Raw genomic sequence first — 69,741 nt, 5'->3', positions numbered from 1 at the left:
CCACCATGCCCAGCTAATTTTTGTATTTTTAATATAGATGGGGTTTCACCATGTTGGCCAGGCTGGTCTTGAACTCCTGGCCACAAGTGATCGCCCGCCTCAGCCTCCCAAAGTGCTAGGATTACAGGCATGAGCCACCGCACCCTGTTCTGAGCTTACTTACTTAGGTGCTCTTAGGTGCTCACCCAGCCTAATTTTTTTTTTTTTTTAAGTATTGGCATATTTTAAAGTTTCAAGAGCTTAAAGCAAAAAAACCTCATTGTGGACACTGCAAAGAGATGTTAATAAAGGATTACACTTTATTTCATCTGCACTATCTTCCCTTTTTTTCTTAGCGTTTTTCAGGACAGCCTTCTTGGTCTCTCACTTTCTCTGCCTCATTAGCGAGTCCATCCGCAATCAGTGCTATTGCGAGTCTCTCTCTGACTGTCTTCACTTTCCCTTCCTGTTTCCTGATATCTTCCTCAGTGACCAGAAATTGTTTGCAGAGGAGCTGCGAGATACCCACTCCCTCTCCAGGAATTATCTCCACCGCATCTGAAGAGCAGGCAAGGTGGGGCATGGGGCAGGAGTGCTCCAGACCACTGGCAAGATCCTCCAGCAGAGATCCACCTGTGTAACTAGGGACAAGTTTTTGCAAGGTATTGGCAAGATCTAAAGTGCTTAAAAGTTCTCCTGCACTGCTGTAAGCCTGGAGTCCCTGCAGTCTCCTCTGCCAGCAGACCTGCTGAGGCTTCTCCAAGCTCTCCTCCCATTGATGGTATCTGACCTCATTGCCAGGATGGGGTGTAATTCTCGTTACTGGCCTCTTGAATGTGTAACTGGACATTCTCAGAGGGATTGAGGTGCTCAAGCCAGGATTTGATTTGCATTGGTTTGCACAGTCACGTTGCTTCCTCTGTGAACTCTTGGCCATCACACTTCTTTTCCTCTTACACTGTTAAAATAAATCATGAAACGGGGTCAAATTGATCAATGAAGCCTGCCTTCTCAGGACAAGGATCTCAGCTGTTCTGGACTTTCATCCTTCCTCTCTCCCTCTGGGGATAGGTCTGACCTGCTTCCTGGGACATCATCAGGCAGATTTGAGTCAAGCACAGAAAGTTCAAGGTCAAAATCTCCTTCATCATCCTGCAAACCCCCTCCTTGTTTGAGTACTATTTTATTCTCTTTCTGCCCTTGTCACTCTTAAATACTCAAGTCCTGATACTCCCTCTCATGACAAATATGACAGTCTTTTTCTAAATCTCAAATCTTGCCTTTTTTTTTTTTTTTTTGTCCCACTCCGTCACTCAGGCTGGAGTGCAGTGGTGCAATCACAGCTCACTGCAGCCTTTACCTCCCCAGGCTCAAGTGATCCACCCACCTGAACCTCCCACGTAGCTGGGACTACAGGCTTGCATCACCATGCCTGGCTGTTTGTGGTTTTTGTAGAGACGAGGTTTCACCATATTGTCCAGGCTGGTCTGGAACTCCTGAACTCAAGTGATCCACCCACCCTCGACCTCCCAAAGTGCTGGGATTACAGGCATGGGCGACCGTGCCCAGCCCAAATCCTGCCATTCTTATGCATTACTTGACTATTCATCTGGTTAACACATTGACCTCTTGGTTTGCACAGTTCCTGCAGCTTGTAAGTCAATAATGAAATTATCAACTGCTCTGCTCTTCGAGCCTTAATCCCACACCCCAGACATTTTCAGCAACCCAAACAGCCATGCTCAAAAATAAATAATTCTGGCCCAGCACAGTGGCTTACATCTGTAATCCCAGCACTTTGGGAGGCCAAGGCAGGCGAATCGCTTGAGGTCAGGAGTTCAAGACCAGCCTGGCCAACATGGTGAAACCCCATCTCTACAAAAAATACAAAAATTAGCTAGGCATGGTGGCGGGCACCTGTAATCCCAGCTACTCGGGAGGCTGAGGCAGGAGAATAGCTTGAACCCGGGAGCTGGAGGTTGCAGTGAGCCGAGATCGCACCACTGCACTCCAGTCTGGGTAACAGAGCGAGACTGTCTCAAAACAAATAAATAAATAAATCGGAAAACTTATTCACCCACTATAAATTTCTGATTTCCAGGTTTTTTAATTCAAATGCCTATACCATAGATACTTGTTCTTGATGAACATACCTTGAGGAACAAGTATCTGTGATTTGGGTATTTGAATTACTCCGGACCTCCGTATCTTCACCTTCCTCTCTCTCCTCTGATTCCTAGCACTCTTGGATTCTGTGGTCTGCGACCTCAATATTTCCCTTAGAGGCTGGGCACGGTGGCTCCACGCCTGTAATCTCAGCACTTTGGGAGGCCGAGGTGGGTGGATCACTTGAGGCCAGGAGTTCAAGACCAGGCTGGCTGGCCAACATGGTGAAACCCCATCCCTACCAAAAAAAAAAAAAAAAAATTAGCTGGGTGTGGTGGCACACACCTGTAGTCCCAGCTACTCGGAAGGCTGAGGTGGGAGAATCACTTGAACCCAGGAGGTGGAGGTTGCAGTGAGCAGAGATCACGTCATTGCACTCCAGCCTGAGCAACAGAATGAGACCCTGTCTAAAAAAAAAAAAAAAAAAAAATTTCATTTAGATTAATCCAAAATTCCTTACCATTTATCATACCTGCCTTGTAAAACTTCAAACTTGGAAGGTCCCTGTTCTCTGTGACGCCATGGCTACTGCCGTCATATGATCACTGCTGAAAAAAGAATCACGTGACATGACGTCTTAGTGCCACTATAAATACAAAATATTCTCCATCAACTGGGAAGAATCCATCATGCGTAGAAACTTTATTTTCTGTGTATGCACTGTCATGTTTACTCCTTGATTTTCCCCAAAACCTGTTGCAAAATTTTCTCCAGCTTTCTTTTTTCCTCATAGATATTTAATTCTCCTTAACTTACCTGATGGTTCCCAAAGACGTTAGTTGCCACATCTGCAAATATCCCTGATAAGCATTGAATGTTTCCAAATTTCCTTTAATTGTATTTAAAGAGATTTCCTGCCAGGCATGGTGGCTCACACATCTAATCCCAGCACTTTGGTAGGCTGAGGCGGGAGGGCCACTTGAACACAGGAGTTTGAGACCAGTCAGGGCAACGTAGGGAGACCCCCATCTCTACTAAAAATTAAAAAGTTAGCTGGGGGTGATGATACATGTCTGAGGTCCCAGCTGAGTGAGGGAGGCCGAGTGAAGAGGATAGCTTGAGCCCAGGAGGTCGAGGTTGCAGTGAGCGGCAATCAGGCCACTGTACTCTAGCCTTGGCAACAGAGCAAGACCTTGTCTCATAAATACATAAATATATTTCCTTTAACCACCAAGAGTGATCTGAGCCTCATTCCTTCTTCCTTTTTGTTAATTTTATGCTTCCAATATTGCAATGTAACCTTTGTATCATCTGTTTTTTGTTGTTGTTGTTGTTTTTTTGAGACGGAGTCCCGCTCTATAGCCCAGGCTGGAGTACAGTGGGATGATCTGGGCTCACTGCAAACTCCGCTGCCTGGGTTCAAGCAATTATCTTGCCTCAGCCTCCCAAGTAGCTGGGATTACAGGCACACACCTCTATGTCCGGCTAATTTTTTGGTATTTTTAGTAGAGATGGGGTTTCGCCATGTTGGCCAGAGTGGCCTCGAACTCCCGACCTCATGATCTGCCCGCCTCAACCTCCCAAAGTGCTGGGATTACAGATGCCCCCATATCTTTAACTTCTGTTTTTCTACTGAATCCCTTCTTCGGCATTTAAACATGTTCAAGTTTCTCCTAGCTACACAGACACTCCTCTCCTAAACTTCCTGGGACCCCCTCCTTCACCACTACTGTCTATCCCTTCCCCTTAGCTATGAACCACTGAGAAAAGATCATCTACATCTATGTCTTCTATCTCCTCACCTCCAGCTAAGTCCTCAGGCCACCCCAAACTTCTGTTTTCCTTCACCGTTCTCAGCGGCTTCTGTTGCTAAGGCCACAATGACCCCTTTGTTGTTAGATCCCAAAGGAATTCTCATTATTCATCTGACATGACTCTTGAAGTGGAAAGCTTTGAAGTATGCTTCGAACAACCTGGACATGTGAATCTTACTTTACAGCTGTGAACCCTAGAAAATCTAAATATGGCCAGGCACGGTGGCTCACACCTGTAATCCCAGCACTTTGGGAGGCCGAGGCGGGCAGATCACGAGGTCAGGAGATTGAGACCATCCTGGCTAACACAGTGAAACTCCATCTCTACTAAAAATACAAAATATTAGCCATAATATTAATACAGGTGGGTGTGGTGGCGCACACCTGTATCCCAGCTACTCAGGAGGCTGAGGCAGGAGAATGGTGTGAACCTGGGAGGCGGAGCTTGCAGTGAGCCGAGATGGCGCCACTGCACTCCAGCCTGGGCGACAGTGCGAGACTCTGTCTCAAAAAAAAAAAAAAAAAAAAAAGAAAAGAAAAGAAAAAAAAGAAAATCTAAATACGGGGCAAGTACATCTGATAACATTCAACTCGCAAATTGAGATGTGCCATCAGTGGAAAGTACGAACTGGATTTCTGGAACTCATTACAAAAAACAAAAATCATTTAAAAGGTCTCATGTGGAGTCCTAATAAGATAAGTAACCAACAACAAGGAAAGGGCCCCTGGTTGGGGGAGAACAATTGTTCTGAGAGATGGCTAACTGCAAACAACCCACTGGCATGACATTCTGTTCCAAAAGACCTCGGTCTGCACATAGTCCCAGCAACACGACCTTATCTGCACACCTCACGTGCCCATAGCCGCCTCCAGCACGACCCTATAAAATCCCCTCCAACCTCTGCCTCTTTGCAAATGGCCCCTTCTCTTCTGTGCTGCCTGTTGCATCCTTGCAACCTATCTTCATATCTTCTCTAATAAATCTGTCTTTCTTTACCTACGACTGTCTTGGGAAATTATTTTACCACCAACAATGCCAGCCCCAGCCAGTCGCACCTAAAATGTCTCAATAATTTTTACATTGATTGCATGCACAAATGAGAATATGTTGGCTATCGCAGGTTAAAAGACTTTTAGAATTCATTGTGTGTGGCATGCCATCTGTGGCTGAGGTGCTATATTGGTGCTTATCTAGGAGTTATCACCAGACAGCCTGTGTTCTGTGCATGCTTGGTTGTTTGCAGAGTTGTATAGCCTTCAAAACATTTACTATCTCAATATATCCATGTCCTCGGGAGAGGGTTAGGCAATATGCAGTTTGTTTCCATGGGACATCTCCATCCTTAGCAATTCCTTTGGGGATTATTTGACACCTGTCATTTCCACAGGTGGCCTTGCCCTGGAGGAAGGTGATAGTGGGGCTGCTGATCTTTTTTTTTTTTTTTTTTTTTTTTTTGAGATGGAGTCTTGCTCTGTCGCCCAGGCTGGAGTGCAGTGCAATGATGCGATCTCGGCTCACTGCAACCTCTGCCTCCTGGGTTCAAGCGATTCTCCTGCCTCAGCCTCCTGAGTAGCTGGGACTACAGGTGTGCACCACCATGCCCAGCTAATTTTTTGTATTTTTAGTAGAGACGGGGTTTCACCATGTTATCCAGGATGGTCTCGATCTCTTGACGTCATGATCCGCCCGCCTCGGCCTCCCAAAGTGCTGGGATTACAGGCATGAGCCACCGTGCCTGGCCAGGGCTGCTGATCTTCTGGGTAGAATTTCAGCCTTGCTGTCTCCTGTGTATAAGGAACTCTGCCTGCTCCATCTTGGTCCCTTCCAGTTGTTTCACTTCAAGTTTCTTTACCTCCTTCTCTTCCTTACTAACCAAAATATGAAATGAAATATTTCGTAGCAATTATTTTATGCGTCATCTGGTTAGGTGGAAGGTACTAGTTGTTTTTACTCTAGCAGAATTAGGGTAGCCGGAAGTGACTATCAGAGTATAAAGTATCCTCAGATCTCAGGTACTCTGTGGGGAAAGCAAGAATTTGTCTTGTCCATGAGGCCAGTGTGAAGGGTAAGGGTCTTTATCCCTGTCACAAGGCTTGAGGCAAAACTTTGCACTCTGCCTTCTGCCCTCCAGCCAGAGAAGTTTCTAGCCACCCCCATTCGAGGCAGAAAGGGTCCAGGCATTATGTGGTTGTCAAGCCCTGGAATTTTATATTCCTAGACTTTGTGGGTTACAACATGGATACACACTGCCGACTTCATTCCGCAGCCAGCTTCTCACATCTAACAATATATCCTGACTGTAATTTAATATAACTAAATGTACATTGACATTGTTGTTTTAAGGCCCATGAATGTCATTTCATACGGCTACACCAGTACTTATTTTGCCATTGTTACTAATCTTCTGTCATATTAAATAGGAGGTAGATGATCAATCCTTTTTAACAAGGTTCAAACATTCTCTGATTTAGATCATTGTAAAATTGCTGGGTTGATAAATATGCACATTCGTACAGCTTTGGGTATATGTTACCAAGTACCTGCTAAGAAACTGGTACTTATCAATGCTGCTAGCAGAGGGCGAGGTCATTCATTTCTTCATGTCTTGACAAACTGGCCATTTAAAATGTTTTGCATTACTTGAGAGGCACAAACATAATGCCATTATTTTAATTTATGCCTCTTTGCTAATTAGAGTATTGGGCAGTTGTATGTATTTGTAAAGGAGTGTGTGGTTCATAGCCTTTGTCTTTGATGATGTTTTTACTGGCTTGTTCATCTTTTGCTTATTTATCCAAAATATTCTTTATGTAATAATGATATGAGCCCACATGTCATAGATTTTTACAATTATTTATCCCCAGTTTGTTTTGCCATTTAATAATGTGATGGTGTGGAAAATTAAGATACACTTAAGCTGGATACGATGGGGTCATGCCTAAAATCCCAGCACTTTGGGCAGCCAAGGCAAAGGGATTGCTTGCGCTCAGGAGTTCGAGACTAGCCTCTGTGGTGTGGCGAGTCCCTGTCTCTATAAAAAATACAAAAACTAGCTGGGCGTGGTGGTGCACGCCTGCAGTCCCAGCTACTCGGGAAGCTGAGGAGGGAGAATGACTTGAGCCCAGGAGGTCGAGGCTGCAATGAGCCATGTTTGCACCACTGCACTCCAGCCTGGGTGACAAAGCAAGATCCTGTCTCCAGAAAAAAAGAAAAAAGAAGAAAAGAGGAGGAGGAGAGGGGAGGAGGAGGAGGAAAAGGAAGAGAAGAAGGAGGAGGAGGAAAGAAGAAAGAAGAAGGAGGAGGACAAGGAGGAGGAGGAAGAGGAAGAAGAGAACTTGCATTTTGTAGTATTTTACTTTTTCCACTTTTCTTCTATTATTTTGAGGAAGAAGCACTCATATTTATGTAGTATTTTATTTTTCCACTTTTATTCTCTTATTTTGCCTAACTGAAGAATTTATGTGTATAATTCTACATTTTTTAAATAAAAACTTTATTGAGCTACCATAATATTCAACCTTTTAAAGTGTACAGTTCAATGGTTTTTAGTATATTCACACAGTTGTGCAATCGTCACTACTATCTAATCTTATTTTCATCTAAATTGAAATCCATACCATTACCCACTTCCCCTCATTTCCCTTTTCCCCAACATTTGCCACTAATCTATTGTCTCTTTGGATTTTCTTATCCTGGAAATTTTATTTAAATTGAATTATACAAAATGTGGGTTTTTTATGAGTGGCTTCTTTTACTTACCATAATGTTTTCAAGGTTCATCCATGGAATATGTATTCTGTTTAATGGATGAATAATAATCCATTGTGTGGATATACCACATTTTATTTATCCATTCATCAGTTGATTGATATTTGGGACATATGAAATTTTGGGCTATTATGTATAATGCTGCTATGAACATTCATGTACAAGCTGTCATGTGAACACGTTTTCATTTCTCTTGGGCATATACTGGAAATAAAATTGCTGGGTCACGTGGCAACTCTATGACTTTTTGAGGAACTGCCAAACTATTTTGCAAAGTGGGTGCACCATTTTACAATCCTGACAACAATGTATAAGAATTCCAATTTCTCCTTGTCTTTGCCAATCTTTGTTATTGGCTATCTTTTTAATTTTAATTATCCCAATGGGTGTGAAGTAGTATTTTATTGAAGTTTTGATATTAACTTCCCTAATGATTAATGGGGCCGAGCATCTTTTCATGTATATATCTGCCATTTGTGTATCTTCTTTGTAGAAATGACGATTCGAACTCTTTGTTCATTTTTCAGGCTGGGTGCAGTGGCTCACACCTGTAATCCCAGCACTTAGGGAGGCCGAGGTGGGCAGATCACTTGAGGACAGGAGTTCAAGACCAGCCTGGCCAACATGGCAAAACACTCTCTCTGCTAAAAATACAAAAATTAGCCAGGCGTGGTGGTGAACGCCTGTGGTCCCAGCTACTTGGGAGGCTGAGGCAGGAGAATCGCTTGAATCCAGGAGGCAGAGGATGCAGTGAGCCAAAATGGTGCCACAGCACTCCAGCCTAGGTGACAGAAGGAGACTCCACCTCAAAAAAAACAAAAACAAAAACAAAAAAAAAAACTATTTGTTCACTTTTAATTGGGTATCTTTTTATTGCTGAGTCGCAAGCCTTTATATATTTTGAATACAAGTCATGTATCAGATAAATCATTTGTAAATGTCTTCACCCAGTCCATGTTTGTCTTTTTTCTTGATGGTGTCCTTTGAAGCATCAATGTTTTTTAATGTTAAGTCCAATTTATATATTTTTTCTTTTGCCACCTGTTTTTGATGTCATATCTAAGAAACAATTGCCTAACCCAAGATCACAAAGTTTGACACCTATGTTTTCTTCCAAGAAGTTTATAGTTTTAGCTCTTACCTTTAGGTCTATGATCTATTTTGAGCTCACTTTTGTACATGGTGTGAAGTAGAGGTCCAATTTCATTCTCTGTTTTTTGTTTGTTTCTTGGTTGTTTGGTTGTTTTTTGGTTTTGGTTTTTTTTTTTTTTTTTGACGGAGTCTCGCTCTGTTCTCAGGCTGGAGTGCAGTGGGACGATCTCGGCTCACTGCAATCTCCACCTCCTGGGTTCAAACGATTCTCCTGCCTCAGTCTCCCGAGTAGCTGGGACTATAGGCGCCCGCCACCACGCCCAGCTAATTTTTGTATTTTTAGTAGAGACGGGGTTTCACCATGTTAGCCAGGATGGTCTCGATCTCTTGACCTCGTGATCTGCCTGCCTCAGCCTCCCAAAGTGCTGGGGTTACAGGCATGAGCCACCACGCCCAGCCCAATTTCATTCTTTTGTATATTGGCATCTAGTTGTCCCAGCACAATTTGTTGAAGAGAACAGTCTTTCCACAGTGAACTTTCCTAGTATATTGAATTTTGAACTTGTTCATTTTTGCTTAAACTTCCTTCAGCCACCTGAAAATGGATATTTTTGGGAAGCAGAGATCTAACTATTTTTTTCTGAAAGGACACGTGCATGAAACAATATCATTCATTGAAAGTATTTCTTCCTGGCTGATTTTAAATGTTACCACTCTCTTACATAAAATTTTTTCCCTTTGCACTTACCAGTATCTTTTTTTGTTTATGGTTTTTGGTTTTTGTTTTGTTTTGTTTTTTGAGATGGAGTCTTGCTCGTCACCCAGGCTGGAGTGCACCGGCTGCAATCTCGGCTCACTTCAACCTCCACCTCCTGAGTTCAAGCGATTCTCCTGCCTCAGCCTCCCAAGTACCTGGGATTACAAGGCATCCGCCACCACACCCGGCTAATTTTGTATTTTTAGTAGAGACGGGGTTTCACCATGTTGGCAGGCTGGTCTCGAACTCCTGACCTCAGGTGATCTGCCTGCCTCGGCCTCCCAAAGTGTTGGGATTACAAGCGTAAGCCACCAGGTCCAACCAGCACTTAGTGGTATCTAACGCACCAACCCACCATGTATTCTATTTATCACATTCACTGTTCACTTCTCCTGCCCAACTCACAACTAAAATGCACGTTCTCTGAGGGCAAGGACGTTTACCTATTTTGTTCAGTCTATATCCATGGTGTATAAAACAGAGACTTGTGTGGGGGGGAGGTAATAGCATTTATTCCATGAATATGACTACGGCATAAACACATACACACACATACATGTCCACACTATATCTGGAAAGATAGAGGAGAAAATTATTTTTGCCTCTGAGCAAAAGAACTGAAAGACCGTGGTGGGAGAATATTTGACTGACTTTGTACCATTCTTAAGTTTTCCTATATGTGTATCTATGACCCAGTCCTCTCCTGCTCCCCTAAACTCTTAGTGTTAAATCACTATGTTCTGCCTTGGGAAAGCAAGTTATAGACAAATGTGCATACATAATCTGATCCTATTGGGTTGTATGAACATGGGGCAGTAACTGTATCAACAATCTAGGGATCCAAGGAAAGCCCTACCCCTGAATCTGATCTCCCACAATCCTGGCTCCTGGGCCTATCCCAACCCACCCACATCACACACCCTTTTATTCATACCCAGATCCCTGCCCCTGGAACTGGTCTCCACCCACCGCCCCCTCCCTAGGCCTGGTGCAGCCCACAGTCCCGCCCCCAGAACTGGTCTCCGCCCACAGTCAGCCCCGCCCCCAGGCTTGGTGCCACCCCCATAGCTCCGCCCCTAGAACTGCTCTCTGCCAATCACCACTGCCCTCCAGGGCCGGTACACCCACAGCCTAGTCCCCGCCCTCCGCCCTGCCCGGAACTTATCTACGCCCACAGCCAGCCCCAACCTCCAGGGCTGTCACAACCACAGCCTGGTTCCCGCTCAGCCCCGCCCCGGAAATGGAGGTCTCCACCCCTGTAACTGGTCTCTGCTCAGTCATTCCCGCTCTGGAAGCCTTATACCATCCGCCCCGAGAACTGGGCCCCACCCACAGCCCCGACCCTGGAACTGGTCTCTGCCCAATCAGCCTCGCCCTCCAGGCCTGGTACGGCCTCAGCCGGTTCCCCGCCTTCAGCCCCGCCCCGGAACTGATCTCCGCCCACAACCAGCCCCTCCCCCAGGCCTCGTGCAGCTCGCAGCCTGGCCCCGCCCCCAGGGCCAACCTTACCCCCGCTACTGCCCCAGGCCAGGGCCCAACTTTGTGCCCACTAAGCAAACTAGAACACCTCTGCCCAAGGCTGGGGTGCGCGGCCGCCGCTCCCGCCCGCCGCGCCGGTCGCCTAAGCGCCGAACCCCCAACACGCTCGACTCTGCGAGGCTGCCCGCCCGAGCCGGAAGGGGACGTGCAGCGCGCCTCTCCCCAGACCGGAAGCGGAAGCGCGGGGCGGTACCGTGGGAGGGGCCGCGCGTGGGGCAGCGGGTAGCGAGTCCCTCCGTCCCCGCGAGTCGGCGCTTTTGGCCCCGCGGGAGGGGCCGGGCTCGGTGAGCGACTGGCGGGGGCTCGGGTCCGAGTCCAGGGGGCGACGTGGGCCGCGGACACCGCCAGCCACGGGCCCTGCGTCCCTCCAGGGAGCCGTGTTTCGGTTCATGAGGCCTCGGGCTGTGAGCTTAGGTCAGCACGAAGCTGCCGCTTGCTCCTGGGTCGGGGTCCCGCGCCGCTGTCGCCTCCTCAGGGAACCCCAGTCGCCCTCACCCGGGGCGATTCCGCACCCCAGGGGACTTTTGGCTGTAGCTGGAGACGGCTGTGGTTGTCACAAATTGTGGGGAGGGGAGGCTGCTACTGTCAACTAGAGGGTGGAGGCCGGGGAAGAGGGACGCTGCTTGCTCTTAAAGATCCTACGTTGTACAGGACAGTCCCCCACAACAAAGAATTATCAGTAGTGCCAGGTTGGGAAACCCTGCTCTAGGGCCTTAAAAAAAAAATCTCTGCAGTTCTGAATAAACTACATAAATTGTTAAAAATTCAGTTTAGTCACTTAATAGGGCCTCTAAGTGACAAGATATTTTTAAAGCCTGTGGAGTCACCATAGAATCTCTCTCCAGCCTAGTAAGTTGAGCAAGTCAAATGCACACAGCGTTAAGCTGCTTTCTCCCCTCTTACGGAGCAGATGGCCAGATGGGAATCAGGTAAAGCCAGTCACGGCCCACAGGCTGGGCCCTTATTACACATTTAATCATTGAGTACCCAAAAAAAGTAAATGGGATGGTGTTTCCAGCAGCTGTATCCAACAACTGTACAACCTATACAAAGCCTCGAAAGAAATCTTTGTGTCTTTTTTTTTTTTCAGATGAGAAAAGCATCATTCAAGCTCAGATTCGTGTTGAAGCCTGCCACAAGGTCCACCTGTTGTTGTGGGTTTGTGGGTGACCAGGTGAGTACAGTGTGGAACCTACAACAAGGTTTCAGCAGGCTCTGCTGTGTAGAAGAACTCCTCGTGGGCTTTTTCTGTGCTGGGGTTGTAACCACATGGAAGTCACTAAGAGTGAAAGTATCTTAAGGAAAGTTCAAGGTAAAAAGACAGAGGTATTTATGGTTACATGTGTGTAAATAAGTAAATACAGTTACATGCAAATAAGTATCCACAAAACAAACATACAAATAACGTAAAGATGTGTGACTGTAGCTAAAGACAGATTTTCTGGTATGCTATAATGCTAAAAGTTTCTGAATGTTATATAAGTATAGAAAATATTTACATGTATATGTAGTGTTACAAGTCTTCCCACTAACAACTAGCAGGACTACTTAGCAACATTCTTCAGGCCTGTTTGATTTGACTTTTTTTTTTTTTCTTGAGACCAAGTCTCGCTCTGTTGGCCAGGTTGGAGTGCAGTGGCGCGATCTTGGCTCATTTCAGCCTCCACCTCCCAGACTCAAGCAAATCTCCTGCCTCAGTTTCCTGAGTAGCTGGGACTACAGGCAAGTGCCACCACGCCCAGCTAATTTTGTTTGTATTTTTAGTAGAGACAGGTTTTTGCCATGTTGGCCAGGCTGGTCTTTAACTCCTGACCTCAAGTGGTCCGCCCACCTCAGCCTCCCAAAGTGCTGGGATTACAGGAAAGAGCCACCGCACCCAGCTGTTGATTTGATTTCTAAAGTCATATCGGCCCTCCACCAAACTTCAAAATATAAGGGCATTTGTAAAAAGGATGATTCATTAGTAACAAATTTAAAATTAAATTGACCGGCGACCAGATGTGTTTTGAGTAATGGGATTTTTTTTTTCCTAATGAGATTTGAAAACATTTGGAAGAATATTAAGCAACAACTTAGATTGAAGGGTAGGGAACTGGTTTCCAAAAAGATTGTCCTCTGCACCTTGCCTCCTGTATTAGTCTGTTTTCACACTGCTATAAAGAACTACCTGAGAGTTTTCACACTGCTATAAATAACTCCCTGAGACTGAGTGACTTACAAAGGAAAGAAGTTTAATTGACTCAGTTCTGCATGGCGGGGGAGGCCTCAGGAAACTTACAATCATGGCAGAAAGCAAAGGGAAAGCAAGGCACGTCTTACATGGCAGCAGGAGAGAGAGAGAAGACATAAACGCCAAACTTCTAAACCATCAGATCTTGTGGGAACTTACTATCAGGAGAACAGCAAGGGGGAAGTCCGCCCCCATGATTCAGTCACCTCCTACCAGGACCCTCCTCTGACACATGGGGATTATTACAACTCGAGATGAGATTTGGGTGGGGGGACACAGAGCCAACGATATCACCTCCTAATAGGAATTAACTTTGTTTCTTAAAACTTCTCTGAAATAACAGTATGGTGATTCATATTGCAGAGAATCATGTTAAGTAATCTAGTATTAAATTGTGGGGTTTCTACTAATTGTGTGTGTGTTCACCTTTTCCATTCTAGCTTTCCTACAGCATTCTTGAAGGAATGTTTACTTATCATGCAATAGATATTATTTGAGTGCACAGTTAATGGTGACCAACCATCCTCATTTATTCAGGACCAAGGGGTTTGCTAGGGCACAGGGCATCCAGTGTTCAAACCGGGACAATCCTTGGCAAACCAGGTCGCCTCCATGAGTCAGGTCCTAGGTCAGATGCACAGGGACCCTGGAGGACCTGAAATGGCCCCTGTCCTACATAAAGTTTACCTTCTAACAGGGAAGATAAATTTTAAACCATGAATGACAGGAGTGATGTGGGAGCTTGGCACTAGTGAACTTGATCAGAGGGAACAGGGAAGCTTTCTTGGGAAGGATATTTAGCTTGAGAGCTTAAGTTGTTACAGAACCAAACTGGGGTCTGCTCACCTGGTGGTGCAGTGAAACCAGATGTCTATATTGAGGGTTGCTACGATAGATAGAAAGGCTTTTATTGCACAACACTAAGCAAGGAGGACCAGACCATTAAATGTTCAAATCCTGGCCTCCCCAGTGGCTTTTAGGCAAGGAATTTTTTTTTTTTTTTTTTTTTTTTTTGAGACGGAGTCTCACTCTGTTACCCAGGCTGGAGTACTGTGTTGCAATCTCAGCTCACTGCAACCCCCGCCTCCTGGGTTCAAGCAGTTCTGCCGCAGCCTCCTGAGTAGCTGGGATTACAGGCGCCCACGACCATGCCCGGCTAATTTTTGTATTTTCAGTAGAGACAGGGTTTCACCATGTTGGCCTGGCTGGTCTCAATCTCCTGACTTCGTGATCCACCCGCCTCAGCCTCCCAAAGTGCTGAGATGGTACAGGCATGAGCCACCACACCCGGCCTTTTTTTTTTTTTTTTAAATGAGACAGAATCTCACTTGGTCACCCAGGCTGGAGTGCAATGGCACGATCTCAGCTCACTGCAACGTCCGCCTCCCAGGTTCAAGTGATTTTCCTGCCTCAGCCTCCCCAGTCCCTAGGATTACAGGCACATACCACCACACCCGGCAAATTTTTTGTATTTTGAGTAGAGACAGAGTTTCACCATGTTAGCCAGGTTGGCCTCAAACTCCTGACCTCAGGTGATCCGCCTGCCTAGGCCTCCCAAAGTGCTGGGATTACAGACATGAGCCACCGTGCCTGGCTAGGCAAGGATTTCTGAAGGCAATGGTAAGTTACAGAAAAGCAGAAGCTACAGGCAAAATCATAAAGCAATACGTGGAGGTTACACACTGGTTTAGACTTAAAAGGGCAAGGATGTCTTGAAGCAGGAGCTTGTCATAGGTAGATTCAAAGATTTTTCTGATTTGTAATTGGTTAAAGAAAAGAAGCTTTGTTTAAAAATTTAGAGTCAGTAGGAAAATGTTAACTGGCTGGGAGAAGTGACTTTCTCCAAGCCCCTCAAGAAGAAACTTAGCACAAAGAACGCTGAAGCTCAGCCTTCACGTCCCGCTTATCTGGGATCTCTGAGCCAGCAGCTCCATTTGGTGGGGTCCTCAGTGGGAGTCCCAGCCTCTGAAAGGCAACTCAGGGATGCATGTTAAGATGTTATCCATGGGGAAACATGGGGAAAGCGAACATCTCTGGAGCCTTAACTTCTTTGGCTGTTGTTTTAGGTTACTATTACCTTCCTGTTTAACAAGTTCCATATTTACTTTTGGGGCTAGCTGGATGCTCGGAATTTCCCTTAAAGGAACTTCAGGATTTTCCTTTATTTTCCCACTTGGGGTTCACAGGCCCCTGAAAAAGGGAATTGCTGCTCCATCTCCAAGTTGGGGTCAGATGTAGCTAGTCATAGGGCTCGACTAGAGTGAGGGGACAGGGTTATGTCCAAGAGAGCACTGCCATCGAGGAAGCTGTGTAAGGAAAGGCCCTGCAGCAGGAGAGAGGCTGCCACGCTCCCTTCACTGGGAACACAGGGATGGCTGAAGCCGAGACAAGAACAGGGAAAGAAGCTGGGCGCAGTGGCTCACACCTGTAGTCCCAGCACTTTAGGAGACCAAGGCAGGCTGATCACCTGATGTCAGAAGTTCGAGACCAGCCTGGCCAACATGGTGAAACCCCGTCTCTACTAAAAATACGAAAATTAGCTGGGTGTGGTGGTGCACACCTGTAGTCCCAGCTGCTCGGGAGGCTGAGACAAGAGAATTGCTTGAACCTGGGAGGCCGAGGTTGCAGTGAGCAGAGATTGCACCACTGCACTCAGCCTGGGTGTAAGAGTGAGACTCCTCAAAAAAAAAAAAAAAAAAAAAAAAAAGAATAGGGAAAGAAGTGTGACCAAGACCAAGATCAAGAGGGAGGCAGAACCATACTAGGCCTCACTTCAGACTCTGTTCTCAGGCCAGTGGGAAGACACTAAAGAGTTGTGGGCCAGAGGGTGATGCAATTTGCATGTAGTGTAAGCATGCAGATAACAAGGACTTCAGGATTCAGAAGGAAGACGTTTAAGAGGCAAAAGAGGAGGTGTTTGGAGGTAGTTTAGGAATCAGATGATTGCTCCCCAAAAAAATAAAAATAAATTTATTTTCTCAGCCATACTAGTCACATTTCAAGTATTAGAGCAGAATTATAGAACATTTCCATCATCACCAGAAGTTGTGTTGGGCAGCTGACATAGAGTGGCCCATCTGCTGTGACCATCCTCCAGCACTGTATCCAGGGCAGGGCAGGGCAGGGCAGGTGTCACAGGATCTGTAAACTGAAGAGACCCCTCCTGTCCTAGTGGGAAATTTCTGCTTCCAGACAGCCTTGAATAGGGACTCGGGGCCTGAAAATGTCCCAGGTACCTTCTCTACTTGTTTTCTTCTTGGAGGCCCAGTGAGCTGGCTGGAGGCCAACCCCCCTCACTCCCCAGCTCAGTGACTGGAACTACTGTGTGCCTACCTGCACATCAGGTCCGTTATGGGGAAAAAGGAGATACTTACCCCTGTAGAGGGTAGGGAAGTTCTGCAGCAGTTGCCTGGGTCTGCTGAACTCACCCAAAGGGAAGGTGTGATGTGAAAGGCATGTTAGTTTCCTATTGATGCTATAACAAACTACCACAAATTCAGGGACTTAAAACAACACACATTTATCCTCTTGCCTTTCTGGAGGTCAGAAATCCTCAATAAGCTGGAAGGCCTGCATTCCCTCTAGAGCAGGAGTCCCCAGCCCCTGGGCCACGGACCAGTGCTTATAAACAGGGCTGCACAGCAAGATGCGAGCGGCAGGTGAGCAAAGCTTCATCTGTATTTACAGCCACTCCTCATTGCTCGCATTACCACCTGAGCTCCACCTCCTGGCCGATCAGTGGCAGCATTCGATTCTCATAGGAGCCCAAACCCTATTGTGAACTTTGCATGTGAGGGATCTGGATTGCACACTCCTAGGAGAATCTAATTCCTGATGATCTGTTGCTGTCTCCCATCACCCCCAGATGGGACCATCTAGTTGCAGGAAAACAAGCTCAGGGCTCCCACTGACTCTATATTATGGTGAGTTGTATAATTATTTCATTATATATTACCATGTAATATAATAGAAATAAAGTGCAGAATAAATGTAATGTGCTTATAAAACATCATCCTGAAACCATTCCCTGCCCAGCCCCACTGCCGCCCCGTGCTCCATGGAAAAATTGTCTTCCACGAAACCAGTCCCTGGTACCAGAAAGGTTGGGGACCACTGCTCTAGAGGCTCTAGGGGAGAACCCATTTCCTGTGTTTTTCATCTTGTAGAGGCCACCAGCCTTCCCTGACTGTGGCTTGTTCCTCCATCATCAACACCAGCAGGGCAGCATCTTCCAGTCTCTCTGTATGTTTTCTCCTCCCTGCTACACACACGCTCCCTTCTTCTCTCATCTCATCCCATCCTTCTTTGAACTGACCCTCCTGTTTCCCTTTTATAAGGACCCCTGTAATCACAGTGGGCCCACCCAGCATCATCCCCCATGTCAGGATCCTTGCCTTCCTCACAGCTGCAGAATCCCTTTTGCCATGTAAGGGAGTAGATCCAGAGGTTCTGGGGATTAGAACACAGACCCCTTTCTTGGGAGAGCAGGAAGTTAATCATCTGTCTACCACAGAGGCCCAAGAGCCAAAGACTCCCTCCAACTTGATTTTTTCACGGAACCCGAACTCACCCTGAATGTCCAGTGCCCCCGTCCCTGCCCATTCACACCCTTCACTCCTTTTATCTTTTGGGTTCATGTCATGGAGGTCACACATGGAAACCTCCAGAAGCTGGCTTTATGGAGTTACGTTTTATTCTATAAATCCGGAGAAAGGAGGCTTTCCCGTCTTATAAAAAGGACACATGACATTGCTTTGTACCTTGATTTTTTTTTCACTTAAATTTATTGGAGATAATCTCTCTGAATACCTAGAAATCTTTTCAGGGGTTCTTTGTTTTGGTTTTGGTTTGGGGTTTTTTTTTCCTGGCTACATGTTTCTTTGTTATTTATTAAGTTGCTGCAAAAGTAATTGCAGGTTTTGCCATCGAAAGTAATGGCAAAAACCGCAATCACTTTTGCACCAACCTAAAAGCTATCACATAGTTTATTCAACCAATCCCCTACTGATGGTCACTTGTGGTGTTTTCAATCCTCTGCGATTATATGAAGTGCCACAGCAAATCATCTTACACGTGTCTTTCAGTATTTGTGTACCTTTGAGATAGATTTCTGGAAGTGGGGTTCTAGGAAAGAACAAATGTTTTTTGCAGCTTTGCTTGACATCAGCACGTTTCCTTCCCTAGGGGTTACCCCCAGCAGTGTGTGAGAATGAAGAGTGTGGGCCACTGTGTCTCTGTTGACCTGCCAGATAGGAAATAGCGCCAGAGTTGCTGCAATCCACGTCTCCCTGGTGAGTAAGGTCATTGTCGATTCCATCAAGGGTATTGTCCTTGGGATGATAGTAGGGAAGCCAGATTGCACCGTGTGAGGACTCAGGAAAGGGGACAGAGTGAAGAGCTGTGGCTGGGATGGGGGATACAGACGGGGCAGTAACCGGAAAGAAAGCTGTACCCCAAGGATAGGCTCATCGCACTACAGAAGATGCCACATCAGGCTTGAGGGGCATGAGGAAGGGTCTAGCAGCACGGGAGAGCTAGAAGGGAAAGGGCGGAGGAGAGAGCTTTGAGCACAGACAGCTCCTCAAAAGCAGGAGGGTGGACCCCAGGCCAGAACTGCCCAGCAGGCCCTGCGGAGAAGGCAGGCAGCTCCTTGTCTGCCATGGGAGGAGGCGGAAGGGTGGGGCGCAGGTTGCAGTGCTGGCAGCAACACAGGAAAGTAGATTCCTCCTCATGATCTTTACCCTGAGAAGCAGGATCGGGATTGTCTGCTGAAAATGAGATGATTTGTCATCTCTTGCTGCCTAACAAATGATCTCAAACCTTAGTCACTTGAAACAATGACCATGTATCGTCTCTCACTGTTTTTGTGTTTCAGGAATTCAGGAGCAGCTTGGCTGGAAGGCTCTGGCTGGAAGCTTGCAGAAGGCTGTCAGCTGGGTCTGCATCATCTGAAGGCTCAACGGGTACCGGGGGCCACTCCATGGCCTGCGAGTCAGAGCTGGCCGTCGGTGGGAGGCCTCAGTTCCTCTCCACATAGGCCTCTCCACAGGGCCACTTGAGCATCTTCCCACCATGGCAACTGGTGTCCTCTAGAGCAACATCCAGGAGACCAAGGCGGAAGCAGCTGTAGTGCCTTCTAGGACCTGGTCCTGAAAGTCACCCCTGCACCCACCCCCGCTGTCTCCTCAGCCATATTCTGCTGGTCACACAGGTCAGCTCTAATTCCGTGTGTGCGTCAGGCCTACACAGGGTGTGAGCACCGGGAGGCTGGGATCGTCAAGGGCTCGTTAGGAAGCGGTTACCACAGAGGGGACAGGGGAGGAGGTGTGAAGTTTAAAGAGAGGAGAGGAGGTTTGACGAGTGGGAAGCCATGCTGACCTGTGGGATCGCCCTGCAGGCTGAGGGTTCTTTACATGTTGGTGACCGTGTTATTCCAGAGTGGCAGCGTCACAGCCTTTGCACAGGGTGGTCTGACCGAATGTCCCCTGGAGCAGGTGGATGATTGAAGTCACGCCTGGCTGGAGTTCTGCTGGGCTGGCATGACAGTGGGGGGTAGGGAGGAGGAAATCAGCTGAAATGAGGGACAGTGACATCCAAGCTGGGCGAGGATGAAATCAAGAGAGGGGGTGGCTGAGGCAGGAGAGGGGGTGACCAAGGCAGAGCATAGGTAGGAGAGGGGCTGACCGAGGCAGGAGGGGGGTGACTGAGGCCGAGCACAGGCAGGAGCAGGGTGACCAAGGGCAGGAGTTGGGGTAACAGGCAGAACATGGGCAGGAGAGGGGGTAACTGAGGCAGAGCACAGGCAGGAGGGGGGTGACCAAGGCAGGAGGGGGGTGACCGAGGCAGGAGGGGTGTGACCGAGGCAGGAGGGGGGTGACCGAGGCAGGAGGGGGGCTGACTGAGGCAGGATGGGGGTGACCGAGGCAGGAGAGGGGTTGACTGAGGCAGGAGGGGGGTGACCGAGGCAGGAGGAGGTGACTGAGGCCTGCGTGTGGTCGGAGGACATGCGGTGAGAGAAAAAAGGAGTGAACGCTGTGGAAGTTGAGGAGGGAGGTTGGGTTCAGAGAGAGGGGAGTTTCTGAACGTTGTTCTGGGTGGTGGGACAGTGCCCGGTGATGACCAAGGCTGAGGGGACCTGTGGAAACATGTGGCTGATGAGAGAAGGAACAAAGGGCCCTGGAGCTGAGGAACTCCTGAGACTCTGGGGGTCTCTGACATCCTCCAGGAGCTGGGACTGGAGGTGGGAGGAGTTATGGAGGTGCCGGAGTCCCCAGGGAAGGAGGGAGTAGCCAGGAATGCGTTTGTGGTGCGCTTGGATGGGAAGAACATGCCATGAGACTGCGTGAAGCCGAGGTTCTCAAAGCGGGTGGGTCAGGGAGGTACTGGTCGTTGTGTTGGGAACAGAGGAAGGCAAGTTTTCCATCAGGTGGCCCTGAATTCATTGCCTGCTCAGCAAAATAAAGGCCCAGTGTGGAAGCCGGAACTTGCATTTGAAGAAGGATGGGAAGGATGGGTTGAGGAGGGCCCATCCCCAGCAGCCCGAGAGGGAGGAGGCCACGGAGACTCGGAGCATTCCCGTTTCTTCCAGAGCGCTGCAGGATAAAGGAGGAGCGTCCTGCTTCCCGGCTGCCCTGTTGCTGTCGGAGTCACAGGATGGCGGCTGTCATCCTGCCCTCGACTGCTGGTGAGTCGTGGGGTCCTGGCATTTCTCAGAGTCCAGCCTTGAAAGGTTCTGACCCACAGCATGGGACACGAGCGGGGTTGGGCAGAGCAGGTGAGGCAGGAGTGGAGCCCCAGGGGCCCAGAGGTCCTCCGTGTCTGGTCGGGCGGCTCTCGGGATTTGGGACTTAGGCATTTGGGTATCTGTGGATGTCACCTGTGTGGTGAATGTGCTGGAGCTTTTGAATTCTCCCTTTAGTTCTTTCTGTGAACCTGATAAAAACACAGTGACGCCCTTGGAACTTCAGTTTCCTCATCTGTGAAGTGGGAATAATCCCTTCCCCAAGTGCAGTCAGACCTTGAGCCCTATTGTCTTTGGTTGGTGAGACAGGGCTGTGTTCGGGTATCTTAGGAGAGCTGTGGGTAGGTGTTTGCATGGGGCGTAGGTGGGCACTGTGTGGTGCCTCATCTGTGTGGGTGTGGGAGGTGGGTGTGGTCAATCAGGGGCAGATCTGTGGGTGTCAGACAAGCCTAAATCCCTGGGACTCATTTCTCCTCCTCCAGCTCCGTCTTCCCTGTTCCCAGCCTCTCAGCAAAAAGGACACACACAGGGTGGAGAGCTGGTTAATGAGCTCCTGACAAGCTGGTTACGGGTGAGTCAGATGTTCCTTTTCCCAAATCATTATTCCTTTGGCCAGAAGTTTGGACTTGATACCTTCCAGCAGCCTGGAGCCTCATGGCCAAACCAGGTCCTCAGGCATCCCAGGATTTCCAGGCATCAGATGGAGGGTGAGGGCTGCCCAGAAAATGTCAGTGTGTGTCAATGTTTACTGCAGGTTCAGAGCTCCCTCCAGGGTCCCTGAGTACATCATGTGCTCCTGAGAGTTTTAAGGGAAAGCCAAGTAAAGACGTGATGATGTTCTAAACCCAAGCAATTAATAAACGCCACGGAAATCAGTCATTCACTTACCAAGTATTTCTCTGATTTCTGCCATGTCACGGGCCCATGATCCCCTGGAGATTGAGGGAAATAAGATCACAGGAGCTCCCAGTCTGAGTGAGAAAAGGCAGCTGCTCTGTGGTACTGTGCACTGGACCTGGGAATGGCCTAAGGAGACAAGCATTGAGGGCTGAGCTCAGAAGCCAGGGAGAAGAGCTCAGAACCCCAGGAGAGGAGCTCAGAACCCTGGGAGAGGAGCTCAGAACCCTGGGAGGTGAGCTCAGAACCACCCTCCCCAACATCTCGTGCTCAGGTTTCCCCAGCCCTGGCTCTGTTCTCCTGGCCCCTCTTCCTGTGCACGTTGGTGGGGGTGGTCCTTGGCTAAGCCGTGATGTTTGCAATGCTTTAGGGCTTGGTGACCTTCGAGGATGTGGCCGTGGAGTTCACCCAGGAGGAGTGGGCGTTGCTGGACCCTGCCCAAAGGACACTGTACAGGGACGTGATGCTGGAGAACTGCAGGAACCTGGCCTCACTGGGTAAGCCTAATGTCATTCCTGCATTTATTTAATGACTCCGGTGGCAAGACTTGCCTGCTTTTCTTACTTTTTTTATTGTGGTAAAATCCATACAACATAAAATTCACCATTTTTAACCATTCTAAGATATCCAGTCCAGTGGTTTTTCATACATTCATGGTATTGTGCAACCATCAACACTATCTAATATCACCATATTTTCATCACCCTGAAGGAAACCCCGTCCCTATGAAGCAGCCAATACCCGTTACTTTCCCTACCCACTGCTGCTGGTAACCACTCATCTGGTGTCTGTCTTTAGGAATTTACCTATCCAGAACATATCATATAAATGTAATTACAAAATACATTACCTTTTGTGTCTGACTTTTCATGTAGCACAGTGTTTTAAAAACTTAGCTATGGGCCAGGTGTGGTGGCTCACACCTGTAATCCCAGCACTTTGGGAGGCCAAGGTGGGCGGATCACGAGGGCAGGAGTTCGAGACCAGCCTGACCAACATGGTGAAACCCCATCTCTACTAAAAATACAAATTAGCCGGACGTGGTGGCACGCACCTATCCCAGCTAGTCAGGAGGCTGAGGCAGGAGAATCGCTTGAACCAGGAGGCAGAGGTTGCAGTGAGCTGAGATTGTGCCATTGCACTGCAGCCTGGGCAACAGAGCACAACTGTGTCTCAAAAAAAACAAAACAAAAAAACTTAGCTATGTTGTATGTTGTACCAGCGCTTCATTCCTTATGACTGAATGATATTCCATTGTATGGACATACCACATTTTGCCAATCCATTTTTCTATTGAGAAACATTTGAGTTGTTTCCACTCTTTGACTATCAAGAATAATGCTATAATACTATGAATTTTTGTGTACGAGCTTTTGTTTAAATGCCCACTTTCCATTTTCTTGGGCATATACTAGGAGTGGAAGGCTAGGTCTGTGTTTAGCTTCTTGAGGAACTGCCAGACTTTTCCACAGCAGCTGCACCATTGCATGTTCCCGCCAATGCAGGAGGGTTCCAGCTTCTCCGCATCTTCCCAGCACTTGCCTTTTTGATTATACTCATACCAGTAGGTATGAAGTGCTATCTCGTTCTTGTTTTGATTTGCATTTTTCTAATGACAAATGACATGGAGCATCTTTTCATGTACTTGTTGAGTATTTTTCTTTGGAAAAATGTCTATTCAAGTCCTTTGCCCATTTTTGTTATTGTTGTTGTTTGTTTGTTTGCTTGTTTTGACACAGTCTCCCTCTGTCGCCCAGGCTGGAGTGCAGTGGCGCAGCACGATCTCGGCTCACTGCAACCTCTGCCTTTCGGGTTCAAGTGATTCTCATACCTCAGCCTCTCAAGTAGCTGGAATTACAGGCATGTGCCACCATGCCTGGCTAAATTGTTTTGTATTTTTTATAGAGACAGGGTTTCGCTGTGTTGGCCAGGCTGGTCTCAAACTCCTGGCCTCAAATGATCCGCCTGCCTTGGCCTCCCAAAGTGCTGGCATTACAGGTGTGAGCCACCGCTCCCAGTCCTCTGCCCATGTTTTATTTGGGTTGTTCATTTTTGTTGTCGGATTTTAAAAGTTCATTTTATATTCTGGGTACCAAATCCTTATTCAAAATATAATACATAAATGATTTCTCTATTCTTTGGGTGTCTTTTCATTTTCTTGATAGTGTCCTTTGATGCACAAAAGTTTTAATTGTGACCAGGCAGAGTGGCTCACGCCTGTAATCCCAGCACTTTGGGAGGCCGAGATGGATGGATCACTTGAGGTCAGGAGTTCAAGACCAGCCTGGCCAACTTAGTGAAGCCCCATCTCTACTAAAAATGCAAAAATTAGCCAGGCGTGGTGGCAGGTGCCTGTAATCCCACCTACTCGGGAGGCTGAGGCAAGAGAATCACTTGAACCTGGGAGGCAGAGGTTGTAGTGAGCCGAGATCCACTATATTCCAGCCTAGGCGACAGAATGAGACTCCGTCTCAAAAAACAAAAAAAATTTTAATTGTGATGAAGTCTGTTGTATCTAGTTTTTCTTTTTTGCTTGTGCTCTTGGTGTGATACCTAAGAAACCATTGCTCAAGTCAAGGTCATGAAGATTTACCCCTATGTTTTCTTCTAAGAATTTTCTAGTGTTAACAATTCCACTCAGCTGTGTGATAGATTTTGAGTGAATTTTGCATATGGTGTGGAGAAAGGGTCAACTTCATTCTTTTGCATGTGTGTATATCCAGTTGTCTCACCACCTTTATTCTTTCCCCATCAAATGACCTTGGTACCCTTATTGAAAATTATGTGGCCATACACACTGGAGTTTATTTACATACTCTCAATTCTGTTCCATTGGTCTGTATATCTCGAACTCCTGACCTCAAGTGATCCACCTACCTGGGCCTCCCAAAGTGCAGGGATTACAGGCATGAGCCACTGCTCCTGGCTCCATTGGTCTATGTATCTATCCTTGGGTCAGTACCACAATGCCTTGATTATTGTTACATTGTAGTAAGTTTTGATAACAGTAAGTGTAAATCTTTCTACTTTATTCTTCTTTTTCACTTCTTGTCTGTTCAAGATCCCTTGCAATGCCATGAATTTTCAGATCAGTTTGTGTATTTCTGAAAGGAAAAAAAACTCAGAATTTTGATAGTGATTGTTTTACCTCTGTAGATAATTTTGGGTAGTATTGTCACCTTAACAATATTAAGTCTTCCAATACATAACTTTATTATTTTTTTTGAGACAGAGTCTCACTCTGTCACCAGGCTGGAGTGCAGTGGTGTGATCTCGGCTCACTGCAACCTCCGCCTCCCAGGCTCAAGTGATTCTCCTGCCTCAGCCTCCCGAGTAGCTCAGACTACAGGTGCACACCACCACGCCCAGCTAATTTTTGTATTTTTAGTAGAGATAGGGTTCCACCATGTTGGCCAGGATGGTCTCAATCTCTTGACCTCGTGATCCACCCACCTCGACCTCCCAAAGTGCTGGGATTTCAGGCGTGAGCCACTGCGCCTGGCCCTGTTACTCATTTTTCATTTCATTCCATTGTGGTTAAGGAAGATACTTTGTATGAGTTCATTGTTTTTTAATTTAGTCAGACTTTTTTTATAGCCTAACATATAATCTATCCTGGAGAATGTTCCATGTGCATTTGAGATGAATATGGATTCTCTTGTTGGGTGGTGTGTTCTTTATATATTTGTTAGGTCTAGTTAGTTTATTGTTTAATCCTTCTGTTTCCTTTTTGATCTTCTAATATGTTGTTTTATCCATTATTGAAAGTGGAGTATTGAAGTCTCAAACGATTATTATAGAACACTCTATATCTTCCTTCAATTATGCCAGTTTTTACTTCATACATTTTGGAGTTCTTATTAGGCACATATATGTTTATAATCGTTACATTTTCTCCATAAATTGATGCTTTATACAACTATAATGTCTTTCTGTGTTTTATAACAATTTTTATTGTATGAAATATCTTTTTCCATTCTTTCACTATTGGCCATATTTGTGTCTTTGAATATAAAGCAAGTGTCTTATAGACAGTATGTACACATGCTCCGCAACTTTGATGGGGCTATGTCCCAATAAAGCCATTGTAAGTTAAAAATACCATAAGTCAAAAATGCAAAACAATGAAAAAAAAAAAAGTCAAAAATGCATTTAATTCACCTAACCCACTGAACATCATAAGTTAGCCTAGCCTAAACATGCTCAGAACACTTACATTAGCCTACAGTTGGGCAGTGGGCTAACATAGCAGTGTATTTTAAATAAAGTATTGAATATCTCAACAATTATAAATTATATATTTAATATGGTACTGAAAGTGAAAAATAGAATGGTTGTAGGGTACTTGAAGTGTGCTTTCTACTGAATGCGTATGACCTTTGTACCATCATAAAGTTAAAAAATCATACCATGGTAAGCTGGGGACCATCTGTAATTGGGTTATTTTTTAAATCCATTCTGCCAAAATCCACCTTGTAATGATGTAATTACTGATAAGGAAGGAGCTACTTCTGCCTATTTACTATTTGCTCTATAACTATTTACTTTTTTCTACGTGTCATATCATTTTTGTTCCTAAGTTCTTTCATTGTTGTTTTGTGTTAGATATTTTCTAGTGGACCATTTTGATTCCCTTCTCATTTGTTTTTAATCTTTTTAGTTATTTTCTTAGTGGTTGCCCTGAGAATTTTAATAAGCATTTTAATTTATAACAATCTAGTTTAATAGCAACTTAGTTTCAATAGTATATAAAAACTTTGTTTCACTGTAGCTGTTCTGTTTAGTAATTTTGTCACAAATTGCATCTGTATGCATTGTGTGCCCATTAATGTAGATGTGTAATCATTTATGCTTTTGTCTTTAAATTATGTAGTAATAAAAGAGAAGTTATAAACCAAAAACACATTGTCAGTGACTTTTATATTCACCTCTGTATTTACCTTTACCAGTGTTCTTCACTTCCTTCTGTGGATTCAAGTTACTCTCCATTATCTTTTCATTTTGTCCTGAAGTCACCCTTGATCATTTTTTGTAGGGTAGATGTAATAGTGACAAACACTCAGTCTTTGTTTATGGGAAGGTCTTCATTTCTTTATTTTTGAAGGGGAGTTTTGCCAGACATAGAATTCTTGGTTGCCATTTTTTCTCAGCACTTTGAATATACCACTCCAGCGCTTGGTGATTTCCATGGTTTCTATTGAGAAATTGGCTGTAATCTTACCGAGGATCCTGTTTACGTGATAAGTCATCTCCGTCTTGCTGTTTTTAGGATGCTGCCTTTGTCTTTCAACAGTTTGATTAATATGTGTTTGATGCCGGGTGCAATGGTTCACGCCTATAATCCCAACACTTTGGGAGGCTGAGGCAGAAGGACCCCTTGAGGTCAGGAGTATGAGACCAGCCCGGGCAACTTGGACCCTGTCTCTACGAAAAATTAAAAAATTAGCCAGACGTGCTGGTGCACACCTATGGTCCCAGCTTCTTGGAAGGCTGAGGTGGAAGGATTGCTTGACCCCAGGAGATTAAGGCTGCAGTGAGCCATGATCACACCACTGCACTCCAGCGTGGGTGACAGAATAAAACCCTGGCTCAAAAAATGTGTGTGTGTGTGTGTGTGTGTGTGTGTTTCAGTATGAATCTCTATTTTTTCAAATTTATTCTACTTGAGTTTGTTGAGCTTCTTGGATTTGTACATTTGTGCCTTTCATCAAATTTTGGGAAGTTTTTAGCCATTATTTCTTCAACCTTCTCACCCTTTTCTCTCTTTACATCTCTCTGGTTCTCCGCATCCTATATATGTTGGTAGGTTCGATGATATCCCAAAGGTCTCAGGCTCTGTTCATCTTTTTTAAAACTCACATTCTCTCTCTCTCTCTCTCTTTATCTTTGAGACAGGTTCTCACTCACTCTGTCACCTAGGCTGGAGTGCAGCAGAGTGATTGTGGCTTACTGCAGCCTTGACCTCCTGGGCTCAAGTGATCCTCCCACCTCAGCCTCCCAAATAGGGAGGCATGGCTAGAGACGTGCATCACCATGCCCAGCTAATTTTTTAAATTTTTTGTAGAGTCAGGATCTCACCATGTTTCCCAGGCTGGTCTTGAACTCCTGGTTGCAAGCAGTCCTCCTGCCTCAGCCTCCCAAAATGCTGGGATTACACATGAGCCATTGCACCTGGCATCTCTCTTTTTTCTGCTCCTCAGACTGGATAATATCGATTGTCCTATCTTCATGGTCACCAATTTTGTCTTCTGCCTGCTCAGATATGTTCTGAATGTTTCATTTCAGCTATTGTACTTTTCAACTCACATTTTTTTATTTGCCTTCCTAAAGTTTCTGTCTCTTAATGTTTTCCATTTTTTGTATTTTTTTGATATGCCATAGTTGTACCTATTTTGCTGTTTTTCATTTGATGAAAATTTGTACTCATGGTTTCCTTTAGTTCTTTATACATATTTCTTTTACATCTTTTAGCAGATTTTAAATAGTTGACTTATTTTACTTGTCTAGTTAAGTCCAGTGTTTGAACTTCTGAAGGGACAATTTCTACCAGCTTCATTTTTCTTGTAATGGGCCCAATGTTTGTTTCCTTGCCTCCCTCATAATTATTTTGTTGAAACTAGGTATTTGGAATATTATAATATAGCAATTTGGGAATCAGACTTTTCCCCATCTCCAGAGTTTGTTTTACTTGTTGTAGTTGGTATTGTATCTATAGAACATACAACAGTTCTAAAGTTAGTTGTGAAATAGAACTATTGTGTATTCTAAAGTTGTAGAATATCGTATATTGTAAACTCTTGTTAGAATATACAATAGTTCTATTTCAGAACTAACTTTGTAATGTCTGTATTTGTCATGTGTGGCCACCGAAGTCTCTTTTCTGATAGCGTAATGGTCATATAGTGATTTGAAGGCCTGGAACAAAAAAGGAAAAAAACTTCTAGTCTTTTTACATGGGCTCTGTGTGTACATAGGGACATGCCTTTAATACTTAGGTAGGCAGTTAACTGTGCCTTGACCTTCATTTCTGGCTTGTGCAGAGCCTGAAAGTCACCAAAAGATGAGGGTTTTGTGCCTTCTCAGGTATTTTCTGGGCATGCTCCCAGCCCTGAGTATGTGCTTGGAATTACAGGTTCTTAAGAATATGAGGAAGATTTTCAAAGTCCTACTCCCCAAACATCTTTTTCCCCATTTTTCCTTTCAGGCTTTTTGGTTAGTCTTTTGTTTGCTTCTACTGTTTTCTCTTGCCTCAAGCAGTACTGACTAATACATTTGCCTTTACATGTGTCGATCACGTGTGTTCCAGGTAACCAGCTCAGTCCTGAAAGAATTTGGAGTTAGATAAATAAAGACAACCCTTTGAGCCAGTCCTTCAGGGAACCACCAGACAGGTCAGGAAAAGCAACCACAGAGTAAGGTCTGTTCTGCTCCCTGCAAGTACTAGGAATGCAGGCTGTTGTCTTCAAGGTTGTAGAAAAAGCAGGGGAAAGAGGTCCATTTAAAGTATCATAAAGCTCTCTTACCCAGATTCAGCTGGGTTTTCTGAGAAGGCATTCTCCTGATTGCTGTGGACTTTTGATACATTTCAAGAATTCCGATAAAGTTGATTCGGACCGCTTTTGCCAGTTTACTCACTGTTTTTGTGGAGGGATGAACGTTTGGAATTCCCTCCTCCACCACTGTCACTGTCATCGCTTCTTTCAAGTTTTCTTGAGCACCTCTGTGTTCCTAGGTCTGTGCAGTGGCTTGAGAGTACAGTGATGAATGGGACCATATGGTCCCACCCTCATGGGCAGTCTCTAATTCCTGCCTTATGAACTGAAGATCTATTTCTTGTCCTGACTTTATATTCTTCATGGTTAAAAGTTTTGGGGCCTCTGAAGTGTGCATTTGAACTCAGGCATGGCCTTCTGGGACTGTTTATGCCCTATCACCCTGAATATCTAGTTGAATATGCTTGTTGCATTTTTGTTCCGTGAGAGTTACCATATGCACTAGAATTAAGGTATAATTGGCAGGGCGTGGTGGCTCATGCCTGTAATCCCAGCACTTTGGGAGGCCAAGGTGGATGGATCACGAGGCCAAGAGATCAAGAGATCAAGACCTGCCTGGCCAACACGGTGAAACCCCGTCTCTACTAAAAATACAAAAATCAGCTGGGTGTGGTGGTGTGCACCTGTAGTCCCAACTACTTGGGAGGCTGAGGCAGGAGAATCGCTTGAACCTGGAAGGCAGAGGTTGCAGTGAGCCGAGATCATGCCACTGCACTTCAACCCGGGTGACAGAGCAAGACTCCATCTCAAAAAAAAAAAAAAAAAAAAGAATTAAGGCATAATTTATTTCACTGCTCCTAAAGTCACACTTTTCCATCTTCATAAATGTTGGCTTTCATTTCATGGACTTGGTTGTCCCCAGCACTGTTACCTATATCATGTGTATTGTTTCCGTAAATAGGGTGTCGTGTTAATAAACCCAGTCTGATATCCCAGTTGGAACAAGACAAGAGGGTGATAACAGAGGAAAGAGGAATTCTACCAAGCACCTGTCCAGGTGAGCACCAGGTGGATATGAGCCCTTGTGAGGAATAGCTCTGGCCAGTGACTTGGGGGTTGGGAGTATTACATTAGTTCATGTCAATCAGGGAACTTTGTAAAATACCCTGTTCCTGACAAACATGCACAAGAACATTTGGTGTGAGCTTCCTCATGTCCTTTCTTTTCTCTCTAACTCCCTTGTCATCATCTCATAGTTCGCTTTGGGCTCAGGGAAGAAACAAAGATGCAACTCTTTTGAAAATTTCAGTCAAGTTCCTTCCCACTTTGCATTCCTGATCACTCCTCTTGTCAACCTGTGATCAATCTCAATTTGTCTAGAATCCTTTTTTAAAATTAATACCTAAAATTTTCATAACCAAATCCTCTTTGTTGCAAACATCCTCAAAAACCCTGATCCCTCAGAATCTGCCTTTACTCATGTGTACACTTTTCCATTTCTTTTCTCCATCAATCTAAATTTCTTTTCAATTTGTTTCAGATTTGGAGACTCTACTTAAAGCCAAATGGTTAACTCCTAAGAAGCATGTTTTCAGAAAAGAACAGTCTAAAGGTGTAAAAACGGTAAGACTAACATGGGTGATTTCTGGTTTTCTACAGTAGGAGAATGCCTTAAGTTTAGAAAGGGCACAAAATAACCAGGAGAGGCATTAAAGGAAAGTGTCATTTATAATTGAGAATGCCGTGTTCCTGGAGAGACACTGTGAAAATTATAAATATTTAGAGAAGTGTGAGTTAGGTCCAAACTTATTTCTTCACGGAGAGTTCCCACAAGTAAATATTTCCTATCTCTGGCTCAGATATTGACTGTTGGAACAAAACTTCATCCACACGTTATCAGAAAATGTTTTGTGAATCTGATAAGGACTTGTGGCAAAGCATCTATGTTTTTTAACTTTCTTAGAGCTAAAACTGGGCAGAAATCACATACAACCACTGAAAGTAGCCAAAATATCAATTATAATAATGTAACAGAATTCCTGGGAGAGAAGATTCCTAGGAGAACATTAAGTATTTCAAATATTATAAATTATAGTTATCATTTGTCTCTTAATCCACAGGAAAGAAGTCATCGTGGAGTGAAACTCAATGAATGTAATCAGTGTTTTAAAGTCTTCAGCACGAAATCTAACCTAACTCAGCACAAGAGAATTCATACTGGAGAAAAACCCTATGACTGTAGTCAATGTGGGAAGTCCTTCAGTAGCAGATCTTACCTTACTATTCATAAGAGAATCCATAATGGGGAGAAACCCTATGAATGCAATCACTGTGGGAAAGCATTTAGTGATCCCTCATCCCTTAGACTGCATTTGAGAATTCACACTGGAGAAAAACCCTACGAATGTAACCAGTGTTTTCATGTTTTCCGCACCAGTTGTAACCTCAAAAGCCACAAGAGGATTCACACGGGGGAGAATCACCATGAATGTAATCAGTGTGGAAAAGCTTTCAGCACAAGGTCCTCTCTCACTGGGCACAATAGCATTCATACAGGGGAGAAACCTTATGAATGTCACGATTGTGGGAAAACCTTCAGGAAGAGCTCCTATCTGACACAGCACGTAAGAACTCATACTGGAGAAAAACCCTATGAATGTAACGAGTGTGGGAAATCCTTCAGCAGTAGCTTTTCTCTTACTGTGCACAAGAGAATACATACTGGAGAGAAACCCTACGAGTGCAGTGACTGTGGAAAAGCCTTTAATAATCTCTCAGCTGTGAAGAAACACTTAAGAACTCACACTGGAGAAAAACCCTATGAATGTAATCATTGTGGGAAATCCTTCACAAGTAACTCCTATCTTTCTGTGCACAAGAGAATACATAATAGGTGGATATGAATTACTGCAGGAACTTCTGGAGGAAAGCACTCATTGATCTTTCATCCCTAAGATAGTTTGAGAGAGCTCACACTGGATATATAAGTTATTTGTTGCAGCATAACAAATGATCCCCCCAAATTTTGTGGCTTCAAACACGAAATGTTTATTCTCTAACAATTTCTACAGGTCAGGAATTCAAGAACGGCTTATCTCTGTAGTTACACTGCAGGATCTCTCATGCCTTTACTTACAATCAAGATATCAGCCAAAGATATGGTCATCTAACATCTTTACTGATGAACAGTCCATTTCCAAGATGACTTACTCACATGCCTGGAAAGTTGATGTTGGTTGTTGTCAGGGGACCTTCAGTCATTACCATGTAGGCCTCTTTACAAGGCCGAGCTCCTTGACAATTTGGCAATAAGTTCTCCCCAAGGTTAGTGATCCAAGAGAGGACCAATACAGAGGCCAAAATGGCTTTTATGACCTATCCTCAGGAGGACTGCTAAGCTTTCACTTATTTCCTATTGTGTTGGTCTCACAACACACCAATCCTGATACAATGTGAGAGACTGCAGAAGGTATGAATACCAGGAAACAGATAACTCAGAAGCATCTGGGAAATTTGCCATGGAATTAATGAAGAAAAGCCCTCAGCACATCATCCTTCTACTCTAATCAATATGAAATAGCATTCAGTAACTCGTATTAATTCACTCTGAAGAGAAACCTTTTGAGGACAATCTGTATGGTAAAGCTCTCAGCTCGAATTCTCACCTTCATGGGCCCAGAAGATTATGTACTGAGAGAATCCTGAAGAATGGAACAGCTGTAGAAAGCCTTCAGTGCTATCAGCAGGGATTCATGTGACAGCTCACACTAAGGGAGAAAACCTGTGAAGGTCTCAGAAGGCTTCAGTGACAGTCATCCCTTAAGACACATTGGAAATCACACCATGGAACAACACTCAGAAATGCAGAATACCCTACAGCAAAAGTGTTCACATTACTGAGCAAACTATAGTGTGGTATTCTGCAGTGACTGTGGGAAAGCCTTGAATGTTCTATTGGTTTTTAAGGGACTTGAGAATTAATTCTGGAGAGAATGCCCCATTGAACATCATCAATATTGGAGAGCTTTCTGTTTTTCTACATTTGTTAGGAAACTTGTGAGCATTCACACTACAGAGAAACTTGAAATATAAAGAGGAAGAGAAAGCCTTCAGTGATGCCTCTGTGTTAGGGAAAATATGGAACTTCTCCCTGGATGCAAAACCTATGAGTATATTAATATTGGAAAATTTTTCAGTGATTCTTCTCTTTCTTGTATATGAGAGAACTTATATGGAGAAACCCCTAGGAATGTAATCAGTGTTAGGATGCCTCAGCCTGAACTCTTCACTGAGTGGCCACAATTTTCACTGGGAACAAAAAGTATAATAACTGTTTTGAGTGTGGGATATCCTTTATCAGTGTCTCATCTGTAGATTGGACTGCTGGCTCATTAATTTTTTTAGTCTTTTTTTCTTTTAATATAAACATTTGTGTATAGCTGTTCCCTAAAATAAACATTAACATATTTCATAATTTTAATGCAATATATTTATTATAATTAATTTGCTTGTTAAAGACATCCACACATTGCATATTCAAAAAGTTATTTCCAAATACCTTCTGAGTGATTCAGTTTATCATAATGGAAATTAGTATTTATAAACACATTTTTCTAATGTAGTGGTATTTTTGGCAGAGTACATGAGCTTTATGATACTGATTATTTTCTCTCTATCTTGGTATGCCAAATACTGTTGGTTTCTTTCCCAGTGTCTGTTCTCTTCGGTTTATTCGTTTAAAGAAACAAACATGTTGTTCAAGTTGTCTGTGAACAATATCGAAAGTTCTCAATCTTACAGTTTTTCCTGAAGCCCAGGCAGGTTTTTTCGCACTCCCCTGGCAATGAGAAGTAAGTCGAAGTAACTGTGTGGAACATCTCCTGGCTTGTTCTCCTCACATATTTTCCATTCACCTCACCCATTCTGTCTCTTGGAAAGTGGCCTCAAGGTCTAGAGTTTGAAGAGCTTTTTGACCACAATGACAGAAACCGAAGTGCAGCCAAAAATCACAATGCTGTGGGCTCTCCAGGAACCTCCGATTGGCTGCATCTGCTCTGGACTCCTTATTCTTATACTTCTTATGTGACTAAAAGAAACCCCTAGGCTGGGTGTGGTGGCTCACGCCTTTAATCCCAGCACTTTGAGAGGCTGAGGTGGGTGGATCATGAGGTCAACAGATCGAGACCATCCTGGCCAACGTGGTGAAACCCTGTCTCTACTAAAAGTATAAAGATTAGCTGGGCGTGGTGGTGCACACCTGTATTCCCAGCTACTCGGGAAACTGAGACAGGAGAATTGCCTGAACCTGGGAGGTAGAGGTTGCAGTGAGCCAAGATGGCGCCACTGCACTCCAGCCTGGCAACAGAGCGAGACTCCGTCTCAAAATAAACAAATAAATGAATATTTTTTAAAAAAGAAACCCCTAACTGATTGAAGCCAACATGATCTGTTGTTTGTTTTTGAGGTGGTGTTCTGTTAACTTCCAGCAGGATGCAGAATCTAACTGGTAAACCTATAAATTGGTCAAATTTTACCCATGTTGTTTCTTTGAAAACAATGTATATTCTCTAATATTTGGTTATAGGGTATATGAACATTAATGCAACTTAATTGTATTTCCAAGTACAGTACATATGTTCAGATTTCTTTTTCTAACCTTATTTAGTGATAGAGGTGTGGTAAACTCTTCCATTATGTTTATGTATTAACACTGTAATTTTGTCATTTTTATATATTTTGACGTTATGTAACTAGATGCATACAGGATTAGGTATTTTCTTCTGTATTCCTTTTTATGTGGAGATGATATTTTTACATAGCAAAGTATTGTAATGCATTAATAATAAATGGTCAAACATTTATTTATTTATTTATTTATTTTAGATGGAGTTTCACTCTTGTCATCAAGGGTGGAGTGCAGTGGTGCGATCTCGGCTCACTGCAACCTCGGCCTCCCAGGTTCCAGCAATTCTCCTGCCTCAGCCTCCTGAGTAGCTGGGATTACAGGCATCTGCCACCACGCCCAGGTAATTTTTTTATATTTTTAGTAGAGATGGGGTTTCACCATGTTGGCCAGGCTAGTCTCGAACTCCTGATGGTCAGACATTTATATTGCACTTCCCATAGATCAGGCCCCCTTCTAAGTGACATGTAAGTATTAACTCAGTATGCATTATAAACTTAAGTATGTAATGTTATTATCCCCAGTTTACAGATGAGAAAACTGGTATGATACACTTAAGTTACTTGCCTGCATTCACTGACTGGTAAATGGTAGAGCCAAGATCTGAACCCAGACAGTCCATGCACTTAACCACTACCCTATTAACGGAGTATGTTCTGTGTGCCAGGCAAAGTTTTGCCATTGAAATACTTCACCTAATGGAGGAGGAACAGATTATAGAAAAATCAAGAAAATATGGTATTATAGAGTTATGGGAAAAAAAAGCATTTTAGGAGAGTTAAGGGGGGTTGGGAATAATAATTTTATATAACTAGGAAAAGAAAGCCTCTTGGTAAGGAGCATTTGAGCGGAGATCTCAACAAGTTGGGACAGTGAGTCATATGAATTTGTCTTGCAAGAGTAGTGTTGGCATGCAAAGGCCCACAACAAGGAGGCCAATACAGCTGGAGTGGAACAAAGGGGTGATGAGGGAGCAGTAAAAGATGATGTGGTCAGAGACATGGTAGATCCTGATCTTGTTGGGTTTTCTGAGACATTGTTAGGACTTTTCCTTATTTCAGTGAGTTGGCACATCAGTCAGGGTCCCAGCAGGAACTCAGGTTGACACCCACAGACTAGGACAATTCAGGTAGAGTTTTCATAAAGGATCTACTCAGTCCTGTGGACAGGATCCAGGGAAACCACAAAAAGTTGTAAAGCACCCAGCAGCTTAGCAGGGCAGAGCTCTAACACCCCACAGCCTGAAGGGACGAAGGGAGGGAGCAACTGAATCTGGAGATGAGAGGAGAGGGCTGCGTTCCAGGAGCTGAGAGAGGTCAGTCAGTGATAGCATCCAGCCCCAGGTCCTCCTGCAGGAAATAGCCAGGGTCAGACCTCACTCTCCTTCATCCATTGAGACAGGAAAATGTCCTCATTTATGAATATATAAATCAATAGCAGCAGATCCAGAGACAATTTGGGTATTGGAGTTAGCAGACAAAGACTTTAAAATAACCAAGAATAATATGTTAAGGGAAATGGAGGAAACATGGACAAACCATAGAAAATGAGAGACAAACTGCAAATCTACCAAACAACCAAAGAAGAAGGACACATTGCTTTCAAAGGAGCATCAATAAGACTAATGATGACTTTTCAAAAGAAACTATGGAAGCAAGAAGACAATGAATGACATCTGACATATAAAGGGTTAAATGGGTTGGAGGAGGGGGAAATTGTCAATCAAAAGTTCTGTAACCTAAGAAAATATTCTTCAAAACTGAAGGCAACAATGTTTTCCAATGGGAGGGAATTTTTTTTTTTTTTGAGATGGAGTCTTACTCTGTCGCCATGCTGGAGTGCAGTGGCATGATCTCGGCTCACTGCAACCTCCTCCTCCTGGGTTCAAGTGATTCTCCTGCCTCAGCCTCCTGAGTAGCTGGGACTACAGGTGTGTGCTACCACGCCCAGCTAATTTTTGTATTTTTAGTGGAGACAGGGTTTCACCATGTTGGCCAGGATGGTCTTGATCCTTTGACCTCACATGATTTGCCCACCTCGGTCTCCCAAAGTGCTGGGATTACAGATGTGAGCCACCACGCCCGGCCTGGGAGGGATTTTTTTAAGCTGAGAGAATTAACAGCATAACTGTATTTTCAGAAACACTGAAGAGATTTCTTCAGGCTTCAGGAAAATGATTCCATAGAGACATACATAATTCCAGGAATTAAGATCAACAGGAAACATAAGATGCAAGTAAATATAAATCAGTACTGACTGTATAAAACAACCCTGTATAGTTTTACAACTTTTATGTATATCTAAACTTTCCAAAATAAAATGCTTTTAAAAACACATTGCATTTATCTCCCCAAACTAGAGGTGGTGGAAAGCACTGCAGGAGATTTCTCCCCCAACACACACAAACACACAAGACTAGTGATTATGGAAGGCCCAACAAGTGGTGCGTATAGTCTGCATCTAACAATAGAGCTGATAGAAGTCCTAGTAAGGGGTCATCAGGCCCCTCCAAAACTAGAGGCAACAAGACCTCAGTTAGCAGGTGTCATCCCCAAACACAAAAGATACTGAGAAAGCAAGACATCCATCCTCCCAAAACTAGAACTGATGGAAATTTCAGTAAGCACCTCCAGTTATGTCTGATACTTGAAATGACAGCAGTCCCATAAGTGACTTCCTCAGCTGCCCCTCAGCACTAAACAATGAGGATCCCAAGCCCAGTGACCTACCTCATCTATACCAATAATAAGGAAGACCCAGAAAGTGACTCTAGTAACCCCCTCAACACTAGATAAAATAGGTTAAAAGAGACCCTTCCAAACCCACTGGACAGAGATAAGTGGACCCCCACAGAATAACAACCCATCTTCTTCCCAAACTAAGACAATGGGACCTCCATCCAGGTACACTTCCCTGACTCCCCAATATTTAAAAAATGGGAGTCAAAGGTAGTGATCCTCCAGGCCCTAAAAAACAGGAGCTCGTACCTCCAGCCTCTTAGTTACACCCCTCAACATAATGAGGATTCCATCAGATGAGAACTTCAAGTGACCCCCCTATATTCCTCTAACATTAGATGAAGGAAACCCAAAAAGGCAATTTCCAATCCCCTACATACTAAAGAAAGCTCCAAATTCCACAACACTCTCACTCAACACAAACCCTAGCTTGCCTCCCTTGTCTCCCCAAGAGCAGACACAAATATCCCCAGCAAGGATACCACAGTCTTCCCCCAATACAATCATGAGAATCTCAACAGACAACCCGCCAGGTTCTACCTCTCATTCGATTATTACAAAATAAGAGTTGACAGAAGCATCAGGAAGCAACACTCTCAACATAAATGAGGAGAGCCCACAGTGTGAGTCCCTCAAGTCTTCCCTAACATAAGATGACTGCCCCTTCAGTGAGCCCTCTTTATTCCAAACACAAGAAACCAGCTGAGCCCTAGTAGGCAACTCTTCAGCCTGCTCTTGCAATGCAGATGTCTGTCCCCACCTGATAGCAGATACGTAGAGCCCCATCAAACCAAGTGTCTCCTTTCCCAGGGAATGTTAGAACATGGAAGACAACAGTAGTCCCAACATGCCAGCATATACCCCCAAGCTCCCATAATACAGGAGGTGACAGGAGCCCAGGAAGCAAACCTTCCCCCAACATTTCCTGCACCCAGCAGACCGCTCTTATAGGCTGCATTCCCAGCTGACCCTCAGAGCATCAACTGCTCAGAAAGGCCCTGAGAGGAAAAGGAAGGGTGAAGCTGGGGGCGAGGCTGAGAAGAACAGAGAGGGGAGAAAGGGGAAAGGAAACCTTGCAACTTATCCCAAACACAGCCATAAATGCCAGAGGCCCCAGACAGCTACAATGAAACCAGGCTCTACAGCAGAAAAAAAAGATAACAGGGGGTGGGGATTTCTGGGCTGATGAGGTGGTCTGGAGGAAAGGTGGATGTGTTCGCTAGCCTTCAAGATGCTCACCAAGGATCCTTGCCACCTGAGATTCCTGTCCTGTGTAGCACCCCACACACACCCCAATATTTAATCAGATGACCCATATAATCAATACAGTGCTGCCGCTGAAGTGACCATGTGTGGCATCTCAGGCCAGGTCATAAGACACACTGAAGCTTCCTCCTTGGTTTCTTCAATTGCTCCCTCCCTGGAGAAAGCCATCCACCATGCCATGAGGACACTCAAGCAGCGCCGTGGCAAAGGACCAACTTTCCAGCACCACATTGCTAGGCAGAAGATGAGCCACCTTGGAAAGAGATCTTCCAGCCCCAAATTTTGAACTCTAATTAATGATATGTATGTTAAAAATGTTTAGGGGAGAAATCTATTGCTGTCTGCAACCTACTTCAAAATGCAAAAAAAAAAAAGAATAAAAATAAAAAAAGATGGGTTGATGAATGATACAGAGATCAATGTGGTCAAGCAAGTATAATAAAGTATCACTGATGGAATCTAGATGGTAGATTATATTAGTTTGGTAGGGCTACTATAAAATACCACAGACTTGCTGGTGAAAAGTAGAAATTTGGGCCAGGCCCAGTGGCTCACGCCTGTAATCCAGCACTTTGGGAGGCCGAGGGTGGCGGATCATTTGAGGTCAGGCGTTCTAGACCAGCCTGGCCAACATAGCAAAACCCCGTCTTTACTAAAAATACAAAAATCGTGTGGGCATGGTGGTGCATGCCTGTAGTCCCACCTACTTGGGAGTCTGAGGCAAGAGAATCACTTGAACCTGGGAGGCAGAGGTTGCGGTAAGCCAAGATCACACCATTGCACTCCAGCCTGGGCAACAGAGTGAGACTCCATTTCAAAGAAAATAAATAAATAAAAAGTAGAAATTTATTTTCCCACAGTCCTGGAGGCTGGAAGTCCAAGATCAAGGGGCTGGCAAGGTTGGTTTCTCCTGAGGTCTCTGCATGGCTTGCAGATGGCTACCCCCTTGCTGCCCCTTCTGTCTGTGCACCACGATGCTTTTTGATCTATTATGTCCTAATTTCCTTATAAAAACACCAGCCAAACTGGATTAGGGCACACCCTAAAAGCCTCATTTTAACTTACTTAATTGCCTCTTTAAAAGCCTGATCTTGGCTGGGTGCGGTGGTTCATGCCTGTAATCCCAGCACTTTGGGAGGCCAACGTGGGTGGATCATGAGGTCAAGAGATTGAGACCATCCTGGCCAACATGGTGAAACCCTGTCTGTACTAAAAATACAAAAATTACCTGGGCATGGTGGCACGTGCCTGTAGTCACAGCTACTCAGAGGCTGAGGCAGGAGATCGCTTGAACCTGGGAGACGGAGGTTGCAGTGAGCTAAGATTGCACCACTGCACTCCGGCCTGGTGACAGAGTGAGACTCCGTCTCAAAAAAAAAAAAAAAAGCCTGATCTTACAAATAGAGTCCCATTCTGAGGTACTGGGGTTAGGGCTCCAGCATATTAATTTGGGGGGTGAGGGGATGGGGACAATTCAGTCTATAAGTGGATGCTCACTTGTAAAATTATTTCAACTTATCTCCCTGTTTGAAAATATTTAATAATAGGATGGGAACTGTAGCTCACACCTTAAGGCCAGTGCTTTGGGAGGCCAAGGAAGGAGGATCACTTGAGATCAGGAGTTCAAGACAAGCCTGGGCAACATAGTAAGACCCCATCTCTACCAAAAAAAAATTAGCTGGGCATGGTGGCATGTGCCTGTAGTATCAGCTACTCAAAAAGCTGAGGCAGGAGATTGCTTGAGCCCAGGAAGTCAAGGCTGCATTGAGCTGTGATTTGTTCTGTGGAGCAAGATCCTGTCTCAAAAAAAAAAAAAAAAAAAAAGACGGGTAACTGATCTGAAGGTGAAGCTTGGACCAGCAAAAAATGGACCAGAACAACCCAAATGCCCATCAATTTATAAATGAGTGTTTTTAATGTGATATATTCATACATTGTGTATTATTCAGCCACAGAGGTATGAAGGATGTGTCTACATGAATGAAAACCTTGTGCTAAGGGAAAGAGGCTACTCACAAAAGACCAACTATATGTAATTCCATTTCTATGAAATGTCAAAAATAGATAAATCTATACAGATGGAAAGTAGATTAGTGGTTGCTTAGGGGGAGTTGGACAGGGAAAATGCAGGGATATGGTTCAAGTTCTATTCAGTTCCTTTTCATAATTTCTATCTCTTTATTGATACTCTTGATGTTCTCTATATGTTGAGTGTAAGAGTTGAAGAAAGAAACAGGAAAAGCAGCTCAACAGTCAAAGACAGGTTTATTTTGGGAATAAACCTGAGAGGGGCTTCTGGCCAATTTAGGTCAGGAGTATTCTCTCTTACAGACTAAAACTATTTAAGAGTTTAGGGGCTGGGCACGGTGGCTCATGCCTATAATCCCAGCACTTTGGGAGGCCGAGGCAGGTGAATCACAAGGTCAGGAGTTCGAGACTAGACTGACCAACATGGTGAAACCCTGTCTCTACTAAAAATAGAAAAATTAGGAGGGAGGAGCCAAGATGGCCAAATAGGAACAGCTCCAGTCTACAGCTCCCAGAGTGAGCGACGCAGAAGATGGGTGATTTCTGCATTTCCATCTGAGGTACTGGGTGCATCTCACTAGGGAGTGCCAGACAGTGGGCGCAGGACAGTGGGTGCAGTACACCATGTGCGAGCTGAAGCAGGGCAAGGCATTGCCTCACTCGGGAAGTGCAAGGGGTCAGGGAGTTCCCTTTCCTGGTCAAGGAAAGGGGTGACAGACGGCACCTGGAAAATTGGGTCACTCCCACCCAAATACTGCGCTTTTCCGATGGGCTTAGGAAACGGCGCACCAGGAGATTGTATCCTGCACCTGGCTCGGAGGGTCCTATGCCCACGGAGTCTTGCTGATTGCTAGCACAGCAGTCTGAGATCAAACTGCAAGGCAGCAGCGAGGCTGGGGGAGGGGTGCCCGCCATTGCCCAGGCTCGCTTAGGTAAACAAAGCAGCCAGGAAGCTCGAACTGGGTGGAGCCCACCACAGCTCAAGGAGGCCTGCCTGCCTCTGTAGGCTCCACCTCTGGGGGCAGGGCACAGACAAACAAAAAGACAGCAGTAACCTCTGCAGACTTAAATGTCCCTGTCTGACAGCTTTGAAGAGAGCAGTGGTTCTCCCAGCATGCAGCTGGAGATCTGAGAACAGGCAGACTGCCTCCTCAAGTGGGTCCCTGACCCCTGACCCCTGAGCAGCCTAACTGGGAGGCACCCCCCAGTAGGGGCAGACTGACACCTCACACGGCCGGGTACTCATCTGAGACAAAACTTCCAGAGGAACGATCAGACAGCAGCATTCGCGGTTCATGAAAATCCGTGGTTCTGCAGACAAGGCTGCTGATACCCAGGCAAACAGGGTCTGGAGTGGACCTTAAGCAAACTCCAACAGACCTGCAGCTGAGGGTCCTGTCTGTTAGAAGGAAAACTAACAAACAGAAAGGACATCCACACCAAAAACCCATCTGTACATCACCATCATCAAAGACCAAAAGTAGATAAAACCACAAAGATGGGGAAAAAACAGAGCAGAAAAACTGGAAACTCAGAAAAGCAGAGCGCCTCTCCTCCTCCAAAGGAACGCAGTTCGTCACCAGCAACGGAACAAAGCTGGATGGAGAATGATTTTGACGAGTTGAGAGAAGAAGTCTTCAGACGATCAAACTACTCCGAGCTACAGGAGGAAATTCAAACCAAAGGCAAAGAAGTTGAAAACTTTGAAAAAAATTTAGACGAATGTATAACTAGAATAACCAATACAGAGAAGTGCTTAAAGGAGCTGATGGAGCTGAAAGCCAAGGCTCAAGAACTACGTGAAGAATGCAGAAGCCTCAGGAGCCGATGCGATCAACTGGAAGAAAGGGTAGCAGTGATGGAAGATGAAATGAATGAAATGAAGGGAGAAGGGAAGTTTAGAGAAAAAAGAATAAAAAGAAATGAACACAGCCTCCAAGAAATGTGGGACTATGTGAAAAGACCAAATCTGCATCTGATCAGTGTACCTGAAAGTGACAGGGAGAATGGAACCAAGTTGGAAAACACTCTGCAGGATATTATCCAGGAGAACTTCCCCAATCTAGCAAGGCAGGCCAACATTCAGATTCAGAAAATGCAGAGAATGCCACAAAGATACTCCTCAAGAAGAGCAACTCCAAGACACATAATTGTCAGATTGACCAAAGTTGAAATGAAGGAAAAAATGTTAAGGGCAGCCAGAGAGAAAGGTCGGGTTACTCACAAAAGGAAGCCCATCAGACTAACAGCGGATCTCTCAGCAGAAACTCTACAAGCCAGAAGAGAGTGGGGGCCAATATTCAACATTCTTAAAGAAAAGAATTTTCAACCCAGAATTTCATATCCAGCCAAACTAAACTTCATAAGTGAAGGAGAAATAAAATACTTTACAGGCAATCAAATGCTGAGAGATTTTGTCACCACCAGGCCTGCCCTAAAAGAGTTCCTGAAGGAAGCACTAAACGTGGAAAGGAACAACTGGTACCAGCCCCTGCAAAATCATGCCAAAATGTAAAGACCATCAAGACTAGGAAGAAACTGCATCAACTAACGAGCAAAATAACCAGCTAACATCATAATGACAGGATCAAATTCACACATAACAATATTAACTTTAAATGTAAATGGACTAAATGCTCCAATTAAAAGACACAGACTGGCAAATTGGATAAAGAATCAAGACCCATCAGTGTGCTGTATTCAGGAAACCCATCTCACGTGCAGAGACACACATAGGCTCAAAATAAAAGGATGGAGGAAGATCTACCAAGCAAATGGAAAACAAAAAAAGGCAGAGGTTGTAATCCTAGTCTCTGATAAAACAGACTTTAAACCAACAAAGATCAAAAGAGACAAAGAAGGCCATTACATAATGGCAAAGGGATCAATTCAACAAGAAGAGCTAACTATCCTAAATATATATGCACCCAATACAGGAGCACCCAGATTCATAAAGCAAGTCCTGAGTGACCTACAAAGAGACTTAGACTCCCACACAATAATAATGGGAGACTTTAACACCCCACTGTCAAAATTAGACAGATCAATGAGACAGAAAGTTAACAAGGATACCCAGGAATTGAACTCAGCTCTACACCAAGCAGACCTAATAGACATCTACAGAACTCTCCACCCCAAATCAACAGAATGTACATTTTTTTCAGCACCACACAACACCTATTCCAAAATTGACCACATAGTTGGAAGTAAAGCTCTCCTCAGCAAATGTAAAAGAACAGAAATTATAACAAACTATCTCTCAGACCACAGTGCAATCAAACTAGAACTCAGGATTAAGAAACCCACTCAAAACTGCTCAACTACATGGAAACTGAACAACCTGCTCCTGAATGACTACTGGGTACATAATGAAATGAAGGCAGAAATAAAGATGTTCTTTGAAACCAATGAGAACAAAGACACAATATACCAGAATCTCTGGGACACATTCAAAGCAGTGTGTAGAGGGAAATTTATAGCACTAAATGCCCACAAGAGAAAGCAGGAAAGATCCAAAATGGACACCCTAACACACAATTAAAAGAACTAGAAAAGCAAGAGCAAACACACTCAAAAGCTAGCAGAAGGCAAGAAATAACTAAAATCAGATCAGAACGGAAGGAAATAGAGACCAAAAAAAACCCTTCAAAAAATTAGTGAATCCAGGAGCTGGTTTTTTGAAAGGATCAACAAAATTGATAGACCACTAGCAAGACTAATAAAGAAAAAAAGAGAGAAGAATCAAATAGACACAATAAAAAATGATAAAGGGGATATCACCACCGATCCCACAGAAATACAAACTACCATGAGAGAATACTACAAACACCTCTATGCAAATAAACTAGAAAATCTAGAAGAAATGGATAAATTCCTCAACACATACACTCTCCCAAGACTAAACCAGGAAGAAGTTGAATCTCTGAATAGACCAATAACAGGAGCTGAAATTGTGGCAATAATCAATAGCTTACCAACCAAGAAGATTCCAGGACCAGATGGATTCACAGCTGAATTCTACCAGAGGTACAAGGAGGAACTGGTACCATTCCTTCTGAAACTATTCCAATCAATAGAAAAAGAGGGAATCCTCCCTAACTCATTTTATGAGGCCAGCATCATCCTGATACCAAAGCCTGGCAGAGACACAACCAAAAAAGAGAATTTTAGACCAATATCCTTGATGAACATTGATGCGAAAATCCTCAATAAAATACTGGCAAACCGAATCCAGCAGCACATAAAAAGCTTATCCACCATGATCAAGTGGGCTTCATCCCTGGGATGCAAGGCTGGTTCAATATACACAAATCAATAAATGTAATCCAGCATATAAACAGAACCAACGACAAAAACCACATGATTATCTCAATAGATGCAGAAAAGGCCTTTGACAAAATTCAACAACCCTTCATGCTAAAAACTCTCAATAAATTAGGTATTGATGGGACATATCTCAAAATACTAAGAGCTATCTATGACAAACCCACAGCCAATATCATACTGAATGGGCAAAAACTGGAAGCATTCCCTTTGAAAACTGGCACAAGACAGGGATGCCCTCTCTCACCACTCCTATTGAACATAGTGTTGGAAGTTCTGGCCAGGGCAATTAGGCAGGAGAAGGAAATAAAGGGTATTCAGTTAGGAAAACAGGAAGTCAAATTGTCCCTGTTTGCAGACGACATGATTATATATCTAGAAAACCCCATTGTCTCAGCTCAAAATCTCCTTAAGCTGATAAGCAACTTCAGCAGAGTCTCAGGATACAAAATCAATGTACAAAAATCACAAGCATTCTTATACACCAATAACAGACAAACACAGAGCCAAATCATGAGTGAACTCCCATTCACAATTGCTTCAAAGAGAATAAAATACTTAGGAATCCAACTTACAAGGGACGTGAAGGACCTCTTCAAGGAGAACTACAAACCACTGCTCAATGAAATAAAAGAGGATACAAACAAATGGAAGAACATTCCATGCTCATGGGTAGGAAGAATCAATATCGGGAAAATGGCCATACTGCCCAGGGTAATTTATAGATTCAATGCCATCCCCATCAAGCTACCAATGACTTTCTTCACAGAACTGGAAAAAACTACTTTGAAGTTCATATGGAACCAAAAAAGAGCCCGCATCGCCAAGTCAATCCTAAGCCAAAAGAACAAAGCTGGAGGCATCACGCTACCTGACTTCAAACTATACTACAAGGCTACAGTAACCAAAACAGCATGGTACTGGTACCAAAACAGAGATATAGATGAATGGAACAGAACAGAGCCCTCAGAAATAACACCACATATCTACAACTATCTGATCTTTGACAAACCTGAGAAAAACAAGCAATGGGGAAAGGATTCCCTATTTAATAAATGGTGCTGGGAAAACTGGCTAGCCATATGTAGAAAGCTGAAACTGGATCCCTTCCTTACACCTTATACAAAAATTAATTCAAGATGGATTAAAGACTTAAACGTTAGACCTAAAACCATAAAAACCCTAGAAGAAAACCTAGGCATTACCATTCAGGACATAGGCATGGGCAAGGACTTCATGTCTAAACACCAAAAGCAATGGCAACAAAAGCCAAAATTGACAAATCGGATCTAATTAAACTAAAGAGCTTCTGCACAGCAAAAGAAACTACCATCAGAGTGAACAGGCAACCTATAAAATGGGAGAAAATTTTCACAACCTACTCATCTGACAAAGGGCTAGTATCCAGAATCTACAATGAACTCAAACAAATTTACAAGAAAAAAACAAACAACCCCATCAAAAAGTGGGCAAAGGATATGAACAGACACTTCTCAAAAGAAGACATTTATGCAGCCAACAGACACATGAAAAAGTGCTCATCATCACTGGCCATCAGAGAAATGCAAATCAAAACCACAATGAGATACCATCTCACACTAGTTAGAATGGCAATCATTAAAAAGTCAGGAAACAACAGGTGCTGGAGAGGATGTGGAGAAATAGGAACACTTTTACACTGTTGGTGGGACTGTAAACTAGTTCAACCATTGTGGAAGTCAGTGTGGCAGTTCCTCAGGGATCTAGAACTAGAAATACCATTTGACCCAGCCATCCCATTACTGGGTATATACCCAAAGGACTATAAATCATGCTGCTATAAAGACACATGCACACGTATGTTTATTGGGGCACTATTCACAATAGCAAAGACTTGGAACCAACCCAAATGTCCAACAATGATAGACTGGATTAAGAAAACGTGGCACATATACACCATGGAATACTATGCAGCCATAAAAAATGATGAGTTCATGTCCTTTGTCGGGACATGGATGAAATTGGAAATCATCATTCTCAGTAAACTATCGCAAGGACAAAAAACCAAACACCGCATGTTCTCACTCATAGATGGGAATTGAACAATGAGAACACATGGACACAGGAAGGGGAATATCACACTCTGGGGACTGTTGCGGTGTGGGGGGAGGGGGGAGGGATAGCATTAGGAGATATACCTAATGCTAAATGACGAGTTAATGGGTGCAGCACACCAGCATGGCACATGTACACATATGTAACTAACTTACACATTGTGCACATGTACCCTAAAACTTAAAGTATAATAATAAAAAATTTTATTTGAAAAAATAATAATAATTAAATAAATAAATAAAAATAAAAATAGAAAAATTAGCCAGGCATGGTGGCACGTGCCTGTAATCTCATCTACTCAGGAGGCTGAGGCAGGATAATTGCTTGAACCTGGGAGGCTGAGGTTGCAGTGATGCGAGATCACGCCACTGCACTCCAGCCTGGGCAGCAGAGCAAGATTCCATCTCAAAAAGAAAAGTTTAGGGAGGGAGAGCTTATCACAGGTTCAGAATGTTTTCTGAGTGGAGGAGAGTTTATCTCAGCATTGGAATGTTTCTGGTCAAAGGTGTCATTTATGGTTTATGGTCAAGCTGAGATTAGCCATTAGACTCATGTTTTAGGGGCTGGATTTAGGCGATTTTTAATCAAAGGGAACTTAAAATAGTGGTGTTTGTCCAAGATGGCAATGCACCTGCTCTGTCATTGAGACATCTTTGTCAAGGGTTTTCTTTCAAGCTTGTCTGACCTGCCTTATTTTGGTGATGGTGTTCTCTTTCGTTTTTGGCTTTTAGCAGCCTGAATCCATGGTTTCTAGTTTCTGTCTCTAGTGATAAGCAGAAAAGAGGGATGAGGAAGGGGCTTTACTGGCCCAACCAGAAACAGAAACCAAAAACACATGACTATGTTCTCTCCCTTGGACACGCCTGCTTAGCTCTTTGAACATATTTAAGATAGTTGTTTTAAAGTCTTTGTAGGGGGATTCTCCCCCTTCCCCAGGTTTTGTTGTTGTGGTTTGCTTTGGGCTCCCCTTTTCCATTTGTTCAGTGACTTTTCCAACTATTTTTAGAAAGACTATATTCCTTGTTGTGTGTGGTCAGTAAAATCCCTTTTTCCATTATCTCAAATAGAACATAGATCTCTTTTTGGTTTTTTGTTTTTGTTTTTGTTTTTTGAGACAGAGTCTCAGTCTTGTCACTCAGGCCACAGTGCAGTGGCACGATCTTGGTTCACTGCAACCTCCACCTCCCAGGTTCAAGTGATTCACCTGCCTCAGCTTCCCAAGTAGCTGGGATTACAGGTGTGTGCCACCACACCCGGCTAATTTTTGTATTTTTAGTAGAGATGAGGTTTCACTATGCTGGTCAGGCTGGTCTTGAACTCCTGGTGGCCTCAAGTGATCTGCCTGCCTTGACCTCCCAAAGTGCTGGGATTACAGGCGTGAGCTGCCATGCCTGGCTAGTAATGTAACAATTAGTTTTAAAGTTAACTCTAGCATGACTTTCCAGGCAGGGATAGTGTCTACTGAAGGATTGAAAGACACAAACTACCAGCATCTGCCTGGGGCTAGGGGATATTGGGTTAGGCAAGAAGCAGACAGACCCAAAAGCCTCACAAAGGAGACAGCTGAGAAGGAAGTTTGTTGAAAATAATGAGGACTTGGAAGGGTCACCACATATCCCAGGGAAGGGACTGTAGTGTGCGGGACACTAGAAAGTAACACACTGGATCCAAGCTCAGAAAAACCTGAGATGGTTGGGCACGGTGGCTCATACCTGTAATCCCAGCTACTCGGGAGGCTGAGGCAGGAGAATCGCTTGAACCCAGGAGGCGGAGGTTGCAGTGAGCCGAGATCGCGCCACTGCACTCCAGCCTGGGCAACTAGAGTGAAACTCCGTCTCAAAAAAAAAAAAAAAAAAAAAAAAAGCAGTAAATCGATGGAGGAACATTTGTTTTTAGAACCATTTCTCTCCTGAAAACCTAATGTGTGATAAAGATAGAATTTCAAAACAGTTTAACAATGACGATTTAATTAGAGGCCTGTGGACAATAGATTATACATGTGTAAGCGAATTTTGCTCGACTAACTTTTGAATTAGGAAAACTCCTCAATATATTAGAAATATTAATATATCATCAAGCTAATATTTAAACATTATAAAGCTAACAAAACTCTGAGGAAGCAAGAAGAAAACAGAAACTAAATCATGTGCAACTTAGATATTTGATCAAAATATGCACATTTAGCGTGTCTATCAGGTGATAAGTAAAATATAGAAATTGATTCAAAATACAAAAGGAGCTCAAACATCTCAATAGCACACAACCTTTTTTTTTTTTTTTTTTTCTGAGACAGAGTCTATTGCCCAGTCTGGAGTGCAGTGGAACAATCTCAGCTCACCCTAACCTCCACCTCCCAGGTTCAAGCAATTCTCCGGCCTCAGCCTCCTGAGGAGCTGGCAGTACAGGCGCCTGCCACCACGCCTGACTAATCTGTGTATTTTTCGTAGAGACAGGATTTCACCATATTAGCCAGGCTGGTCTAGAACGCCCGACCTCAGGTAATCCTCCCACCTCATCTCCCCAAAGTGCTGGCATTACAGGCGTGAGACACAGTGCTTGACCCAATAGGACAAAATCTAATAATTTGATTTTGAAAATGGGCAAAAGACATGAATAGATTATTTTTTTATTTTTTTATTTTTAGACAGAGTCTCACTCTGTCACCCAGACTGGAGAGCAATGGCACGATCTCAGCTCACTGCAACCTCTGCCTCCCAGGTACAAGCGATTCTCCTGCCTCAGCCTCCCAAGTAGATGGGATTACAGGCATCCGCCACCACGCCCAGCTAATTTTTGTACTTTTAGTAGACACAGGGCTTCATCACGTTGGCCAGGCTGGTCTCAAACTCCTGACCTCAGGAGATCCGCCCACCTTGGCTTCCCAAAGTGCTGGGATTACAGGCATGAGCCACCACACCTGGCCTCTGAATAGACATTTTTCAAAAGAAGATATACAAATGGCAAACAGGCTTATGAAGAGGTGCTCAACATCATTGATCATCAGAGAAATGCAAGTCAAAACTATGAGGAGATACCATCTTACCCCAGTTAGCTTACATCCAAAAGACAGACAATAATACATGCTGGTAAGGATGTGGAGAAAAGGGAACGCTTGTACTGTGTTGCTTAGTTCAACCACTATGCAGAGCAGTAAGGGCCACAAAGTGAGACCTTGTCTCTAAAAAAAATTACAAAAACAGGCCTGGCGCAGTGGCTCACACCTATAATTCCAGCACTTTGGGAGGCCCAGGCAGACAGATCGCCTGAGCTCAGGAGTTCAAAACGAGCCTGGGCAACTTGGCAAAACCGCGTCTCTACTAAAAATACAAAAATTAGCTGGGTGTGGTGGAGCACGCCTGTAATCCGTTACTTGGGTGGCTGAGGCACGAGAATCGCTTGAGGCTGGGACGTGGAGGTGGCAGAGAGTCAAGATTTTACCACTGCACTCCAGCCTGGGCACCAGAGTGAGACTGTGTAAAAAAAAAATGGTGAATAGAAGAATAATTGAATAACTGCCTCAGACATTTATACAGTTCTCATCTCATTCTGGGCACACGGAAGACCGTGTTGGACTCATCTCCTTGATTTTAAAAACAGTCATTCTAAAATCAAGGAGACTAGATGTATCACTTCTAGGCCAAATCGTGAAAGAAAACATGTAAGAGTTTCATGTGCTCTTCATCTCTGTGATCACAATTGAAGAAGGCATGAGTTTGAGATGCTGCATCACTAAGATCGTGGTGATTCCATTATCATTACCCTTGTAACTTGTGAGCATCCTTACTGCCAGCAATCATTATTAGATATCAAATGTGAGATAGGAGTTCATATTTACTGTATGAATATCTTGGTCTGGGAGTGGTGGCTCATGCCTGTAATCCCAGTGCTTTGGGAGGCAGAGGCAGGAGGCTCACTTGATCCCAAGAGCCCAAGAGTTCGAGACCAGCCAGGACAATTAAGCGAGACCCCATCTCAACAAAAAATGTAAAAATCAGCCAAGTGTGGTGGTAGGTGCCTGTAGTCTCAGCTATTTGGGAGGCTGAAGTGGGAGGATCTCTTGAGCCTGGGATGTCAAGGCTACAGAGAGCCAAGATCGTGCCACTGAACTTCAGCCTGGGCAACAGAGCAAGACTGTCTCAAAAATAAAATGTTTTATTCTTTAGGCTTAAATTCTAACCCTCAAACCTCCAATGTGAAGGTATTAGGAGGTGGGGCATTTGGGAGATGATGACGTTATGAAGGTGGAGCCCTCATAGATGGGATTAGTGCCCTTCTGAAAGTGACAGAAGAGAGCTCGCCGGCACTTTCCATGTGAGGAGACAGGGAGGATATGACAGTCCCCAACCTGGAAGAGGATCCTCACCAGACCCCGATCATGCTGGCACCCTCATCTTGGACTTCCAGCCCCCAGAACAGTGATAAACAAATGTCTGTTCTTAAAAAAAAAAAAAAAAAAAAAAGCGTGGAAAGCAGTGTTAATGTTCCCAATCACTTTGAGTACATTCTTTCTTTAACTATGTCTTAATGCATAGTTGCGTTGTATGGCCTAGTTTGTAATGTTAGAATATGCATGTAAGTGAATTAATAAATACAGCAATAAAGAATACTGTTCAGGTTGGGAATGGTGGCTCACGCCTGTAATCCCAGCACAATGGGAGGCCAAGGCGGGTCAATCACCTGTAGTCGGGAGTTGGAGATCAGCCTGACCAACATGGAGAAACCCCGACTCTACTAAAAATACAAATCAGTTTGCCATAGTGGCACATGCCTTTAATCCCACTGCTCGGGAGGCTGAGGCAGGAGAATCACTTGAACCTGGGAGGCAGAGGTTGTGGTGAGCTGAGATCGCGCCATTGCACTCCAGCCTGGGCAACAAACGCTAAACTGAATCTCAAAAAATTAAAAAAAAAAAAAAAAAGAATGCTGTTTGTTGACCATTTGATCAGCCAGCCTTGGTGCTTCCTGGTGAGCCAGGAGAGCGCTGCCCCATTCCTACCCATTCCAGTAGACAGGGCATAAGAGTGATTCTCACTCTCTGCTATAGCCTCTTTATCCATTGGCTGAAATGATTTTTTTAAAGTGTCTTATAAATGTTTCCATAGTAAAAAAAGAATTGAATTTTATAGTGACTCTTTTGGGGATCATTACCCATAATTTGTTTGAACTCCTAAAAAATGGAAGTATGCCGAGCACAGTGGCTCATGCTTGTAATCCCAGCACTTTGGGAGGCTGAGGCGGGCGGATCACCTGATGTCAGGAGTTCAAGACCAGCCTGACCAATGTGGGGAAACCCCAACTCTACTAAAAATATAAAATCTGAAGATGACCTGTGGTGGGGGTATAAATGGATTCGTACATGTGTTTTGTGATTGTGTGGGTGTTTGTGTGTGTGTGTGTGTGTGTGTGTGCTGTCATCTGTGGAGTGGGGGATACTCTTTTGCCTCGAGAAAGCTCATCTCTATCCACTTACTCTGGGCTCTACCATCTGTGCCTTGTACCCAATAGAAATAAAACAATTTGGTGTAGAAATGGAGTTTTATTTTATTTTACTTTACTTTTTATTAGGATTATTTGTAGACCGGGTCTCACTCTGTCACTCAGGCTGGAGTGCAATGGCACGATCTCAGATCACTGCAACCTCTGCCTCCTGCACTGAAGCCATCCTCCCACCTCAGCCTCTGGAGTGGGGAGATCCCACACCTGTGTAATTTTTGCATTTTTTCTAGTGATGGGGTTTCCTCATGTTGCCCAGGCTGGTCTCCAACTCCTGGGCTCAAGCGATCCACCCGCTTCAGCCTCCCAAAGTGCTGGGATTACAGGTGTGAGCTATTGTGCGTGGCCAGAAATGGAGATTTTCTTTTTTTTCTCCTTTTTTTTTTTTGAGGCGGAGTCTTGCCCTGTTGCCCAGGCTGGAGTGCAGTGGAGTGACATTGGCGCACTGCAAGCTCTGCCTCCTCGGTTCACGCCATTCTCCTGAGGGGAGGGAGGGAGGGAGGGAGGGAAGGGAGAAAGGGAGGGAGGGAGGAAGGGAGGAGAAAATGTCCGAAGGAAAGAAAGAAAGAAAGAAAGAGAAAGAAAGAAGGAAAGAAAGAAAGAAAGAGAGAGAGAATATGTTCACAAAACCCACAATGAGTTACCAGCAATGAACTTTCTCCAGACAAAGAAGGGTCTGCACCCCAGGAACAGACACTTCATCCTGGCTACAAACACACACACACACACACACACACACACACACACACACACACACACACACAGGCTTTCATAGGCAATCCAGATATCCAGTCAAAGATTCCTTATATATTTCCCTTTACTGCCTTTTTTTTTTTTTTTTTGAGACAAAATCTCCCTCTGTCATCGAGGCTGGAGTGCAGTGGCACCATCTCAGCTCACTGCAACTTCTGCCTCCTGGGTTCAAGCAATTGACTTGTCTCAGCCTCCCAAGTAGCTGGGACTACAGCTGCACACCATCATCGTTGGGTAATTTTTGTATTTTTAGTAGAGTTAGGATTTCTCCCACATTGGTTAGGCTGGTCTTGAACTCCTGACATCAGGTGATCCGCCCACCCAAAGCGCTGGGATTACAGGCATAAGACACTGTGCTTGGCATACTTCCATATTTTAGGAGTTCAAACAAATTATGGGTAACAATCCCCAAAAGCGTCACTATAAAATTCAATTCGTTTTTTACTGTGGAAACATTTATAAGACATATGAAAAAATCATTTTAACCAATGGATAAAGAGGCTATAGCAGAAAGTGAGAATCACTCTTCTGCCATGTCTACTGGAATGAATGGGGGGTGCAGCAGGGCTCTCCTGGCCCACAAGGAAGCACCAAGACTAGCTGATCAAATGGTCAACAAACACCATTCCATTTTTTTTTCTTTTTTCAGATAGAGTTTAGCTTTTGTTGCCCAGGCTAGAGTGCAGGCACACGATCTCGGCTCACCACAACCTCTACCTCCTAGGTTCAAGTGATTCTCCTGCCTCAGCCTCCCGAGTAGCTGGGATTAAAGACACGTGCCACTATGACAGGCAGATTGGTATTTTTAGTAGAGTCGGGATTTCTCCATGTTGGTCAGGCTGATCTCCAACCCCCGACTTCAGATGATTCACCTGACTTGCCCTCCCATTGTGCTGGGATTACAGGCGTGAGCCACCATTGCCAACGTGAACAGTATTCTTGACTCCTGTATTTATTAATTCACTAACATGCATATTCTAACATTACAAACTAGGCCATCCAACACAAATATGCATCAAGACATAGTTAAGGAAAGAATGTACTCACAGTGATTGGGAACATTAACATTGCTTTCCACACTTTTTTTTTCTTTAAGAATACACATTTGTTTATCAGAGTTCTGGAGGCCGGAAGTCCATGATGAGGGTGCCAGCATGATCAGGATCTGGTGAGGACCCTCTTCCAGGTTGGAGACTGTCATATCCTCCCTGTCTCCCCACATGGAAGGTGCTGGCGAGCTCTCTTCTGTCACTTTCAGAAGGGCACTAAGACCATTTAAGAGGGTTCCACTTTCATAATCTCATCATCTCCCAAGGGCCCCACCTCCTAATACCTCCGCATTGGAGGTTTGAGGGTTAGAATTTAAGCCTAAAGGAAAAAGCATTTTCTTTTTGAGAGAGAGTATTGCTCTGATGCTCAGGCTGAAGTTCAGCGGCACATTCTCGACTCCCGGTAGCAATTACATCCCGGACGCAAGCGATCCTAACAGTTCAGCCTCCTAAGTAGCTGAGACTACCGGCACCTACCACCACACTTGGCTGATTTTTACATTTTTGTAGAGATGAGGGCCTCGCTATGCTGTCCCGGCTTGTCTCGAACTCCTGGGCTCAAGCGAGCCTCCTGCTTCTGCCTCCCAAAGCACTGGGATTACAGGCATGAGCCACCACTTCCAGACCAAGATATTCAAATAGTAAATATGAACTCCTATCTCAGATTCCATATCTAATAATGATTGCTGGCAGTAAGGATGCTCACAAGTTACAAGGGTAATGATAACGGAATCACCATGATCTTGGTGATGCAGCATCTCAAACTCATGCCTTCTTCAATTCTGATCACAGAGATGAAGAGCACATGAAACTCTCATACATTTTCTTTCAAGATTTCGCCTAGAAGTGATACATTTAGTCTCCTTGATTTTAGAATGACTGTTTTTAAAATCGAGGAGATGAGTCCAACATGGTCCTCTGTGTCCCCAGAGTGAGACGAGAAATCTATAAGTGACTCAGGCAGTTATTCAATTATTCTTCTATTCACCAATTTTTCTCTTACACATAGGAAGGAAGGACGGAAGGAAGAGGGGAAGGGGAAGGGAAGAAGAGAGGAAGGAAGGAAAGAGGGAAGGGAGGGAGGAAGGATGGAAAGAGGGAGGGAGGGAGTGAGGGAGGGGGGATGGAGGGGGGGTAGGATCAAGGGAGTGAGAAAGCAAAAAATGTCTGAAAGAAAGAAAGAAAGAGAGAAAATATCTCCAAAACCCACAATGAGTCAACAGCAATGAACATTCTCAAGAGAAAGAAGGGTCTCCACCCCAGGAACATCCACTTCATCCTGGCTTCACACAAACACACACACACACACACACACACACGCTTTCATAGGCACATCCACAAATCCAATCAAAGGTTCCTTCGTGTCATCCTGAAATTCTCAGCAGCGTTTGTCAAATGCCCTAAGATTGAACTTCTGAAGCACCTTCTTATTTGGGTAGGAAGAAAGAAGCCAACATGTTTAGGAAACATGGCAGGAATTCAAGCAGAGACGCTCAGAGAAGCTTGTGAATTTCCTTCTGCTTCTGCTCCTTTGACACTTCATTTCATGTACATAACATTCCCCAGGATAGCCACCGTGAAAATTAACATATTTTTATTGCATGAAAATATAAAAGGCACACATGAAAAACTATTTCAGCGATGGATGAATTGGGTATGACAGAAAGTGCCTATCATTATTAGGCAAGACCTAGAGGATGGGAGGTGACAGGAAACAGGTTGGCTGTTGATGGGATTAGGCAGGTTCTGTTGATCGGTCATCTATCGGTTGAGTTACACCCTAGTCCTCCATGAGGGCCCCTCCCGTTGTCATACCAGGAACAGCCAATCACATCAGTTCCTGCTGACAAATCCCCTGGCTCCACCCCCTGCTGACAGTGTACAAGATTCCCCCAAGAGCTCAGTTGTCAGAGCCTCATCCACCTGCCGCTGGCCACAGCCCCGTCGCTACACAACCCAAGCCTTGGGGAGCAGCTTTGGGGCTGACACCACTCTCTCCAAGGAACTAAAGGATTCGGGAGCCAAGAAGAAATCTTTGCAGGAGACAGACAAACACTGGCAGTGGCTGACTTGGAGAACCCTGGAAATTTTCACCATGAAAGGGTCCCGGCGCCCAAGAAGCCCCAGTGATTCCTGCACCGAATCCAAGAGCGACCACGCAGGAGAGAGCGGGTGAGCTTTGCTATGTGCTGGGGACGCCTGCGGGGTGACCTGCCTGTGGGATGTGTGGGTGTGTGTTGGAGAGAGGGGAAGGGAAAAGGGATGCATGAACCTGCCATGAGATTGGATGTTTTGAATTTGGGGCCAGAGGGAAGTGAGGTGCCCGTAAGTCATCACAGGGTGCTGGGAAGGCTTCTACATCCCAACCACACACATATCTCAGGGCAGCCCCACTTTCAATCCACCCAACCAGCTCCACAGGGAATGGGCTCTGTGTGCTGCAAGAAGGGAGATTGTAGGACATGATGTGAGAGTTTCAAGATCTACTAGGAAAAATAAAAGAGTTTCCTCCTTTTTTAATTGTTCATTTTTCTATTTGTCTTATTTACTGATTTATTTTATGGAGACAGCGTCTCACTCCGATGGTCCACACGTGAGTGCAGTGGCGTGATTTTATCTGACTGTGGGCTCCACCTCTGAGTCGCAGGTGATCCTCCCACCTGAGCCTCCTGAGTAGGTGAGACCACAGGCATGCACCACAATGACCCACTGATGTTTTTTATTTTGAGTGGAGACTAGCTTTCCCCATGTTGCCCAGGCTGCTCTCAAACTCCTGGACTCAAGCAATCCTCCGACCTTGGCCTCCCAAAGTGCTGGGATTACAGGCGCATGCCATCATGCCCGACAAATTCCTTCCTTTTCTCCTGCTGTTATTCGAATCCTAAGACCCCATTCCGTTGTTACCTGTCTACACAGAGGTGCCACCTTTCCGGGATCTCAACATCTTTCTCCAGCTCCTCACACCCAAGGAGAGTTTTCCAACTCTGATCTGCATGAACTCCTGAAAGGGTAAACTGCTCCCTGTGGGCACCGACCCTCCTTCCCTGCCTTTTCTTCACCCAGGGAAGCTCAGGTAGATGGGGTGAGAACAAGAACAGCTGGGAGTTAGGATAGATTGGGAGCAGGTCTCACAGGAAGTGGATGACGAGTCTGTGACCTTGAATGAAAGGCAGGGAAGTGGAGTGAATTGGTGGGGATTCAGGGAATTGGACGTTAGGGAACTGCCCGAAATCTGACTGTGTCTCTCTGTCCTACAGCTCCAGCGGCACGCCATCAAATGCCCCAAAACGCCAGAAAGTGGAGGAGCTGGGTCCTCATCCAGGTGAGGCATCTTCTCTTTTTCATCCCGAGTCCCCTGCTACCAAGCCAGGGTCCCATCACGTCATGAGACGAGCAGCTGTGCTGTCCAGAGTGTCGGGAGCTTCCTCCTGCAGCTCCGTGGCTGGGTGTCCTGTACCTGGCTTCTTCTGTATTTGGTCTTTCTCACGGTGGCACCTTGAACCCTCAAGGGCATCCTGCATGACAAGGGCTTTCACCTGCACACTCTGCTCTCTCCACAGGTGCAGAACCAGCTCCGGTACAGCCAGCTCCCCACCACCCTGCACAGCTGCCCCTGGAGCTGCCCCAGGTAAGGTCACACCACCTAGGTGGGCGTGGGTGAGACAGGTCTGCCTGAGCTCCAGGCCCTAGGGGACTTCCAGGAAATCACCGTCCCAAGGGGCGTCAATACAGGTGCAAATTCTGGGTGTCCCTGCGGGGTTTCATTTATGCCTGGGGAAGTTACTGGCAGCTCCCCGCCTTGCTCTCTCCCTGTTTGAGCCACCCTCAGAGGACAATGACTGACCCACGGCTTTTCTCCCCCAGGGCCCACGGCTTCCCCAGAGGAAGGTGATCATCGCGGTCTTGGAACCAGGAATGGTCCTGCACCTGCGCCTGGGGCAGGAGTTCCTGGGGCTGGACCCACAGGGAGCCCTGCGACTCAGCCTCCTCAATGTGCAGCTCCTGGTGGTCCCTGAGCAAGTCTTGATGTCCTTGAAGGATCTCTTGTACCCTGCCCATGCCCGCTGGCTCCTGCTCACTAGTACAGAGACTGTCTGGGAGATTGACATTGAAAATGGATCTGTGAGAGCCCAGAGAGCAGAGAATGTGTGTGTGGCGCCTTCAGTAAAAGAGGGTGAGGCTCCCCAAGGCTTCCTGCCCCTGATGGGACCCCCAGCAAACCTTGTGCATGGAGTCAGCCCTTCTTCCTGGCGTGTCCTCTACCTCAAACCTGACTACAGAGCGGCCGTCCACCAGGGCTCATCCCAAATGCCCAAGCCTAGTCCCTGGAGACAGGCTCTGCCTGAAGAATTCCACTTGGATCTCCATGGCCTGGAGCCCCTGCCCACCTCTGCCCTCAGACCTCTACCTCCCTCACCCGGTCCGGAGCCCAGAATTTGCCACAACTTTCTATGGAGGCCAACGTGCAAGGCCCGAAGACGTCTCTTCTAAGGCTCATGGGCCATGAACCCTCAGGCACCAGACGGGAATCAGAGACGCTCTATTCAGAATGAAGCACACCTGCTTTTTCATGCTGTCTCCCCGCACAGATGTCTCGGCATCTCGGAGGAGAGAGATGCTGCGCAAGCTGGAGGGGTGGAGAAATGCTCCGTCCTCTCACCTGAACCTTTGCTCTGCCTCAGATGCTCTTGATTTGTATCAAAGAGCAACCTTGAGATTGGGGCACAAAATATTTGCAAATCTCATATACGTGCAAGGGCTGCTCATACTCAGAATACACAGAGTTGTCAAAACTCCAATGGAACAAACCAATGATTCTGTTCCAAACGCAGCAAGAGACTTGAGCAGACATTTCCTCAGAGGGGATGTAAAGAACCACTTCCAAAAGCGTTCACTGTCCCTCCCCTGGGGAAATGCACGTCAAATACACCTTCAACAACAACCAAGAAGCTCTCCCAGAAGCCACCGTGACAATCACTCACCATCCCAAGGGCTGCGGAGCATGTGGAGAAGCTGGAACGCTCTGACAGTGCTGCTTGGAATCCAACTGGGACAACCCCCAGGGAGAAAGAGTTTCATTGATTCATAATCAATGCAATAGGCACTTAGCATTGGAACCATCTTTCCCACCCTGAGATAGTTGTTCTAAAGGAATTAGAACTCACGTGGACAAGGCTGAGGGCAGAGGCTTCTAGCACCTGTCCTCACAATCGCCAAAAGATGGAAGGGACTTCAATGTCGTTCCACAGTGTCTAGAAAGAGGAACTGTGACCCATTCTTTCAATGGGATGCAGTTCAGCAATGACTAGGCTGGGATTGTTGTTGGTAAATTCAGTTCTAAGAATGAGTAGTGAAGAACTTGTCGGAACACTTGAAGGTATGTTTGGACTCTTACGCTATGTGAGACTTCTCCTGAGATTGTAACTCTCATGAAATTGACATGCACATCAAGCCTGTGTGATCGACGTTCAGTTTCCAACTGAGGTTTGCTGTAAAACACATACTAGATTTTGCATCTGAGAATGAAGGATTGTAGCATGTATCTTATTCATCATTGTGACATCAATTGTATTGGTGTTGATTATATCTGTATTCCTTGGGTTAAATAAAAATGTTAAAATGAGTTTCGTCTATTTGCGTTTCTTTTCTTTAATGTGTTTGCTCAAACATCTCCATTTCTGGGCCGTGCATGGTGGCTCATGCCTGTAATCCGAGCACTTCGGGAGGCTCAGGCGGGTGCGTCCCGAGGGCAGGAGATCGAGACCGTCGTGGCTAACACGGTGAAAGCCCGTCTCTACTAAAAACAAAAATAAATAGCAAAAAATTAGCTGGGCGTGGTGTCGGGCGCCTGTAGTCCCAGCTCTTTGGGAGGCTGAGGCAGGAGAATGGCATGACCCCAGGAGGCAGAGCTTGCAGTGAGCCGAGGTCACTCCACTGCACTCCAGCCTGGGCCACAGTGCGAGGTTCCGTCTCATCAAAAGAAGAACAAAAGTCTCCATTTCTGGCCGGGCACAGTAGCTCCCACCTGTAATCCCAGCACTTTGGGAGGCTGAGGCGGGTGGATCACTTGAGCCCAGGCGCTGGAGACCAGCCTGGGCAGCATGAGGAAACCCCATCTCTGGAAAAAATGCAAAAATTACACAGGTGTGGGATCTCCCCACTCCAGAGGCTGAGGTGGGAGGATGGCTTCAGTGCAGGAGGCAGAGGTTGCAGTGATCTGAGATCGTGCCATTGCACTCCAGCCTGAGTGACAGAGTGAGACCCGGTCTACAAATAATCCTAATAAAAAGTAAAGTAAAATAAAATAAAACTCCATTTCTGCCGCAAACTGTTTTATTTCTACTGGATACAAGGCACAGATGGTAGAGCCCAGAGTAAGTGGACAGAGATGAGCTTTCTCAAGGCAAAAGAGGATCCCCCACTCCACAGATGACAGCACACACACAAACACACAGTCACACTCTCACACAATCACAAGACACATTGAAGTATCCATTTACACCCCCACCACAGGTCATCTTCAGATTTCCCTGAGTGATTCTCAAATGCATGAGTCTGCACTTCTAACGAGTCTTTTAGGAATAGATCCCCAGAAGTGGTCTGTTTGGACAATTAAGGGGGAATCACAATTAGCAACTCTCTCCTAACACCTTGTATATTTGTATATTTCCCTTTACTTCCTTTTCTTTCTTTTCTATTTGGTTATTTCTTTATTATTTGAGACGAAATATCCACTGTACTCGGCATACTTCCCGTTTCTAGGAGTACAAACAAATTATGGACTGCTGGGTAACAATCCCCGAAAGAGTCCCTATAAAAGTCAATTCAATATTTTTTGCTACGGAAGCATTTATAAGACACGTCAAAAAAGAATCATTTCAGCCAGTGGATAAGGAGGCTATAGCAGAAAGTGAGAATCACTCTTACGCCATGTCTACTGGAATGGGTAGGAATGTGGCAGGGCTCTCCTCGCCCACCAGGAAGCACCAAGACTGGCCGATCAAATGGTCAACAAACAGCATTCTTTTTTTTTATTTTTTTAATTTTTTGAGATAGAATTTAGCTTTTGTTGCCCAGGCTGGAGTACAATGGCGCGATCTCGGCTCACCGCAACCTCTGCCTCCTAGGTTCAAGTGATTCTCCTGCCTCAGCCTCCCGAGTAGCTGGGATTAAAGGCATGTGCCTCTATGAAAGGCTGATTTGTATTTTCAGTAGAGTCAGGATTTCTCCATGTTGGTCAGGCTGATCTCCACCTCCCGACTACAGGTGATTGACCCGCCTTGGCCAGCCATTGTGCTGGGATTACAGGCATCAGAAACCATTCCCAACCTGAACTGTATTCTTTACTGCTGTATTTATTAATTCACTAACATGCGTATTCTAACATTGCAAACTAGGCCATCCAACACAACTATTCATGAAGACATAGTTAAGGGAAGAATGTACTCCAACTGATTGGGAACATTAACATTGCTTTCCACACTTTTTTTTTCTTTAAGAACACACATTTGTTTATCAGAGTTCTGGAGGCCGGAAGTCCACGATGAGGGTGCCAGCATGATCGGGGTCTGGTGAGGACCCTCCTGCAGGTTGGAGACTGTCATATCCTCCCTGTCTCCCCACATGGAAGGTGCCGGCGAGCTCTCTTCCGTCACTTTCAGAAGGGCACTAATCCAATTTACGAGGGTTCCACTTGCATAATCTCATCATCTCCCAAGGGCCCCACCTCCTGATACCTTCACATTGGAGGTTTGAGGGTTAGAATTTAAGCCTAAAGGAAAAAGCATTTTATTTTTGAGAGAGAGTCTTGCTCTGTTGCCGAGGCTGAAGTTCAGTGGCACGATCAAGGCTCCCTGTAGCCTTGCCATCCCGGGCGCAAGCGATCCTAACACTTCAGCCTCCTAAGTAGCTGAGACTACAGGCACCTACCACCACACTTGGCTCATTTTTACATTTTTGTAGAGACGAGGGTCTCGCTATGCTGTCCCGGCTTGTCTCGAACTCCTGGGCTCAAGCGAGCCTCCTGCCTCTGCCTCCCAAAGCACTGGGATTACAGGCATGAGCCACCACTCCCAGACCAAGATATTCATACAGGAAATATGAACTCCTATCTCAGATTCCATATCTAATAATGATTGCTGGCAGTAAGGATGCTCACAAGTTACAAGGGTAATGATAATGGAATCGCCACGATCTTGGTGATGCAGCATCTCAAACTCATGCCTTCTTCAATTCTGATCACAGAGATGAAGAGCACATGAAACTCTTACACATTTTCTTTCAAGATTTCGCCTAGAAGTGATACATCTAGTCTCCTTGATTTGAGAATGATTGTTTTTAAAATCGAGGAGATGAGTCCAACACGGTCCTCTGTGTCCCCAGAGTGAGATGAGAACTGTATAAGTGTCTGAGGCAGTTATTGAATTATTCTTCTATTCACCAATGTTTCTTTTACACACAAGAAGGAAGGACGGAGGGAAGAGGGGAAGGGGAAGGGAAGAAGGCAGGCAGGAAGGAAAGAGGGAAGGGAGGGAGGAGGGATGGAAAGAGGGAGGGAGGGAGGGAGTGAGGGGGCGGTGGATGGGGGTAGGATCGAGGGAGGGAGAAAGCAAAAAATGTCTGAAAGAAAGAAAGAAAGAGAGAAAATATCTCCAAAACCCACAATGAGTCAACAGCAATGAACATTCTCAAGAGAAAGAAGTGTCTCCACCCCAGGAACCGCCACTTCATCCTGACTTCACACACACACACACAAACACGCACACACACACACACACACACACACGCTTTCATAGGCACATCCACAAATCCAATCAAAGGTTCCTTCGTGTCATCCTGAAATTCTCAGCAGCGTTTGTCAAATGCCCTAAGATTGAACTTCTGAAGCACCTTCTTATTTGGGTAGGAAGAAAGAAGCCAACATGTTTAGGAAACATGGCAGGAATTCAAGCAGAGACGCTCAGAGAAGCTTGTGAATTTCCTTCTGCTTCTGCTCCTTTGACACTTCATTTCATGTACATAACATTCCCCAGGATAGCCACCGTGAAAATTAACATATTTTTATTGCATGAAAATATAAAAGGCACACATGAAAAACTATTTCAGCGATGGATGAATTGGGTATGACAGAAAGTGTCTATCATTATTAGGCAAGACCTAGAGGATGGGAGGGGACAGGAAACAGGTTGGCTGTTAATGGGATTAGGCAGGTTCTGTTGATCGGTCATCTATCGGTTGAGTTACACCCTAGTCCTCCATGAGGGCCCCTCCCGTTGTCATACCAGGAACAGCCAATCACATCAGTTCCTGCTGACAAATCCCCTGGCTCCACCCCCTGCTGACAGTGTACAAGATTCCCCCAAGAGCTCAGTTGTCAGAGCCTCATCCACCTGCCGCTGGCCACAGCCCCGTCGCTACACAACCCAAGCCTTGGGGAGCAGCTTTGGGGCTGACACCACTCTCTCCAAGGAACTAAAGGATTCGGGAGCCAAGAAGAAATCTTTGCAGGAGACAGACAAACACTGGCAGTGGCTGACTTGGAGAACCCTGGAAATTTTCACCATGAAAGGGTCCCGGCGCCCAAGAAGCCCCAGTGATTCCTGCACCGAATCCAAGAGCGACCACGCAGGAGAGAGCGGGTGAGCTTTGCTATGTGCTGGGGACGCCTGCGGGGTGACCTGCCTGTGGGATGTGTGGGTGTGTGTTGGAGAGAGGAGAAGGGAAAAGGGATGCATGAACCTGCCATGAGATTGGATGTTTTGAATTTGGGGCCAGAGGGAAGTGAGGTGCCCGTAAGTCATCACAGGGTGCTGGGAAGGCTTCTACATCCCAACCACACACATATCTCAGGGCAGCCCCACTTTCAATCCACCCAACCAGCTCCACAGGGAATGGGCTCTGTGTGCTGCAAGAAGGGAGATTGTAGGACATGATGTGAGAGTTTCAAGATCTACTAGGAAAAATAAAAGAGTTTCCTCCTTTTTTAATTGTTCATTTTTCTATTTGTCTTATTTACTGATTTATTTTATGGAGACAGCGTCTCACTCCGATGGTCCACACGTGAGTGCAGTGGCGTGATTTTAGCTGACTGTGGGCTCCACCTCTGAGTCGCAGGTGATCCTCCCACCTGAGCCTCCTGAGTAGGTGAGACCACAGGCATGCACCACAATGACCCACTGATGTTTTTTATTTTGAGTGGAGACTAGCTTTCCCCATGTTGCCCAGGCTGCTCTCAAACTCCTGGACTCAAGCAATCCTCCGACCTTGGCCTCCCAAAGTGCTGGGATTACAGGCGCATGCCATCATGCCCGACAAATTCCTTCCTTTTCTCCTGCTGTTATTCGAATCCTAAGACCCCATTCCGTTGTTACCTGTCTACACAGAGGTGCCACCTTTCCGGGATCTCAACATCTTTCTCCAGCTCCTCACACCCAAGGAGAGTTTTCCAACTCTGATCTGCATGAACTCCTGAAAGGGTAAACTGCTCCCTGTGGGCACCGACCCTCCTTCCCTGCCTTTTCTTCACCCAGGGAAGCTCAGGTAGATGGGGTGAGAACAAGAACAGCTGGGAGTTAGGATAGATTGGGAGCAGGTCTCACAGGAAGTGGATGACGAGTCTGTGACCTTGAATGAAAGGCAGGGAAGTGGAGTGAATTGGTGGGGATTCAGGGAATTGGACGTTAGGGAACTGCCCGAAATCTGACTGTGTCTCTCTGTCCTACAGCTCCAGCGGCACGCCATCAAATGCCCCAAAACGCCAGAAAGTGGAGGAGCTGGGTCCTCATCCAGGTGAGGCATCTTCTCTTTTTCATCCCGAGTCCCCTGCTACCAAGCCAGGGTCCCATCACGTCATGAGACGAGCAGCTGTGCTGTCCAGAGTGTCGGGAGCTTCCTCCTGCAGCTCCGTGGCTGGGTGTCCTGTACCTGGCTTCTTCTGTATTTGGTCTTTCTCACGGTGGCACCTTGAACCCTCAAGGGCATCCTGCATGACAAGGGCTTTCACCTGCACACTCTGCTCTCTCCACAGGTGCAGAACCAGCTCCGGTACAGCCAGCTCCCCACCACCCTGCACAGCTGCCCCTGGAGCTGCCCCAGGTAAGGTCACACCACCTAGGTGGGCGTGGGTGAGACAGGTCTGCCTGAGCTCCAGGCCCTAGGGGACTTCCAGGAAATCACCGTCCCAAGGGGCGTCAATACAGGTGCAAATTCTGGGTGTCCCTGCGGGGTTTCATTTATGCCTGGGGAAGTTACTGGCAGCTCCCCGCCTTGCTCTCTCCCTGTTTGAGCCACCCTCAGAGGACAATGACTGACCCACGGCTTTTCTCCCCCAGGGCCCACGGCTTCCCCAGAGGAAGGTGATCATCGCGGTCTTGGAACCAGGAATGGTCCTGCACCTGCGCCTGGGGCAGGAGTTCCTGGGGCTGGACCCACAGGGAGCCCTGCGACTCAGCCTCCTCAATGTGCAGCTCCTGGTGGTCCCTGAGCAAGTCTTGATGTCCTTGAAGGATCTCTTGTACCCTGCCCATGCCCGCTGGCTCCTGCTCACTAGTACAGAGACTGTCTGGGAGATTGACATTGAAAATGGATCTGTGAGAGCCCAGAGAGCAGAGAATGTGTGTGTGGCGCCTTCAGTAAAAGAGGGTGAGGCTCCCCAAGGCTTTCTGCCCCTGATGGGACCCCCAGCAAACCTTGTGCATGGAGTCAGCCCTTCTTCCTGGCGTGTCCTCTACCTCAAACCTGACTACAGAGCGGCCGTCCACCAGGGCTCATCCCAAATGCCCAAGCCTAGTCCCTGGAGACAGGCTCTGCCTGAAGAATTCCACTTGGATCTCCATGGCCTGGAGCCCCTGCCCACCTCTGCCCTCAGACCTCTACCTCCCTCACCCGGTCCGGAGCCCAGAATTTGCCACAACTTTCTATGGAGGCCAACGTGCAAGGCCCGAAGACGTCTCTTCTAAGGCTCATGGGCCATGAACCCTCAGGCACCAGACGGGAATCAGAGACGCTCTATTCAGAATGAAGCACACCTGCTTTTTCATGCTGTCTCCCCGCACAGATGTCTCGGCATCTCGGAGGAGAGAGATGCTGCGCAAGCTGGAGGGGTGGAGAAATGCTCCGTCCTCTCACCTGAACCTTTGCTCTGCCTCAGATGCTCTTGATTTGTATCAAAGAGCAACCTTGAGATTGGGGCACAAAATATTTGCTAATCTCATATACGTGCAAGGGCTGCTCATACTCAGAATACACAGAGTTGTCAAAACTCCAATGGAACAAACCAATGATTCTGTTCCAAACGCAGCAAGAGACTTGAGCAGACATTTCCTCAGAGGGGATGTAAAGAACCACTTCCAAAAGCGTTCACTGTCCCTCCCCTGGGGAAATGCACGTCAAATACACCTTCAACAACAACCAAGAAGCTCTCCCAGAAGCCACCGTGACAATCACTCACCATCCCAAGGGCTGCGGAGCATGTGGAGAAGCTGGAACGCTCTGACAGTGCTGCTTGGAATCCAACTGGGACAACCCCCAGGGAGAAAGAGTTTCATTGATTCATAATCAATGCAATAGGCACTTAGCATTGGAACCATCTTTCCCACCCTGAGATAGTTGTTCTAAAGGAATTAGAACTCACGTGGACAAGGCTGAGGGCAGAGGCTTCTAGCACCTGTCCTCACAATCGCCAAAAGATGGAAGGGACTTCAATGTCGTTCCACAGTGTCTAGAAAGAGGAACTGTGACCCATTCTTTCAATGGGATGCAGTTCGGCAATGAATAGGCTGGGATTGTTGTTGGTAAATTCAGTTCTAAGAATGAGTAGTGAAGAACTTGTCGGAACACTTGAAGGTATGTTTGGACTCTTACGCTATGTGAGACTTCTCCTGAGATTGTAACTCTCATGAAATTGACATGCACATCAAGCCTGTGTGATCGACGTTCAGTTTCCAACTGAGGTTTGCTGTAAAACACATACTAGATTTTGCATCTGAGAATGAAGGATTGTAGCATGTATCTTATTCATCATTGTGACATCAATTGTATTGGTGTTGATTATATCTGTATTCCTTGGGTTAAATAAAAATGTTAAAATGAGTTTCGTCTATTTGCGTTTCTTTTCTTTAATGTGTTTGCTCAAACGTCTCCATTTCTGGGCCGTGCATGGTGGCTCATGCCTGTAATCCGAGCACTTCGGGAGGCTCAGGCGGGTGCGTCCCGAGGGCAGGAGATCGAGACCGTCCTGGCTAACACGGTGAAAGCCCGTCTCTACTAAAAACAAAAATAAATAGCAAAAAATTAGCTGGGCGTGGTGTCGGGCGCCTGTAGTCCCAGCTCTTTGGGAGGCTGAGGCAGGAGAATGGCATGACCCCAGGAGGCAGAGCTTGCAGTGAGCCGAGGTCACTCCACTGCACTCCAGCCTGGGCCACAGTGCGAGGTTCCGTCTCATCAAAAGAAGAACAAAAGTCTCCATTTCTGGCCGGGCACAGTAGCTCCCACCTGTAATCCCAGCACTTTGGGAGGCTGAGGCGGGTGGATCACTTGAGCCCAGGCGCTGGAGACCAGCCTGGGCAGCATGAGGAAACCCCATCTCTGGAAAAAATGCAAAAATTACACAGGTGTGGGATCTCCCCACTCCAGAGGCTGAGGTGGGAGGATGGCTTCAGTGCAGGAGGCAGAGGTTGCAGTGATCTGAGATCGTGCCATTGCACTCCAGCCTGAGTGACAGAGTGAGACCCGGTCTACAAATAATCCTAATAAAAAGTAAAGTAAAATAAAATAAAACTCCATTTCTGCCGCAAACTGTTTTATTTCTACTGGATACAAGGCACAGATGGTAGAGCCCAGAGTAAGTGGACAGAGATGAGCTTTCTCAAGGCAAAAGAGGATCCCCCACTCCACAGATGACAGCACACACACAAACACACAGTCACACTCTCACACAATCACAAGACACATTGAAGTATCCATTTACACCCCCACCACAGGTCATCTTCAGATTTCCCTGAGTGATTCTCAAATGCATGAGTCTGCACTTCTAACGAGTCTTTTAGGAATAGATCCCCAGAAGTGGTCTGTTTGGACAATTAAGGGGGAATCACAATTAGCAACTCTCTCCTAACACCTTGTATATTTGTATATTTCCCTTTACTTCCTTTTCTTTCTTTTCTATTTGGTTATTTCTTTATTATTTGAGACGAAATATCCACTGTACTCGGCATACTTCCCGTTTCTAGGAGTACAAACAAATTATGGACTGCTGGGTAACAATCCCCGAAAGAGTCCCTATAAAAGTCAATTCAATATTTTTTGCTACGGAAGCATTTATAAGACACGTCAAAAAAGAATCATTTCAGCCAGTGGATAAGGAGGCTATAGCAGAAAGTGAGAATCACTCTTACGCCATGTCTACTGGAATGGGTAGGAATGTGGCAGGGCTCTCCTCGCCCACCAGGAAGCACCAAGACTGGCCGATCAAATGGTCAACAAACAGCATTCTTTTTTTTTATTTTTTTAATTTTTTGAGATAGAATTTAGCTTTTGTTGCCCAGGCTGGAGTACAATGGCGCGATCTCGGCTCACCGCAACCTCTGCCTCCTAGGTTCAAGTGATTCTCCTGCCTCAGCCTCCCGAGTAGCTGGGATTAAAGGCATGTGCCTCTATGAAAGGCTGATTTGTATTTTCAGTAGAGTCAGGATTTCTCCATGTTGGTCAGGCTGATCTCCACCTCCCGACTACAGGTGATTGACCCGCCTTGGCCAGCCATTGTGCTGGGATTACAGGCATCAGAAACCATTCCCAACCTGAACTGTATTCTTTACTGCTGTATTTATTAATTCACTAACATGCGTATTCTAACATTGCAAACTAGGCCATCCAACACAACTATTCATGAAGACATAGTT

At 45.4% G+C, this 69,741-nt stretch overlaps 2 protein-coding genes and 1 long non-coding RNA gene across 25 annotated transcripts; 2 read left to right on the top strand and 1 right to left on the bottom strand.

Moving 5' to 3' along the window:
* Window positions 1-277: 277 nt before the first annotated feature.
* MBD3L1 (methyl-CpG binding domain protein 3 like 1) lies at window positions 278-3,976 on the bottom strand. Of its 7 annotated transcripts, none has more exons than XM_003953345.5 (3): window positions 3,888-3,976; window positions 2,606-2,690; window positions 278-937 (listed from the first exon to the last, which is right to left on the bottom strand). In XM_003953345.5, exons 2-3 carry the CDS (start codon window positions 2,606-2,608, stop codon window positions 332-334), a joined length of 609 nt encoding a protein of 202 aa, XP_003953394.1. In that variant the 5' UTR covers window positions 2,609-2,690; window positions 3,888-3,976; the 3' UTR covers window positions 278-331. The 7 variants fall into 7 exon arrangements, with proteins under 7 accessions (XP_003953394.1, XP_063656586.1, XP_009432850.1 ...); XM_063800516.1 differs by having other exon boundaries at window positions 2,622-2,690; XM_009434575.4 differs by having other exon boundaries at window positions 2,606-2,693; window positions 3,888-3,972.
* A 7,244-nt stretch (window positions 3,977-11,220) lies between these two features.
* ZNF558 (zinc finger protein 558) lies at window positions 11,221-33,891 on the top strand. 17 transcript variants are annotated; one of them, XM_063800508.1, is made up of 12 exons: window positions 11,229-11,340; window positions 12,147-12,230; window positions 12,657-12,778; window positions 16,974-17,209; window positions 18,471-18,577; window positions 19,162-19,497; window positions 20,875-20,970; window positions 21,510-21,598; window positions 22,295-22,421; window positions 30,379-30,474; window positions 30,958-31,040; window positions 31,538-33,891. In XM_063800508.1, exons 7-12 carry the CDS (start codon window positions 20,940-20,942, stop codon window positions 32,318-32,320), a joined length of 1,209 nt encoding a protein of 402 aa, XP_063656578.1. In that variant the 5' UTR covers window positions 11,229-11,340; window positions 12,147-12,230; window positions 12,657-12,778; window positions 16,974-17,209; window positions 18,471-18,577; window positions 19,162-19,497; window positions 20,875-20,939; the 3' UTR covers window positions 32,321-33,891. The 17 variants fall into 17 exon arrangements, with proteins under 17 accessions (XP_003316114.1, XP_063656581.1, XP_009432848.1 ...); XM_003316066.6 differs by lacking the exons at window positions 12,657-12,778; window positions 16,974-17,209 and having other exon boundaries at window positions 11,221-11,340; XM_063800511.1 differs by lacking the exons at window positions 12,657-12,778; window positions 16,974-17,209 and having other exon boundaries at window positions 11,221-11,340; window positions 21,510-22,159.
* Window positions 33,892-34,807: 916 nt separating this feature from the next.
* Window positions 34,808-37,436, top strand: LOC134809035 (uncharacterized). The gene is made up of 3 exons (XR_010153528.1): window positions 34,808-34,923; window positions 35,301-35,443; window positions 36,614-37,436. It is a non-coding gene; the product is annotated as an uncharacterized LOC134809035 (long non-coding RNA).
* The last annotated feature ends 32,305 nt before the right edge of the window (window positions 37,437-69,741 follow it).

Source organism: Pan troglodytes, chromosome 20 (assembly GCF_028858775.2).
Source record: "Pan troglodytes isolate AG18354 chromosome 20, NHGRI_mPanTro3-v2.0_pri, whole genome shotgun sequence".
Classification (NCBI taxonomy): domain Eukaryota; kingdom Metazoa; phylum Chordata; class Mammalia; order Primates; family Hominidae; genus Pan; species Pan troglodytes.
This window is presented reverse-complemented; position numbering and strand designations above follow the sequence as displayed.

Bases quoted from the DNA above. Each gene is read 5' to 3' on its own strand.
- ZNF558 (XM_003316066.6), top strand. From the start codon at position 20,940: ATGGCGGCTGTCATCCTGCCCTCGACTGCTG. The intron at 22,422-30,378 runs GTAAGCCTAATG...TTCCGTAAATAG, and splicing joins CAGGAACCTGGCCTCACTGG to GGTGTCGTGTTAATAAACCC. The intron at 30,475-30,957 runs GTGAGCACCAGG...AATTTGTTTCAG, and splicing joins TCTACCAAGCACCTGTCCAG to ATTTGGAGACTCTACTTAAA.